A 72,089-nucleotide genomic window follows, 5' to 3' on the forward strand; every position below is an offset into this window, starting at 1 on the left:
TATTTAAAATACATGTTTAGTATTTTACACTGCTGTTAAACCATAATGTTGTGGGGTTGCCGTGACAAGTTGTTATGTTCATTCGGAATAAATCGGACTGTTTCCCTAGGCTTTATTAAAGTCTATCATTGTTTTCATTATGGACAAGGAAGAATCTACTGTTTTAAACTGTGTCGTTCTTTTTGCTGTAAACAACGCTCTTAAAAATTATATGTCAACTACTTTTTAACGTGTGTGCATCTTAAATAAACTTGGCTTGCAAAAATACGTGAACATATTTAGCGAGGAAAAGATTTCCCCAGACATTATTTGTGACATGTCACTGTATGATATGGCTTGTTTGGGATTAAATAACAGAGCTGAGATCATGAATTTAAGGACAGCTTGTATTCACTTCGGGAATAGCCAGGTTCGTCGTGATATTGGATCAAATGGAGGACCATCGAGATCTACATTTCCGATTTCGAAACAGACATTAGAAGGTCTAATAGAATCTGATTTCGAGGTGAAACAAATAGCGGAACTGCTGTCAGTTTCCGAGAGCACTGTATACAGAAGAATGTGGATGTATGAATTGAAAAAACTAAATTTTACAGAAATTAGTGATGAAAGGCTTGTTAATATTGTGAATGAAGTCTCAAAAGAATTTCCCAGATGCGGCGAAAAGATGGTTAAAGAAATACTTCGACAAAAACATGTGCATGTATGTATCATTTATCACGACTCCGTTTTCAGAACTTTTTCTTAAATATATAAATATCAAAATGACAATACATTAAAATAAATAATAACCCATGTGTCTCAAACTTGTATTCGACTATGGGTATATGTCACATATAGATCATTCATGACCTTTGTTCGATGATTACATTATTTGTTTGTTTGTTTACATCTGTCGACTGTATTTAATTTATTTTGCGATGCTTGCTCAGTAGAAATGGAGGGAGAATAACTACTTGTATTGACTCCATAAGGGCTCGGTCAAGCATCTGGACAAGTCGGGATTCTATCTCAAAGCGAAGAGGGGTCTAGTTATTTCAATAATTACCACCACCGGGAATTGAACCCGATATTCGGAAAAATACCAAACAAACAGGACAGCCGTTCTACACATTTGATCAAAATACCCAAACTTGTCGTTTTGTGAGGTCAGGATCTTCGCTGATTGAATAAGTCTACCGTAAGCTAGTGTCAAAGGCCACTATATAAAATACATTGTCGAAAGTAGTCTGTGTACTTCGATTTCGATTTAAATTTATAATATGCTTCTGCTCGTAAAAGGAGCTTAACTCTTTCTCTCAAACGACGCAACGCTATATCATGATCACAAACACAGCAAATGTTATAAATGCGGAATGTGCCGTCACGGATTCGCTTGTGGAATGGCGTCCTAAATAAGTCTGTGCGGACTGTACAGGCCGAACCGTTACACTATACAAATTTTCTAATTGGGTGATTAAGTTACAACCTTTGTGTTTACAAGCGTTTAGTCAACCAAGTACGTATAATTGAATTACTCCGGGTTCAGTTACCGCGTATATACCATACCTTTCCATCCATCATAGACTGATAAACAATTAAAACACCGATAATAAGTATATGTCTATATTATTCTTCATTTCTCTATTTAATTGGTTCATTAAAGATTGAGAAAACTATTTGTCGTGTCTGGAGTGGTAAGTAAGAGGTCTAAGCTATCAAAGCCCAACCCGATTTCCACAAAGTCAGGCTTCTGAAATTGTCTGAAATTTTACTGCTTACCATTTCAGATACCAAGATATCGTCTTCGAGATATTTTACATACACATGATGAAGCTGGGATAAAGAATAGAAAACTGCGGCGTCTTCACAGACGTGTATATCACGTACAAGGGCCAAATCATATTTGGCATGTGGACACTAACCACAAACTAATACGTTGGTATTTATAATCTCCGCGGGAGTTGATGGTTTCACTAGAATGATTATGTTTATCCGTGCATTAGACAATAATAGAGCAGATACATTACTTCAAGTATTCACACAAGGTGTCGCTGAGTCTGGAATACCACTGCGAGTGAGAACTGATAAAGGAATGGAACACGTTAAAATAGCAGACTTCATGCTCGAAAATAGGGGCAATGGTAGTATGATAACAGGAAAAAGTGTTCACAATCAGCGTGTAGAGCGCATGTGGAGGGATGTATACGAAGGCTCATTAGGATTTTATTCGGAACTGTTTTCATTTCTTGAAGATGAAGGTAAACTAAACATAATGAAACCATTACACATATATGCCCTTCATTATGTGTACATGCAAAAAATCAATGAGAAACTTAACATATGGAAAGATGCATGGAACACTCATAGACTGCGAACAGTTGGAGCATCACCACTGAAACTCTGGACTTCTGGTATGATCAATAGTCCAGTTCCTTCAAAAGATACCGTTTCTGCAGATAACGACGATATGGGTATTGTATCAGATATCAGTCGGCCTATATTTGGTAGGACTGAAGTTCAAATAAGTGATACTTGTAGTAGTGCACTTGCACGTGAATGCCCTAAAGACTGGTCAAGTTCCAACTACGGAATAGAATTATTTGAAAAAGCTATCTCCATTCTTGAAGTCAATCAAATTTAACCAAAGTTCGATAATCATTTAGACTATGTTTGAACTGATTGTAAAATTGGAACAGGTATCCTTTTCCGAAAAGAGTTCAATAACCCATTGAAATACAGGAGTCTGTATGTCTATTGGTTAACAAGATGTGTTTGTGAAACACAATGTCCCCCTATATGATGTTTGACCTTGTAGGATGACCTTGACATTGTGAAGGATGACCTTGACCTTGACCTTTCACCACTCACAATGTGCAGCTCCATGAGATACACATGCATGCCAAATATCAAGTTGCTATCTTCAATATTGCAAAAGTATTCATAAAATAAGCGATTTGGGCCACATATATTTGAACTCTGACCTTGGAGGATGACCTTGACCTTGACCTTTCACCACTCAAAATGTGCAGCTCCATGACATGCACATGCATGCCAAATATCAAGTTGCTATCTTCAATATTGCAAAAGTATTTATAAAATAAGCGATTAGGGCCACATTTATTTGACCTCTGACCTTGAAGGATGACCTTGACCTTTCACCACTCAAAATGTGCAGCTCCATGAGATACACATGCATGCCAAATATCAAGTTGCTATTATCAATATTGCAAAAGTATTTATAAAATGAGCGATTTTGGCCACATATATTTGACCTCTGACCTTGAAGGATGACCTTGACCTTTCACCACTCAAAATGTGCAGCTTCATGAGATACACATGCATGCCAAAAATGAAGTTGCTATCTTCAATATAGCAAAAGTTATTGCAAAATGTTAAAGTTGGCGCAAACAGACAGACCAACAGACAGACCAACAGACAGGGCGAAAACAATATGTCCCCCACTACTATAGTGGGGGACATAAAAAGTGTTACTATAAAACGCACGACGGAAAACTGGCTATTTATAGAAACACATTTTAACCCTAAGACATTCAAAAGTCGTTTGGTTGAGCTAGATAGTTGCAAGGGAATAAGTAATTTCTTTAATTTTCCCTACAATATTTCTTATACTAAAATCACGTATTTGTAGTAAGATTTTTCATTAGTTATGTTTAAGTATTAATTCTTAAAAAGCCTCATGTAATGGGTATATAACTCCTTTCAGTTTATACGAGTACAGGCTAGTTATGCAACAACAAAAGTGTCCATATTGGAGTATGACATATCTTGATGAAAGAAGAAACTAAATGTGTTAATGTGTCTTACATAATCAATACAAAATGACAATCATATATCTTGTTTCTTGGTAATTCACTCTTTCAAATATAACAGGGCAAATGCAAATCTATGAATACACGAGAGGCTCTTCCATTCCATAGACGTATCATAATTGAAGGTTGGTTTTATATAAAACAAATAAACGCCATAAGAATTAACAGATTTGAATGATTTATTCCTGCTTCAGTTATTGATTTCATAAATTTACATTTTAACTCATTTACACTTAAAGAAAACAAGAGGGTCATGATGGCCCTGGATCGCTCACCTGACTTGGAAAATTCTGATTGGACAACTAGAACACACACAGGGTTTTTCTAAGATTTAACCAAGTGACTTACTTTTTGACCTGAGGTCGTCCGAGATTTCTTCAAGGCTAACAATCAGACCATGTTTCACAAAGATTGGGTGAAAAATGTGACCTCTAGAGTGGTCAAAAGATTTTCCTATTATTTGCCCTAATGACCTAGTTTTTGACCCCATGTGACCCACTTTCAAACTCATCCTAGATTTTGTCAAGACAATCATTCTGACCAAGTTTTATGAAGATTGTATGAAAATTGTGACTTCTAGAGTGATCATAAGGTTTCCCTATTAATTGACCTAGTGTATGACCCCACGTGATCTTCTTTCAAACTCGGCCAAGATTTTATCAAGACAATCACTCTGACCAAGTTTCATGAAGATTGAACCAAAATTGTGACCTCTTGTGTGGTCTAAAGCTAATTGTTGATGACGGGCATTCAAGTATCCCAAAAGCTCACCCTGAGCTATGCTCGGGTGAACCTACAAAAAGGTGTTTTCCAGCAGACCACAAAAGAAGAAATTGCTCATGATGGTCAATTTCTCATTTTGTCAAAATGTTTCCATATACAATTTATATATCAAACAGAACTACAAGTTTGTTTACATTGTTCTACAAAGTTTTTCAAAAGCTGTCTGCAAAATACATTTGAACAAGAGGCCTCTGTTTTCAGGGTGATTACTATTCCTTAGAACGTAATAGTTAAACCCTTTCCTCCTTTTCCATATACAAGAATACTCCTGCAGGATATCTTTATGAGAATAAAATAGCAACCATCTCTAATAATATAATTGATGAAATAGATGAGTCTTACAACATTGTGACAAAAGAAGAAATTTCTCATTTGGTCATAATGTTTTTCAAACGAAGTTCATGTTGAATTTATGAGGTGAAGATCTATCCTCTATATAAGTTACATCAAACTAAATGGTCAATTTCGTTTCACAAATATATCATAGTTATAAATTTGTCATGAATTAAGTCATTTATAGTACCCTGTGAAAAACATTGAATAACAGATTTCCATTAGCTGCAGATTTAAAAGAAAATAGGATGCGTTAACTTAACCCTTTCCATAATACAAATACCTTCTGACACATGTGTAGCAGACAACATTGGAAAAATATTGTTACAAAATGATATTTTGCTCCAGATAAGCAAATTCCCCTTTTGTCTTAATGTTTTACACATGAATTATTCAACAAAAGTTGTTTTTCATAGAGATTACAACAATTTTGCTTCTTGAATTTCAAGTTGCCTGCTGCAGATTTTGTAAAACAAGGGTTAAACTTTAAGATCAGCTCAAGCCCCCAAACGATCAATATTTTAGTCGTCACAAGTCTCATGACGAAAGAAAAGCCATATACAAGTATCTGTTATTATTTGGCTAAAAAAGATTATTACAATAGAGTAACCTACATTCATCTACAAATTCTCCCTACAAAGAATGAAAAATAATAATGAGATGCATCGGCCTAGGCAAGGGAAGTTAACTGACATTGTATCCATAAATTGGTAAGCTGTATATTCTGTATTCAACAGATTTTATCTTGATTAAACTCATGGGAAAGAACTAATTGAAATTTAACCCTTTCCCTATTTTACAAAATATACAGCAGACAACATGAATTTCAAAGATACAAAAAACTAGAATCTTTATGAAAAACTGTATTTTAAAATGATTCAAGAAAACATTTAGACAAGAGAAGATTTTTCTCATCATGAAAAATAAACGTGGAGTTGCGCTCAGAAGAAATTGGTCTCACCCATCCATCGCAAACATTCACAAATCTAATAACCAGATTTTTCCTTAGCAAAACCTGGTTAAAAATTAACCTGCTCATAACACATGCTATCTGTGGTAATGGCAAAGAGTTAGTTTTTCCTGAAAGTATTTCAGTGATCATTTGCATTTGCTAAAACTAAATGCAATAACTTTTGTTCATATGACTGCTAAGAACTAATTAAAACCATGTCTTCCTGTGAAAGTTTTATGACTGCAATTATTTAACAGTGAAGACTCAAGTCTACTTATACAGTTGTTAAAACAAATCTCAGTTTGTACAAAAATGTGTACATGCTTTTCTGGAAATATCATCAACAGTGTCTCATGCAGCAATATTCAATAATAATGTGGAGTCATTGTCTGTATGGGAGACAATTGAACATATAAACTAGAACTATCACTATAGGTGTCTCATATAATTGAAAGTCAATTGTTGGCAAAGTGAGACTAGACTATTTGATTCACAATTGATCAAGTCAGACCCAGAGGGAATAAGTGTTTCACTAAAAATCCATGAACTAACTGAATAAATAGAACCAAGCACATAAGATTATTTCTTTATTTCTAATTGTTTGCCAATAGCTCACCAGAGCAATTGAGTGAGCACTTTGTTCTCCTATTCCTGGATATAACAGAGACTTCAGTATGCTAATTAAATGTTGTTGTGCCAACTCCACTTTGTCAATAATTTGTTTTTTATTAGATAAGACCATAAAATGAATTCATAAATGCATAGTCATACAATGAAAACAGTTCTGTATCAGCAGGTAGCTTAACTTCCAAAGATGGTCTTGGTAACTTTATACAATTTATGCAGGTGTTGGCTGTTGGAATGAAGGAGGAGTTTGCTTGGACTTCTACAAATTCTATAGACGGATGGATGGAAAAGCCAAGCATAGGTTCTTCATCAGTCCCTGTGGCAAACTGTAGGATATGTCCTAGAGATACAGAGCCTCTCCTACCACCTTAAACAAATAAACAATTTAAAATATATTGTAACTATGCATGTGATGTTATGTTGGATACATAAAGCTTGTCTGGACTGATGCTTTACCACAGCTAGATGACATTTGTTTATAATATTATTTTTTCTGTCTTATTTACTTGAAATGGCTCTGTAAGTTGGCTGTCAATACATCAAGGGTGTGTTGGATTTTAGATCAAATCACTATTTAATAAGTAGGGAACCAGTATTTGGTTGATGTACACTTCCATTGATCCTGTTCTAGCAAGCAGGTGTGACTAAGGAGTCGGTCCCTGTGTTTACATTGGTTATACAATGGACAAAATTGTCACAAAACCTGGTTTTCCTTTTCAATTCTCTCTGCAAAGCTTTAGTCAAATACTTCTTTATGCAGCATTAAGCATTTTGATGAAAGCATGCATTTCAGTGAGGAATTTGTACCATAGCTATATTTATATACTGGACAATTATACATGCATTCTAATAATGATTTCTTCTTCTCTATTATCTACTTCATGGCATTAAAGTTCTTTATCACCTAGTTAACTGTATTTGATTTGATGTATTTAAAGATGTGATAATTAAAAGAACATATTAATGGTAATAAAGGGAGGTAATAGCTAGTGTTAAACCAAAAGTAATAAATACAAGTATGATGCTAGTTTCCTTCCCTTTGCTAAGAACACATTAAAAGATCATCAACAGTGACCTTGAACAATGTGATCTTTGACTCAAATCAAAGTGTAGAGGTTAATAAAAGGTATATACATTCTAAATATTAAAGACAATGGTCCGAATATAACAGCTCTATAAGAAAAGTATGAAAATGTATTTAGCCATGGTGACCTTGACAGAATCACAAAATCCCGACAATATGTGCCAGGGCACATGGTGACAATAAGTTGAGTGAAAGATCACTAAAATTCGTTTAGAAATGGTGGAGCAGTTGTGCTTAAAAGAAAATACTCAATTTCAATCTATTTTTAGCTGTGGTGACCTTGGTTAAATAATAAAAAAAAAAATACACGCTAGGGCACATGATGACAATCATTTTCTGAAAGTCTCATTAAAATCCGTTGAGAAATGAAGGAGAAGTTGCGCACGGAAGAAAATGTTTAAATTCAATCTATTTTTAGCAGTTGTGACCTTGACCAAATCATAGAACCCCATATATGCAACAGGGCACATGGTGACAATCATATTGTGAAATTTTCATCAAAATCCGTAGAGAAATGAAGGAGGAGTTGCGTCCTGTTTAAAAAAAATCAAGCCCCCTGCCGACATTCACCAATCAAATAACCAAAATTTTCCTTCGGAAAACCTGGTCAAAAAATCTGGTAAGAAATTCTCTTTCAGAACATTAAATCGTGACTACTTCAATAAAGTAACATTGAAACAATTGGAGAAACTGCAAAATGTTTTCAAAAGTTGTTTACTGAAAGCCATCAAATGTCGACTTTAGAAATTATGCTTGTCTTTGTGTGTGTGTGTTTGTGTGTGCAAATTGTACAGTTAGGCCTGAATTGCTGTACTGTTTTTATTTCATCCTTTTGCAATAGATGATTTTATTTTGAAAACTTCTACTACACATAGTAGACAGAGCAATAGCAACAAACAGAATAATTCAACTTAAAGTGAAAGAATCACTACAAAAACCCAGGGCATTTAATAATTCACAGTGTCAATTATCCATACGACAAAGTTTGTGATGTTAAATTACTTCAATTTTAAACATAAGGTACAATTTATACAGCAATTCAGATTTTCAAACAGCTGTAAGTATTGCACTTCTAAACGGACTTCTATGGGATATGGCTAATAAAGATCTAATTAAGAGCAATAACTCCCAATTTTTTCAAATTGGTGTTATGGTTCTTGTACACTGCACTTCTCCTTATTGAGATCTATCTAGCTATGAAGTTTGGTGTTGATACCTCTTATTGATTTTGAGTTAAGCTCTGGACAAAGTTTTGGGATGGAAGGACAGACAAACGGATGGACGGAGACTATTAGTATATCCCTTTCAGAAATTTCTATTCGGCGGGTATAATTAGCACATGAAAGCCATGTACTCAATTGCAAGAATTTACGTAATCAAAAGCTCCTAATTACTAAACCAATTTGTGAAAGACATCATGTTTATCATTTGTGTGAGGTTCAGATAAAATTCATTGAAAACTGTATGAGTACTCATCAGCAAAAGATGTATACTTAATATGCATGAACTTTCAAAATTAAGGGCACACAACTGTATTATAACTAAACTGATCTGTGATTTTGTTACCCCAAAAGCATCTACACATCATGGTTATTATTTGTGTGAGGTTACTTTAAAATCCATTGAGATTAGTAAAAGTACTCATCTACGTTATTGCTAAATGATGGATGGACAGACAGACACGCCATAACATACAATTATTACTGCATATAACAAGATGTGTTTGTGAAACACAATGTCCCCCTATATGATGTTTGACATTGTAGGATGACCTTGACCTTGTGAAGGATGACCTTGACCTTGACCTTTCACCACTCAAAATGTGCAGCTCCATTAGATACACATGCATGCCAAATATCAAGTTGCTATCTTCAATATTGCAAAAGTATTCATAAAATAAGCGATTTGGGCCACATATATTTGACCTCTGACCTGAAAGGATGACCTTGACCTTGACTTTTTACCACTCAAAATGAGCAGCTCCATGAGATGCACATGCATGCCAAATATAAAGTTGCCATCTTCAATATTGCAAAAGTATTCATAAAATGAGCGATTTTGGCCACAAATAATTGAACTCTGACCTTGAAGGATGACCTTGACCTTGACCTTTCACCACTCACAATGTGCAGCTCCATGAGATACACATGCATGCCAAATATCAAGTTGCTATCTTCAATATTGCAAAAGTATTCATAAAATGAGCGATTTTGGCCACATATATTTGACCTCTGACCTTGAAGGATGACCTTGACCTTGACCTTTCACCACTCAAATTGTGCAGCTTCATGAGATACACATGCATGCCAAATATGAAGTTGCTATCTTCAATATAGCGAAAGTTATTGCAAAATGTTAAAGTTGGCGCAAACAGACAGACCAACAGACAAACCAACAGACAGGGCAAAAACAATATGTCCCCCACTACTATAGTGGGGGACATAAAAAGGATTAATTATAAATGGTGAGCAATTGCTCCTTTTGCTAAATTATTGTTTTCTTTAACTTTTCATACATAAAACAGTTGGGGGAGAGCACTTGGTGCACATTAGAACTGAAAAGTATGTCATATATTTTCAAATACTTACTAGCCACTTCCCTTACATATTTCACAAATATTGCATACACATCCTTTTCTAGGGTTTGTCTGTTGGACCCATTCTCACTAAATACAGCTTTCAAAATGATCATAAGCCTCTTCAACGTTAGAGTTACAGGAGTTGCAAGAAAGAGAAACTGTAATGAAGGCAGCCGGGTCAGAAGCTGTAAAAAGAAACAAGAGCCATGTTAACAGGCCATCCCCACCAAAATGTGTTTGCTTGTATGGGAGATTATTAAAAAAACTACAGCCAATAGAGTTATAGTTTATGTTCACAGCACTTCTCCTACTTGCTATCTATTTATCTCATCAGGATCTATCTACCTATCATGAAGTTTGGTGTTGATACCTCTTATAGTTATGCTCTGGACAAAGTTTGGGACGGAAGGACAGACGGACAGACAGACTGACAGAGGGATGGACAGACAGAGATGATTACTATATCCCCTTCCGAAACTTCGTTTCGGCTGGGATAACAAGCACATATAAAGCTGGGCTCTCACCAATTTGTGACAAAACTGTATGTTCAGAAAACACATTTTTTGCCTTTTAGATGCTTGAAAGTTGAAAAGTAGAAAGGTTGGCCCAAAATTAACAGTTTTTTTCACAGCAGCACATGTATGCCTGAAAGCATAATCAAGGGCACATAACTCTAGAATAACTAAATTTCTTATTAACATTAATTATCCATCTCTTTTCGAAAGGCACTTCTTTTTTTAAATCATAAAACCCTGACAATATGCGCCAGGGCACATGGACACAATTATTTGAGTGGAATATTCATCAAAAGCCATTGAGAAATGTAGGAGTTGGGCTCGGAAGAAAATGTTAAAATTCAATCTATATTAGCTGTGGTGACCTTGACCAAATCATAAAACCCCGACATTATGTCAGTGTTTTTTTCACATATAGGGGAATGGTGGCGGGGCCCGTCCAAAGGGGAAAAAATGCGTCGTTTTTAAGGAAACGGGGAAAATTAAAAATTCACACTTTTATATGTAATGATATTTATTATATGTTTGTATGACAGGGCCCTCAATCCATTTTAGGGGAAGCGGGTCGCTACCCATAGCAGGGGGAATTTTCGCGGCGTTTCCCTTTATGGGGGATTTTTAACTTACTCTTTAATTATTACATTTGTACATGTTTGCACTATATTCATTGCTTATTTCATAATTTAGTATGTTTGACAAGATTAAATTAAAATAGAATTGAGATATAGTAATCATGAGACATCTATCTATAAAAAATGTTGTTGTTTTTTTTGTTTTTTTTTAGGGGGAATTTTTCACCAAAAAAAGGGGAAAAAAGTATACTTTTCAGGGGGGAATGCGGCCGAATTTCGGCCGTGGATTTGACAGATTGAGGGCCCTGTATGAATATAATATTCACAGCAGAATGTCTATGTCCTTTTACTGAAATATATATCAATGATTTTTTCAACATTAGTTTCAGACAGTTCAGCCTTCATGCACTGTCTCAGTTTTCTTTGCCATTTTGAGTCGAATTGAGTTTTTTTAATCAATTAAATGGCAAATTTGAGCATTTTTTATCAATAAAATGGACCAAATTGGAATGTTTTTATCAACAAATATTAACACAATATAGATACATCAGGCCTTTTCCTGGCCATTTTGGGAGAAAAATGCAATTCATGTGAAAAGTCCACTGATTTGGAAAAAACTAATTTAATTTAATATAACACTTTATAATAATTAAATCATATTATTTTTTTAATTTTTATTTTACTTTTGGAGGGGATTTTTTTTACAAAATGGGGCAAAAATATATACTCTTTTTTGAGGGGATCGGGGCCGAATATCGGCCCCGAAATTGCCATAAAAAATACACTGTATGTGCAAAAACTATATACCCCAAAAGTAACTTTGGGCATAAAAACCACTGTAAATACTCCTGGGTTTCATCAATAAATACCTCAAATATTCCAAGGGTGTCAAGTCCTATTCTAAGTTGTTTAATACAGGAAGATGGGTAAGCTGAATTCCATAATTCCTCCAAAACAGTTGCATTCATGAATGTTGGCAATTTCCCATTCTGTAGTATGGTAAGAGCTGAAATTAAACATGATTATTATTATTCAAAGATAAAACATTGATTATCTGAAAACATACTCGCCTATTAATATTTCTCACTGCTTTATTTATAATAAACCATGTTCTTGCAAAAAATTGGTAACTACATAAAGCATGCCTTTACTTGTAGTGGGCTAATATCGTTCTCCAGCCCTTGTCAGCTGTGCAATTCTCTGTATTAACTACTTAACTATACTGGTAGATGAATACATTGTTACGAAATGTGAAATTGTCACAAGGTTTCCATAAGTTGACTTCAAGAAAGGTCGTCTGCATAAGGGAGATGGTTATGGAAAACTAGTATTTTAAATTGATTATTAACCTTTTTAGGCATTTTACAAATGTACAGTATTCAATCAACTTTTCCATACTTGGGCTCAGATGATTCTTTTAAAGTCAAGCATTTATTCCTTTACAATAATGTACAGTTGTATTTCTCATATTACATTTTTTTCATGAAGCAATCATTCGAAATCTCTTTAAAGTGCAATGCTTTGCCGAACTCTGCCTCAGTAACATATTTCACCTGGTCTATGCTTGGATTCAGGTGGAATTTTCTGTTGTTTCAATCAGGAAAAATGTCTCCTTTTTTCTAAAAATGTTTTCACAACTTCTTTTTCAATAATGTTGATTCAATGTATGATTTCAGCGTATTTACAGTATTCAGGAGTTTATAATTATATACACTTTTTCATTTCAAAAAGGACGACCATGGTGGCTAAATGGCTAGCATCAGAGATTTGAGCTTGAGAAGGGGATTTGATTCCCGTTCACAGTGTAGAGCTCTAGATTAAAGGGCCATTCCAAACCCTAACTCTTTTTTTTTAAAGCAAACCGTACATTGTTGGTGCTCATTAGAATCGTCTAGAAGATAGGATTTCTATGAGCACCAAAAACATAGGATTTAATTAATAATAAGCATGCAAATGCCTTGTAAAAACCTCTTCACTTCCCTTATCTAGAGCCCTGGCAGTGGTTTGCCAGTGTGGACTGTTTATGGGCAAGGCGTTTTTACCTAGCCATAGTAGTGGTACAATACACAAGAGCATGAATTAGTGAACTGTTGCCGTAATATAACTGAAATACTGTTGACAAGAGGTTAAAATACATACTGAGATAAAAATCTTACCAAATACAATCCCAACCATTCGATAATCATCTTGCAAGAGTTCTCGTAATCCACTGTCAAAATACTTTTCCTTGATGGCTCTCAATATGATTCTGAAAAATTCCTTTCTAGGCCCACCATAGTCTTCTGCTGCCTAAAATCAAATTTGCATATTTATAAATTCAATGGGATACAGCATTCTTTCCAGAGTTATGCTATGGACAAAAATGAACTATGAGAATGAAACACCAGTTTTGCAAAGTGTAACAATATATGCCGGAAGCTAAAATCAAGGGTACATAACTCCTGAATGACAAAACTGATCCCATAAATTGTTACTTGATGCACAACTACAGCTTATGGTTATCAGTGTTATTCCTCGGGTGAGACATTATCATTTTTCTCCATTTTGCCATTGGGAATGTGACCCAATAACGGCTATAAAACTGGCCCAAAAAATCAACTCATACATACTGAAAATCATTCACAAAACTGGTATACATAAAAGAATTAAAGAGGATTTGTATCAAAACTCAAGCACTCAAGTCAAAATGACATGTTTTCTACAACATTGATTTTAAAGGGAATATTTTACCTCTACGCAGTTAGACTGGTTATTTTATCAGCAGCAGATGACTCAATAAAACATTGACAAACAGAATTGCTCATGTGACAAGCAATTTATTATCATTTTCTTTTATGGATGTTTTCAACTCTATTTCAAAATTAAACTGCCATTTGTTTTAATTTATTTTTGCCATCTTCTGAAGTGATGCTTTCACTTTGGACCCGTTTCATATGGGATGGCTGGTTCAAAATCCCAAATATTCTCATTATAGGTGGACTTCTAATAACTGTCCATGTAGTATTTTAATGAACTTTTCAAGTAATGTGTTAAGCTTTTACCTAAAGACATGTTTGCAGCAGATGTCTTGAAAAATTGGGACAAAAGTAGAATTTTGCTCACTATTTTTTTTGTCTTAATACTTTTTCTGTGAGCTTATTGTCATTTTGCCAATCTGTTTTCAAAGTTGTCTCGTACAAAGTTCTTGTAACGTGAAATCAGTTAAATGAAAACATAAACAACTTACCTCTGTATAGAACTGGACTTCTAAAGTTTTCCCCAATTCTTCTGTTGTCTTGTCAGAAAGTTCCTCAAAAGAGGTCTGTAATATGTTCACCCTATCAACAATTATGAAGTTTGTGTCCCCTGAAAGTGGTTCATTAATATCTGTAATCTCAAGAGGTCTTCCTTTCACCAGGTTTTGCTGGCACAATTTAAGGATTTCCACTGGATTGGCAATATTATTTTTTATACAATGCACAACAATTCCATTTACAGACAAGTTGGATGAGTGTGCAATTGGTTGTATCATTGCAATGTCTGTATCGCTAGTTGTCAACTCCTCTTCTATTATTGATTGAATTATATCTGTGCCATGATTTGATGGTAGTATTATGCCCATACTAAGTTCCTTAAGGTCGTCTGCACTAATATAAGTTTCTGGCAAGTCTGGCAAGTCTTCAGTTAACATTAAATTTCTGTTAATGGACAGTTCACCTGTTACTGTAGATGGTGCAATCTCAACACTTTTATCTGACGCTATGTTTGTACAATATAATAAGTGGTGTCGAAGATCTCTCATGGGAAACTCCTTCTTACAACTCTCACATTCACTTTTGCATTCTTCTTCCATTGATACAGCATTTATTGGTTTTGTTGATAATGATTTTTGTACAGGCCTAATATAAATTCTGGCTTGGGAACCAAGGCAACTCTTAAGTTCACTTGAGTTCCATTTACAACCAATGATCTTTAGATATCTACAATGTTGTCCTGTTCTCAATAGTTCAACCCCTCCAGAATCCTTCAACTGTGGAAATCCCAAAGTCACATTTTGCTCATTTACGCTTTCTGACATTATTTTTTCATGTACCGTATGTTCGTTATCATGGTTTTCAAGGCGAATCTTTTTCAGTCCGAGTCCTGCCTGTGTGTGTATCTCTTTCTCCGATGAAGATGGAATAGTTTCACATGTGGTGCTGCTTAAACAATAAAACTGTGCAGTCCATCCCGATTTCTTGCTAGACTTTATTTTCTTCTTTGAAGTAAATGTATTTCGTCCAAACAAAATATTCCTTTGCTGTCTAAAATTTGACACCTGCTGCACATTTGAGTGAGTGCTTGGTTCACTTGAATCAGCCTGAAAATATAATAACAATACTACAGTTAAAAGTTGAATGTAATCCTAGGAATCTGACAAAGTGGCAACTACATACCCCCCCCACCCAACAAAAATGTTTGAAGTTTCTAGAAAAGTTAATTATCTTAAAGTTCTGTTGGTGTAGTTTTCATAAAAACATAATTGCAGTCACAACATTCAACTGTCAAATCAACAGATTTCATTGGTATAAACACATCACATGATCCTTCATATCTGATATCACAATGAAAAAAAATCCTTTGTCTGTCATTCTAAATACTGCATTTTCTTTAAATTTGAATTTAAAAGTAATTAATGTATGTTTTGGGAATTTATTGCAATTTGATCAGGCAATTTCCTTTATGTTTCAATAAATGCAACAAAAACATACATTAATTCCTTTATAAAGTATGAATGATACTAATTAACAAAGTTACCCAATAATATAGGGACTAGCTAATATACCTCATCTCTGTCATTTAAGTAATATACATACAGTCTGGTTCCCTGCCTCTTTTACTGCGGATACGTAGTGAAAGGGGAAGGAACCCAGACTAACGAAATGAATCATTCTCTTACACAAAGATACCGTTCCCGCAAAGCTCCCACATATATCTCTGTCAACGCCACAGGGGGAAGTTGCGCAAAAGTTGAAGTAAAAAAACAAACAATAAATGTGAATAAATGTGCGATGCAACCTTGATATACAGGAATTCTACTTGATTTATTCAATAGTAAATATATAGCCCGTCTGCAAACAGATATGTCAGAAATGTGTTTAACACGCATGAGGTCTTGATCCCACGCCATTATCGGGCCGCATTCCTGTACTACTCCAATGACTTTAGTGTCTCCGTCTTCGTAGCAATGGACGAACTTGTTACAATCAGTATGTCTCATGTAGCCTACGCCATTCTTCATACTGCATCCGGCGCATATGTCTACCATAGTTGGCTTTGCCGCACCTCTGTCCGGGTGTACGACGATCAAGACGAACGTCAGTGTGAAAGCGAAACTCAGCATTTTAAACGTTGGTTTAAACCTGTAAAAATGTCCCGATAAAGTATCGCGTTATAAAGCATTTGGTACAGGTTTTCTAGCAAACGTGTGTCACATTTTTTTCGCATTCCATTTAACGTTAGCATGTTCCATTATTCAAAATACAGCATTAACGTGTAGCAGGACAACAAGCAGAACAAATAAAACTATATGTTATTAACTATATAAAGGATAAACGTGTATATATATAGCCCCTATAAAGTTACAAAGTTGCCTTAATTACCTTCGATAAATCCCCTATTGTCGCTGTACTTACAATGTAAGCTTTTCTTTCTGGAGTGAACATGTTTTTCAAAGCAAAATATAGAAGTATGCAGGCGTGTATTTTGTTGTTATATTCGTGATTTATAAGGCTGTGTGCCATCCGATTTGTATGATAACGCAACGGGGAAGTGCAGAATGTGCTGGCTTCTTAGCAACGGCGGTGGGATGATCCTACAGTGCTGTGTGTTTAAAACTGAAAGTCAAACTTTAGTCTAAGCGCCTCATATTGACGTTAAATGAAACGAACGGGGAAAAAAGGAACACTTCGATTAAAAGCCAGCGTTCATACATTTATTAGATCGTTAAAATTGTATTGCATTTTGTTCAAGAAAACATGTGCGAAATGCTGTTTTAATCACAAATGATTTCACGCGTGTTGTTCAGTTTGAACGTAACATGTTTGTTTTAACTTAAAGATATTATCTTCCTTTTTTGTAACTTATTACTTATGTGCTTGCTGCAAACTCATAAATTATATATTTCTTGCTACCACAATGATAAAGTCTCCATTATATATGTAATAGTGTAAGGTCTGTGTTCAGAACGCAATACTTAGTAAGAAACATGCAGTTGAACACAAACGCGTACCACGCGTCTAACACATGTAATATACAAGTATCACATCAAACATAACGAATGTGTGTTCTGACGTCAAAATCGCCACATATAAATATTATATGCCAGTAATATTTTTGTGCCGAATGGAACATCGGTTTAAAGACACGACATTCAACTCTTTGTAGCCTAAGGGAATATTAATGGAGAAGAATGGACCATTAGGTTTATAGTATGGGTTCTTCATGAGATTAATGCGTCAATCTTTAATCACAGCCATGAGTTCACACACATGACATTGAGCGGCATAAAATGGATACTTATTGGTGCGTGTTCGATTGAGATTTTAACTGTTTACTTATATCCACCGAAAAATATATTTTTACACTGTGTTTAGACTTTTTTAAAGTGGTATTGTTCGTTTAATGATAATTACCGGAATCATTATCGATGCGGATATTCTTTTTACTTTATTATTTAAATACGTGTGAAGAAATCCATTGACACAGAATTTAATAATTATGAAATACGTCATTATTGCGTTAGAACTTAGAAGTTCCTTTAATAGAACATGTTTTTGGACTATAATGTAAAATACGGCGTTTAAAGATATGAATTGTTATTTCACAGATACAATTTCGACATCTCAATAAGTAATCAGGCTTTATAGAAAATATATCTTTAAAGCAAACACGTAAGTTTTTTCAATTTATAGTAAGGCATTTTGAAACAGAAAGACCATCTGCATTCTTACATGCAACACATAGAACTCTGAACATAATGTGTTTCTGCAATGTAGAGTGTTGAAAGTTATCACAATCGACTACGCAATAAGACAGTTAAAGGTCTTGATGTAATTTAGCATGATGTATATTTAGAAGGGATATGTCCTCCATAATCTTTGTTTCAAGACAAATCGTCACAAAAAAGGTTATGTATGAGCTTCCTCTTCGGTACACACAAAAATGCCTCTCTTTTAATAACATGAATTGTGTATTCTCTGCAGACAATTGTGCTGTTTGTTTTTTTGGACGCAAACTGGATTGACTTTTCTCACAATGATTCATCATATTAATGATCATATGCGTTATGATGTAACACCGAAGTGATCATAAATATAGGATGAATTGTTATAGCTGTTCGCTTGAGAACAAAAAAGATCTGTTACGTGTTGCAAGTCAGTCTGCTCTTAACTACGCTAAGAACGATAACCACAGCATCTGAGGCTATTAATGGATGCTGACAAACAAGTATAGTGGGATGTTGTGTAACCTTGTTCATAGTGCATGCTACTATTGCTGTTTCTGGGAAACATTCTTTTGTTCTCAACAAACTGCTTTATAATCGCTAAAACCGAATATGAAGTGGTCGGCGTAAACGCTGACTTTGAAATAAAGCTTGCAATTTACGTTAATAATTAAATTGAAAACTAAGTTAAACTATTGTGTGTTCGAGACATGTATCAAAAAGTTAAATCTTGTGTTAAGTCATTGTCTTCAAATTCTGACTATTTTTCTTACGAAGTGGGGCTCCGACAGGGCGAAGTTATGTCACCGTTATTATTTTTTTTGTTTGTAGAAGATCTTAAGTTGTTTTTTTACAAAATGATTTACATTCCGGGTTGAATATTGACGACATTGTATTGATTTTACTTTTATTTGCTGATGATATGGCTATTGTAGATAAATCGCCCGATGAAATTCAAAACCATTTAGATAATCTATATTATTATTGCAATTTATGGCGATAGAAATTAAATACAGAGAAAACAAAAATACAGTATTTCGGAAAAGAGGCGGATTATTTCCAAATGAAAAGTGGACCTTCAATGGTCATGACGTTCAAGTTGTGAATGATTTTAACTATCTTGGGGTTGTTTATAATTATACTGGGAGTTTCACATTGAATCAGGAACACCTAACGGGTAAAGCATTAAAAGCAATGAATATTTTATTGTCTAAATGTAATGACTACGATTTAGAGCTGAAGATACTTTGTCAATTATTTGACGCATTTGTAGGTTCCATTTTAAATTATGCTTTGGAAGTCTGTGGCTATACTAAATCTAAGGAATTTGAAAGAATCCATGTGAAATTTTGCAAACGACTATTAAAGGTAAAACTTAACACATGTAATGCATGTGTTTATGGTGAGCTGGGTAGATATCCCATGTATATGCATAGATATGTCCGTGTCATTAAATATTGGTTTAAGATATGTAGATCTGAAAATATCATTATTAAACCATATATAACTTGGCCGTCTCATATTATCATAAAGGCTGTAATAATTAGATATTTAATGTTAAAAATGTTTGATGTTTATGGTTTTAGTTATGCATTTCGTGATATAAATACTATTAATATTGAGAATTTGAGATTAACTCATTTGTAGAGGAATTTAAACGCAGAGTTTATGATAACTTTACAAAGGACTGGTATAGATCCTTAAATAATAGTTCGATGTTAGATGTTTATCGATATTTTAAAATCAATTTTGAATGTGAGTCCTACTTCGACATTTTACCAAGAAATTTGAGAAACTTTTTCACCAGATTAAGATTGTCAGTCAATCCATTACATATTCAAACTGGTCGTTATGCAAGAGACGTTGCTAGAAATCAGCGTAACTGCATGCGTTGCAATTCGACCGATATTGAAGATGAATTTCATTTTATTTGCATTTGCCCGGCGTTTAGAAACATTAGCAAAAAAATATATTAAAACATGTGATTACAAAAAGCCATCTATGTATAAATATTTAAGTTTACTGCAATCGAATAATAAAATAGAACTTATAAAAGTATGTCTTTCTGTAAAAGAATCACTTAAAGTTGAACATCTATTATTAACGCAATAATGCTTTAAATGTTCATCCTCTTTTCATTTTTCTTTTTTCCCCTTTGTTCTGTCTTTGTTGTTTTTATATTTAATTTACTGTGTTAGCTAAGTAAATAATGTGTAAATACGTGTAAAACTTTGTACCTATCCAAATTGACATTATACTGTTTTCATAATGTGTTGTTGACGATGTACATTGTACAAGTCAAAACAAACTGTCTGTCTGTCTGTCTGTCTGTCTGTCTGTCTGTTAACTTGTTAGTCACATATTCATCGTATGAAATGTGTGTTATCAACTTATCATTGCCAAACCACACATTAGTTTATGCAGATACCAATTTTACTTCGGTTGTACCACGTATTAGTGTAAGTAGATAAAAATTATACCACGGGAGCTCACATCATATGTGTCTTTAAATGCCTTATTATGATTATATATCTTCACCATATATATCGTATGTTAATATTTGATTTACATGCAGTTTTCTTTGGACACATTTAAATCACACTTTCATTGCCGCGTCATGCGAAAATGGGTCTTATAAGATTCGGCCAGAGTATCTTGAGCCCAACCTGTGCATTTACGCAGTCTGGTCAAAGGCGATGCTGTTCGCTATAAAAACAGCCAATGTGTTATGTACCATTATGTATCTCCTGACCAGACTGAGAGATGCGCAGGCTAAGTGGGCTATACATATAATGGGCGCATATGGAATAAGACCTACGAGCGTCATTAAAAATCTCATCGCGAACTGTAAATGGCACATTTTAGCACATAGCTATTCGATACAAAATTGTATTCAAAATAGCAAACTTGTAAATAAGGGCAGCCAATCCAGGCGTTTAGGAACGATTTCTAGACTTGCTGACCGAGTACGGCTAACATTTGTGGTGGGATAATTAAACGATTTTCCTCTTATCGTGACACTATACTATTTGTTTGTTCTCTCACATTGAAAGCAAAACTGTGTTTATCGACAGTTAATCATATATTCCACGGACGCTTTAGTGAACGAGTACGGACCTTGACATTCTGCGAGATGGTTTTTAACGCGTAATTGTAACTGGGTCACAATTTGTGTCATTTGAACATACAGAGAGTAGTCCGGAATTCCTTAAACTAAATAGTGATTCTTCCTTTGCGCTTAGCACAGACACAGTGATGTAGCCAAAGTTCAGAGGTTTTATCTCAATCAGCCTATGAACTATTCGAATACATTCATGCGTGCCTGCTGGCGTTATGTAAAAGTCATTTAAGGTGAAAAACTGGGTAAAACAGCTACGCCGACAAAAGCGCATTAGTTCTCTATACCTATGTTTAGGTCAGAGTTGTTGACACCGTGTGAACTGCTAGTGTAACAAGAAAAGCATATATTCGAACAATATTCATTTGATATGATGGTGATTACAAATTGTCTTTATATTCAGTTTTCACTACAATTTTCATAATACTTTCATTATGCTTTCTGAACGTCAAAAAGGGCCATGCTGTTGTTATTTTGTCTAAGTTATCTTTATAAAAAAGTAAGCATGATAACAAGTGCACACATATCTCAACCCGTGCGTAAAGACACACTCTTTATAAATGTGAATGGCTTGTGTTAATTTCAAACTTGCGATTAATTTGGAAAAAAATGAGTTGAGTCTTGAATTATGCAATAGCCAACAACTTCAGTGCCTTCAGCGCTTTGATTTATCATAGGCACATGTTTATGTCACTTTCTTCATTAAGCATTATTCAGTTAAACATCAGCAGTTTATCCTAAATATTGAATGTTCAATACTCAATAAAACGCATCCTCGTTCTTATATCATAAATTGTCAGAAGATACGTACGTGGTTATACCACATAATGACGTAATATATTTGCTTCAGTATTCTCCCCAGTCTCCAAATTATGGACATTGTTATCGGCGGAATGAGGAGTTTTGCAGTTGTTCCTGAATCGTGATTTGATGAACGCTTACTCTACACCCGGACCATCAACAGAACAAGACTAGTTCTAAATAAAGGCACGGTTGTCGGTTGATTGGTCAAAAGCAAACGCATTCCATCAGTTTGGATGCGATTTACACAATTATTTATTCGTTGTGTATACAAGATCGCATATACGAAACATTCACGTTTCATGTTGTAATTGTTTAAATGTCATTGTTAGGCTTTTCCCAATTAACATGGCTCTTCTATCTGTATACTGATGAAAGGAATGCAGTTGATTAAAATGAATTCCTGTGTTTCTGTCGTTAAAAACGACTGGTAACTGCTCCATAAGCACTTCCGTTAGGTTTGCCGGATATACACGCTTAAGGAAGATAAATGTGAATCACATGTAAACTCATATCCTCATTAATGCGTATACGTCTGGTTGTGTTTTTTATGTACACAACGCAAGATAAAATCAAATATGCAGACACGCACATGTTACTAACAGTATCGTTTTATAATACATTCCGAAGTTATAAACTAAAGGGGCCTTTACACGTTTTGGTTAATTGACAAAATAAAAAAGAATTGTTTTAGATTCGTAAATTTATTGTAGTGATGATATGTGTGAGGAACCAGTAATACTGAACATTTATCATGCTCTTAAATATCCATTATATGCATCTTTTGAACGTTGCAACGCGAAACGATTGAATAATTTTGAAAAGTTCTGTAGTTGTCGTTATATTTTATGATACTGCGAGGATTGCTTATATAACGTATAAAATACATCACTCATTGTATGAGCACGGATGACCGAGTGCTCTAGGCAATAGACTTTTACTCCAGGGGTCAGTGGTTAGAGCCCAGTTGACGGTTACTTTTTTCTTTCTTTAATTTAATTCTTGTTTGTTTACTGGAGCTATTTAGATACAATGTTAACATTTATCAATATAAAGCAGTTAACGACAAACTTCAATATATGCACAAATCTGTGATAGGCCCTTTAATTTCGGTTTAAGACTGTCTGCTTACGTAAGTCCAAATATGCACTTGTACAATATCATAACTTATGGATAATCATAAAAATACCGCCATACCATAATAGCGTATTTTCGACTAAAAAATTGAATTTATCATTATTATTATTTCTTCGTGTTACCTCTACATTTTTATTTAAAGACTTTTTGAATTCTTCTAAACATATAATCTTAAAAACAAATAAAATGATCTTATATTGTGCTTGTATTATCAATTTACAGAACCAAAAAATGTCAGTGACAGAAACTTAAAAAAGATATTTCAAAAGCTGCGGTTAACAATGGCCCAGTTTATCTTGTAATACATGGATCTGATAGAATGAAGACCCACGTTTGATGTATTATTTTGTGATGAATGCGGTATATGGTATGACTGTACCCAAATCAGACCCTCGAATCAGACTTGTGTGGTTTAAATTATACTCACAAAGCTAAAATTGAGGAAGTAAAACAAGGAAATGCATTAAAGATGAAGAGAAAGATTGAATTTTCAAACACAATTTATAATTGTAATCTTTTGGATTGAAACTGGATTTGAACTGTTCCTGAGGTTTTCAGTGCGACCCATCAGACGCGTGTTCTGAGGGCAAAAGCAAAGTGCATTTGTTAAAAAACAACTAAATTCTGGTTCAAGTATTTATAAGATTCTAAAATCACAGGAGACAATTATCGGTCCTTAATTAATAACTAACAACTCAAAAGAGTCGTCACCAGGTCGTAAATATTAATCGCGATTACAACATGTCTTCTGAACGTTTGGAGCCGATTAAATGAACACAGTTTCGCTCTATCGTTGTTCTAAAATAAGGAACGCTTTCCCCCGCCCACCCCCATCCCCACGCACGACACACATACACAACGTTTATTCAGAACGCATTTTTTTTTATTATTGTTTATTCATTAAAAAAACGAATTTCGAGTTATTGCTTAAATGTTGCTCAATTAATACAAAAGAAAAACAGCGATGATTAGGATTTCTGATTTGAGAGCATTAAACATGGAACGTTATCAAAACGTTGGTGAATGTCCGTTTAATAACGATTATCGGAAAATGATTTCAGTTATAAGATAATTTTAGTGTGTTTTTTAAAGTAAATTGTAATTTGTTTCACGATGCTGTGATTATGTCAAGGACTTCTTTACGCATTATTTAAGAGTAGTTTATCAGCGCTAAGTGTGTTCACAGTCCATATGATGTAAGATCTTTTGTTTTAAGATCTCATTTGACCTTGATTTACTGAATTGAGATAATTATGCAGCGCGATAATTCAATGCTCGCTAGAAATGCGCACATTTTATATTTTAAGGGAATGCGAGCCTGCAACAATGATTTAAAAGTCATTTAATTCAAATGTACACAATTATTCACCAAATTGTTTAAACCCATTTATGAAAACATTTTTACAAAGCACTAGAGCTTATAATAATGATTAACACTAGAGCTAATTGCATGTCATGGAGATAATGAAATATCTATCTTATTTAGCCTTAATACAAGTTTCACAAATAGTAATTACTAATCACCAATGTACTGGCCAATAACTAAAATCAGTTGTGCCTTTGTCTCGTCGTTTTTTTCGGTTGTTTTCTGTAAATTGTGAAATTATATCTAAAAACTTTCTAAGCATATGATGTATTTGAATTGTGCATTTTATCAACCGCTTCAGTAGATCTTAACTTTTTTATCTATAAAATGAAACTAAAGTCATACACTTGGTTTACCTTATTTATATACGTGAAAAGAGAAATAACTGTCCAAAGTTCGCATCCTGATTCATGACCCTAACAAGTTTCATTGACCTAACACAAACAATTGAAAGCAATTGAAGTTAAACGGATACGCTGTTTGCAGTACTAGTTCATACAGTTGCAAATGTAAGTACAACTTGGGATACATCTTTTCTACTAAATGTAAATTTTGAAAATGTCAGCTTTTATTTCGCTAGTAAATTTAGATGAAAGTATCCCTCGTATCGGATATTTCTTTTACCTACTCATAGATTAGTCTCCCGTGAATGCTATGTCACCAATATCATACCAGCTATTATCTCCCCTATTAATCAACATAATCCTTTATAAGTTAGAAGCACTATTAGTTTGTAACTTTTTAGGTCATTCAAAATTGTCTAAACTTTTATCGATGCCTGTAAAATATATGCGCTGAATTCCTTATATGTATGGACAAAATTGTGTTTAGAAGTTCGTATGTGTGTTCGATAATGTAATTTATGTGTGGTAACACGGTCATATAGGTAAGATTACACTAATTCCGAATCCCACAGTGTCACTGTATAAAACTTCAAACTTTCAAAATAATTGTCTTGCCTTTAATATATAGCAAATTTAGCAAGCCTGGTATATATTTTTTAAACTTATTTATTGAAGCTCGATTGCATAACAAGCTTATAAGAAACGCTCTCGAGTCCGTTCGCATGAACGTGTCTATGGGGCAGATCTAAAGATCGAACCCGTGACCTCCTGATCGCAAGGCGGACACCATATCCACTACGCCACGGCGACCTAATTTAAAGATGTATATATACCCTATAGAATATGATCATAAAATATAAATACTAAATAATGAAATTATACACAACATATTTATTCAAAGCATAGCATTTTGCAATGTTTAACACGACATGGTTCTGAACCATGCGATCACAATTCATGAACTGTTTTAAGTTTGCCAGTTCAATACTAAAACGGACCACAACTATGAAATCACTGGTGGTTCTTCATATCTGGCACATTATTAGCATGGTGTGAAACATAACGAATTAAACACGTTTTAGAAAATAAAATCATGTATTAAGTATTTGAAACGGTATTTAGCACGATCTTGTTTGTTGTAAAATACCCCAAATCATGAGCGTTATTAATTGAATTTTTCTAACGACACGATAGACTACATGGGGCACGGGTCGTTTCTTCAGCATTGTTCCTTACCCACCCCTCCAATGTACGCGCCTACTGGTAGATAACCGTGCAGCCACCAATTCCCGTAATTGACCTGTCTTTTATAGATGCGCGTGCTGATATCCGGTTCCCTACTGGTAGAGAACCGTGCAGCCACAAATGCCTGTTAATTGACTTGTCTATTATAACTGCGCGTGCTGATATCTGGTGCTCTACTGGTAGAGAACCGTGTAGCCACCGATGCCTATTAATTTAACTGTCTATTATAGATGCGCGTGCTGATATTTGGTTCCTTACTGGTAGAGAACCGTGTAGCTACCAATGCCTGTTAATTGACCTGTCTATTATAGATGCGCGTGCTGATATCTGGTGACCTACTGGTAGAGAACCTTGTAGCTACCAATGCCTGTTAATTGACCTGTCTATTATAGATGCGCGTGTGGATATCTGGTGCCCTAACGGTATAGAACCGTGTAGCGACCAATGCCTGTTTATTGACCTGTCTAGTATAAATGCGCGTGTTGATATCTGGTGCCCTACTGGTAAAGAACCGTGTAGCCACTAATGCCTATTAATTGACCTTTCTATTATAGATGCGCATGCTGATATCTGAGGCCTGTTCATCAGTTGCCTATCAATTACTTCCGCTGTTGGCAGCCAGAGATGTGTTTCAACATCAGGTATATGTTCGCCGTTTCCTCCGCTTTTTGAAAAATATGAACGCGACTTGATTGTAGATTTTTTTTATGGCGTTAAGCTCTAAATGGATGGATTCAGTCAATATATTGCTGAGTAGATTTCTATTTTTTACGAATGAAAAAAGTTATTTTATTTCAACTAAATGTATGCAATTATTCTCTCCTTCATATTATGTACATTAGTAACTGTCTCATATATTAGTTAAAAATCGCACTTCGGGAAACATTGTGTCATAAACCCTGTTACAAGTATAAAATAGTTATTACCAGAAATCGGTGAATCCCTGGGCACTTGTTTATTTGTAGGTCATATTACGAAGACGGTAAACGGAGCATGTAATAGGATTTATATTTTTGAGAATGCTACATGGTAAATAAATGACCCGATGTCGTTATAATGAATATCGCAATAACTGACGAACTATTAAATTTCACGTTACAACATTTTTGTCTAGGGAGTTCACTTGGTATTGTGTGACACGAGTGATAGAGAAGATGAGCTGATGGGCGTGGCTACGGAACTGCGAGACTGCGCCCTACCCAGCCTGATTGGTAACGAAGTCTTAGCAACTGATGAAGCCACAGTTTGTTTACGAAGAATGACACTCTTCCAATGAAACTAAACAGTTAATGATTGCAGTTTTTATCCAAAAGTCTTACATGAGTCGTGAAAGTTAGGTAAACCTGAGTCATCATATTTTGACACCTCAGACCTTATTATCCAACACAAACTCACATGCGGAAAATACAAAGTGGTTTCATCCAATATTAGCACATGTACTCGTATTAAGTGAATGGAAGTAATGCATATTGTAGATTACAGATTATTTACTACTTCGACATCTTCTTAAAAGAGTGTCCAATGGAAAAGATGGTGACACATACAACTCTTCATCCCCAACGTTTCGGATAGTTTTGTTTAATGGATAGCTCCTATATGTAATGTCCTATAAATTCATGAATTCCTGTCGCTGTAGGCGTCTCCACCACTGCCGACTTCTGCGCGGCCTGCAAAGTTGCTGACGTCATTATCGTCTTACCGGATGTTGAATGCTTTGATAATCCTGGCAACCGTCAGTTAGATATCTTCTGGAGTAGATTGTCACATGTTGACTTTCCAGCCCTGGACGGGGCGTTGCATCCGGTCACTAACAGACAGGTGATGATCCCCCATGCTTCAGCTCTTTTGGGATTAAATTGCTCGTTTGGCGGTTTGAGTGTAAGAATTATATTCTTGTAGTGAAATCAGATGGCTTATGGGCTTGGTCACACTGTTTTGCATTAAGTTAGTATTTTCTGACAAACCTTTAATAATTTTAAAAGTCGAAAATGATTATAATAGTTAGGTAAAATATGAATAAGAAGCTTGCCTTGTCTAACAGCAAAATTAGTTACAGCTAAACACGTATTGTTTATGAAAAGCTCTATAACGCTTTATTTTTTTTACCGATTTCAATTGATGATCGTGAAATGAGCTGACACTTTTAATAATTTTCACAGCCAATAGTTTTTTTTACATGTTCATTGTATGCCTTCTTTTAAATCAATGAAATGTTCTAATTTTAAGTTTTCCAAACTCTAAACAAGTCAATTTAAGAAATTTTATATTCCGTTCATATTGGTATGATTGTTTTCGGTTTCTTAACATACCACTACGAGTGTAGGCCTTTGACTGTTCAGGTCCCATTGTGTCGGTATCAGTATTTTCTGTATTTTCCATAGTAATCCCATGTTGTGTATTTCCAGACAATGAGATCCGTTAATGCACGTGGTCCACTGTCGGCTGCACATGCAATCGCTGATAGCATGAGACGCGTGCACGGAGAGGCGCTTCAGGTCAGATGTTTATTGAGAAAGAAGTTATATTGACATCATCAATTTAAAAGAATTTCGTTCTTAACGCACTGAAGTTTGAATTAAGCACTTATTCTGTAGGAGCTAAAGTTTCTTCTTCTACTTTTACTTATAATAGTTGACATAAAAACAAGCACGACTAAAGCTTTTTTATTATCGTAGTATTGCTACCCCGACTTTTTCAAGTCTTATAAGCTTATTTAGATAACTTCATTAACTCGTATTTTTATTTTTTCAGAACGACATTCAAATGACCTTAGGCCCACGGGAGGAGTCTGAGTTTTGCTGTGTACCTGTATCCTTAGTGTCGAGCACTTACCAAGACATATGTGAAAATCACTTGTCCGTTACCCGCACAACAGAATTCTACCAGAAGACCGATACCTTGGTACTGATAGCGAGCGTAAATAGGGAATTGATGGACTGTGTTTCAGAAAAGGCAGCTAGGCCTAAAGACGTTGACACGACGTCATCACTGTATTCCAGACTGTGACACATTGTGTTTGTTCGTAATACCATGATTTTGGTGCTTACCTGCTTTACAAATTGAATAATCAATTAACTAATGGCTGTATTGCTTCTCTGGTAAAAACAATTAATAAACTATATAATTCAAATTGTTTATATATGGCTGTATTGCTTCTCTGGTAAAAACAATTATATTATATATAATTCAAATGGTTTAACCACGTCAACCAGACCTCCAGTCTCCTTCTAAACGATCAGAACGATCACTGACCTAAAATGGATGATAATGTCATCAGGGTGGAAAATGGAAACGTGTATCAGGTGAAAGACAAACCAGAATATGCAGGACAAACAAGTTTTGCCATTTGCGATTATGAGGATACTTGTTTTGATTGGTAATTAAGCCCATCAACAGTCTCGTTATATGCAATAAACATCTTATTCATTAGACTTAAAAAAACAACACTATTGGTATTTCACACTTTAATAAAGATAATCAGTGACATAAATATTTCTAATCTATTTGCAACATATCTTTCTTTTTTCATTTTGTTCGATTTTGTCAAATATAATTGAATTAAAAAATGTTCATGAACAATCATCATTGAATAACAAACAAGTGTTTGGGGTGGCATTTTCCCAATTTGACGATTTTCTAAACGCAAAAATACCCTATTGTTGGATCGTCCTTTTTCTTTAAAAAGTAGAAAAAAACACATGTGATTAAAATTCGTTCTAACCCCTTGTAAATGCTCTTAATCACTGACTGAGCCAGTAAATCAGAGAGTGTCGGATCATAAAAATAATTTACAAAACGCCCGAATATGTAACAGTGAATGCCAGTTTTTAATGTAACACATTTAAAAAGTAAACCAACTATTGTATACTTAAAAGTTTTTTCTCTGATATATTGAATAAAGAAGAAATAATACCAAAAATGAGTGTTTGCTGTTCAATGTCTTATTTGTTGTTTAACCATCTCTTTCAGAAGAATGTTTATAATGATTATATAAAGTTACAAACTTAATGATAATGATACAACAATCATTTCTTGTTATCAAGTGGAAATATTCGCTCGGACAATGGCTTGACTTAAACGGGATGGACGGCACAAGACTTAATAAATAGTGTGTTGACTACTTAAGTAGACAGGGCGCATGAACGAATGTAAGTGTAAATGGGAAAACATCGTTAATAGACAACATGGTCAAATAAACGCAAATGGGGGTAATAAACTTCGGAACTATGGGCAGTTTAAGACAGAGTACGCTGTAGAACGATTCGTCAAGTGTATCACGATAAGTCGAGCACAACGTAGTGCCTTTGCAAAATTCCGATGTGGTGTTGCACCTCTTCGTATAGAAACAGGACGTCATGATGGTGTACCTGAAAATAAACGATATTGTTTTATCTGTAAGAAGTGTGTCGAAAGTGAACAGCATGCCTTAATGATGTGTCCGCTATATGCAAACATAAGGTCCACTTAAAAGAACATGCTCATTTGGTTTATCCAAATTTAAACGCATTAAATCCAAGAGAGAAAATGAACTTCTTGCGGTCAGATGATCGCTGTCATCCTTAAACCCAGTTACAGAACTTGTGATGACATTTTTTTATGAAGCGACGCAACCACACGTTTATATGGATATTTTATGTGTGCATATAACAATTACGTATCAAATAGAAATATAACTTGTAATTCAAAATAACAAAACTGGTTAGTATGTACAAATTGCATTGTATTTTATTGTATATGTGTGTGAGCATTACAAAAAAAATATTTTAAGAAAATTAATCATTTTAAATCAAATTACTTGAAGGATCATTTATATATTTCTAACAGATTTGAAAGTTTTCATAATGCACATAATCGTTGAACACTTTTATAAAGTTTAGAACCATCGTCTCTCGTAACTCTTTTAGAGTGGTTTTGTACTGTCTGCCTGTCTGTCTGTATAAATCAATACTTAACTAACATTATAGGTTTAACTATAAATGTTGAAACACATTGGTTAGGTCTCATAAAAAACTCAATGTCTCACTTAACATCGATTTCATATTACGTGATCACACCACAATAAAAATGATTAGTATATAACAATCTAAGGTAACCTGATATTTAAGCCGAACTGTGACTTTAAACAATTGCGTTAGATATTAAAATCAATTTTAGTAAAGGTAAGTAATACATATATACCAGAGCTCCAGAAGGTTTTGTGAAATTCTAAACGTTACTACCAGATTTTCAAAAAGAATTCTTAAACTCTGAAATTTTATTCCTTACGTAACTACTGAGTTTTGGAAAATAATTCTTAACTTTTCTAAATGACATAAAAATAAATAATAATGGTTATTTTCATGCAAAATATCAAAATAAACATACTAGCAACTTTATTTATACGAGTTCAACAGTGTCTTTTTAGTATTATACAATTTTATTTTTCAAATACCTTCATATGCCCAAACTGTGCTTAGATTGCATGCCTTTGATGCATTTTTACATATTTCACAATTGAAACGGGTCTCCCTTTCAATCTGTTCAACGATTAGCCACGGGAATTGTCCATTACACTCGTTCAATGTTTTTTTTTAAAGTTTGGACCCGTTGTGTCGCTTTTGTTTTAGCTTTTCCGACTGTGTCGGCAACTGAACATACAACATCGTATAAGATCTTTTCTATAATGTCTTTCTTAACATTAAACTTCGGCTCACTTTGCGTACAATATGTTAAAAGCGTGTTTTTGCATGCTTTGCAGTTTTTTTAGGACGCTCTTTGGGCGCCGCCATTGATTTTGACAGATAGACTGTACACGCAGCTTTTATTGGAAAAAAATGCGCTTTGTTAAACAAGCCCGATAACCATTCTATATAAGCACCAAAAAGATCTTTAATACGAGAAAAGAACTCAATAAAAATAGATACGAACCTAGGTAAAAATAATATTCGTAACTTGATTTTGTAATGCTTAATGGTACGACAAGATTTTAAAATAAATACGTAACGGACTTGAAAATAATTCGTAATTACGAAAATACGACCCTTATCTGGAGCTCTGTATACGATGCTGATTAATCTATTTCATAGGTGGTCTGTACAGGGTTTATGAAATCCATCAAACGTTGCTATCCATGTTATTTGGTATCTCCATAAACAGTATAAATGCAATATATTTTAAATAAATTGAGACATGGATATTTTTTATCTAAGTCGATTTTTATGTGTGTAAAGAAGTGGATTTATAGAACAGAACGGTGAAAATGGTATATTTATAATAAATTTTAATTATTTAGTTTAAGTTTTATAATAATAGCATTATGTAAATAAGTTATTTTATTCAATGATTTCGGTAAGATATCTACAGGTTGGTTATTGGTTGGTTATTTTCACCGCAGAACAAATGCAATAACATACAAATATGCTCGAAACATAATAATCAGAAAGTATTTTTATTTTATCTCGCTTTTTTAATACAACGAAATGGAACAGTGCAGTCTTTGCCGTGTCACAATATAAATAGATTAAAATGTTCCTTCTTAAACATTGCAATTTTAATATCAGGTCGATTTGTTTCCATTTATGATCACAATGTGTGCTCGTTCGCCTTAAAATAAAATAGTTCGCCATTACATTTTATACAGTATAAATGCTACTAATGTTTCATAATCATTTTATTATTAAGCCCAAGTCCTATATAGGCATGGATGAATACCGCAGTCCCGGACCGTTCCGAATCATCCCAGATCGTGATGATCCGTGGACCTTTGATATAATTGAGCGTCGACACTCTTTCAAAGACAATCACAACTGTGACAACACGGCATCCACACGACCCAACCAGTACCACCACGGACAAACCCGGCAGCATCACGCTATCAACACTGCGCCCGCACGGACTGTTCCGGCACAGCTACGTTGAATGACGGAAAAATGCGACAGAGACACGCCTATACCAGGACAATCACACAGTTTTTCAGCTGCTATAAGTCAAACTGATTGGCGATGTTCTTCCACTAATCAGGCGTTTCAGGACGTGCAATTACTTCCTCATATAATCTCGAAGATGATGTCGTGGCGACCCGTAGCCATACATCAGAGAGTGGTAACTGTGCCCTAATGTAAGGTACAAAAAACGCTTATGACAATTTAATGCAAGATGTTAAAGGCCTCCTATAGTTTGACTTCTTCGGATTGTACTTTGCTCAATGTGCGTTAGGATCTATTGGTAAATCTGATAACCCATGCGCAGAAAATTAAAGAAGCCATTGGGGTCATCGTTCTTCAGAGCATTTATCAGCCGTGCAGGATTGATCTTCTGGCGAGCCATTTTTACACGCAGATGGGTCCCCTTTTCATTATATTCACAGGTTTCGATAAAATCTTTTCCGTGACTTTTCTATTTCTGTGTCGCTTTTGGCAATTAGGATGCTTTTTTAAACGCGGCAGTTTTGAACTAAAAAAAACCTTCCATGTTGGCATCCCGGAGTCCTAAGGAAAGTATAGTAACTAAGAACATACAAAATTTGTCAATAAAAAGCGGCGGTATCGATGCATACGGTGCATCATTTTGGCTTTTTTTTTAATTTAAATTTGTCAAGGTTGAAAACATTAATAAAATCAATGTTGTTCTGTCACAATAGCTTTTGTTATTCAAATGTGTTGCTGCGTGGGATTTTGTGTTCATTGTTCAACGATTCTTATGTTAAACAAGTATTTTTTACATGTTAACTGTATATATAGTCGTTGGAACACACATTCACTCAAATACGCTATTATTCTTAAATGACCTTGGGAAATAAGGTTAGCGAACTTTTGTAGTCATGACTAATTTAGGAGGCATCTGATTGGCTCCTATGTCCGCTTATGCCAGGTGATTCAACCAATCAAACGACTTGCTTTTAAAACAGTTTCAATGCAGACCATGTTGACTTTTTTGTTTTTGATCGTAATCGTTTCGCTCTTGCCATATTCAAAGTTTCCCGTTCAAATGATCGTAGCTGCTCAGACGTTATAAGAACAGTATTCAAACGTGTAATTTAACATTTTTAAACACGAAAATTAACCATCCATTTCACACACAGTATATTATGACGTGACAAAGGAACATAAGATTTGGGTCCGACGATGGTATTATTTTGACGTAAAGTGAGTAAACGTTTAACGATATACGAGTACAGTATATCCAACATAATGTAATGGTACAGAACAAGTTTGACACTAATACGTTAAATTTGATTCTCATAAAATTATTGAGCAACTTGAAAAGCATACATACAAAAATATCAACTACACGTGCCATTTTCCCCTTGAAACGCAGTATACGATGGCCAATGAGGACATCTTGTAATCACTTGGCTAAGTAAGAGCTTAGGATCATGCACTATTGTCGGAAACCACTCTCACTCAAATACGTTCGCCGTGGCGAATTGGAAATTTATATCATTAATTAATTATTATATAATGCCCTTTTATATATGCGACACTTTTCATCACCATGGTGAATATGATTGTATTTACACCGCCATTACACGTATTATGTATGTCGTTTGGCTATGTACTAATGTATTTGCCAATACAATTGACTTGACTTGACTTGATATGTTGTCCCCAATGAAGGGGCGTACTTTAAATCTCCTAACAAGACGCCAAGTACTTGTCCTAGACAAGCAACGGACTCGAGCGCTTTTGAATAATCCTTAGGCTTTTGATGAAACCGAGCTTAAACCATAGGTTAAATTTAATCATTCAAATACGCTTCGAAATTAATTTGGTGATAATACCCCCTATACACCGACTCCGTTCGAAGTACGTTCTGAAAAATGTGACTAAACGAGCTCGAACTGTTTGAGAACGGAGTGATTTTTTAAATGTTTGCTTCGTGCAATTTATGTTAGAAGCAGAGCAGCCGAGAATGGACAAATGTACGTCCGGTCGGCTCAAAGCGTGAAACATAAATGAAACTGGATGGAACGTAGTCGGTTTTATTGTCGCCGTGCAGAACGTAGCTACAACTACGTCCTAAACGTACTTAGAACAAAGTGGTACGGAGTGAGAACTGCCTTTGAACGACTTACCACTGCACAACGAATAAAGAAGAACTGCGTACGAACGTGATCGAACTGGCCGAGGATGGGCTCGGTCTGACTGGAAACGGTATACTAACGGGGACTATGGGAAAATTGACCCAATTCGAACTCGATAAAGACGGACTGGCAACGGGATAGGACGGGATAGGGACGAGCTGCACATAGCGCGAACTGTGTATGAACGTCATTCAAACATATTGTAGATTTTTTTTACCAAAACTACACGTTCAAGCTTCTTCACATCCCGTTCTGCATTTTCTTCAGAACGTGGTCGAACTTTCTAAGAACGTGCTTGGTGTATGGGCTCCTTTACGGAATATTTACCGTGAGTTCAGACGATGAACAAGCACCTTATATCACAAGACGTTTACTGAAACTGAAAGTGCATCACTGGGTATTAAAACAAAAAGACCTTCATTGACAACCGCGTCCTATAACATACGTAAACCTTGGAGTATTTTGTTGAGATGAGTTTAACGAAATCTGTAAATTAATGTTAAAGCACATCCTTTCAAAAAGGGTTTGTTATATTTATTGGAATCTTGCACGTCTGTTGAACCGACAGTGAAATATGTTATCTAAGGGATCTCTTGTTTAAGCACAAATCCATATTGAGTCGTTTTGCATTTTAAGCTGATTGGTTAAAAACTCATATCATTTGTTTAAGTACATGTTTCTTTTTTAATTAACATTATTTAGCTTTATATCTGTGGAATTAAAAATTTCCTGAAAGGGTGGACAGAGCATCAACACAACAGTTGAAAACTTAATTAAGGTTCTCAAGTCTTGCTGTATATCGGTGGAACTGTTCATTCAGACAGTAAGGTATCATATTATTGGATGGATGCTACCGTTGTACATGTGACGGATTCTCAGTTTTGAATGTTGTAACATGTACACCGTTTAATTATAAATAATAACAATAATTCACTTTTATTTTTCGTTTATTTTATTGTTGTTTTTGCCACAATTGTTTTAATCTTAAAACAAAAATACAAAACATTATTGACCACACAGTGCCATCTCTATTTGTAGTATAAAAACATTAATTAACATTTCACAAACTGATCAAACAGGATACAGTTCATAGAATTTCAGTTTTAGTCATTCCTGCTCAAAGCTTTCTCACAATAAACTTAAATACAGCTTTAATAGCTAACAAAGAGGTATTTAATTGTATTGTACAGACAAATGTCTTTTTCATAAATCGATCACTACATATGTTAACGTTTATTTTCTAATCATCTTGATGAATATTTGGTTGACCTTTAAATAAATGTAGAGTACTATAAAATTGTGATCATCACGTGTGACTCATAACATTTAATGAATCACTTGTTTATGATCATCTGTAAATGATAGTAGAAATGTTCGAGAAATGAGTTTAAGCCACGTTTCCGAGTTCATCATTGGGGCACATAACGGACCAAGCCACTGGCTTTGCCATTTTCTAGTATTATCAAAGATAAATCTAATTTAGACATCATGTTCATTTTACCTGTTCTACTCGCACACTTGTTGTGTACGCATACTTAAAAATTGTCAAAATGTGAGAATACGTGTGTCATATATAATGTTTAAATCTTATTTATCTTTTCATTATAATTAATTTCGCCGAAACGTCAATTTAAGCTGTCAATTTTCTGAAAACAGTTTATTTAAATATGATAAACGTCAAAAGCAAAATCAACTGTGATAATGTATACACTTTTTTGTCCGGTGCAAAGTAAAACTGAAAAACATTTCAAATCACATCAAGCTCATATATTGCATAACACTTCCAAACAAATCGAACAAATCGCAAACCAAAGACAATTGTTACTTTCACGCAACTCTCAGTTTCTATTCAAACCCAGAAGATACGGGCATTTTCAGACATCCAGAAACCATTATATGTTAATATAGATTTGCTTTTGTATGATGTTTACTTTTTGTATACTCCACGGTCGTAAGAAGATCCGTCTACCGCCCGTGCATCCGTTGGCATGTTTAGTGAAAGTGTCAAGAACTTTGATATTCTTGAGCTCACATTGTCCATGAACTTGTCTAACTTCTGGAGCTTATTTATAGCTCTCGCATTCATCTCTTCACCATTGCCGAGCGCGCTTAACCAGCTTTTCGTATTAAAGTACATCGTGTCTAGATCCCTGTCAATGTGTTCAATGATCGCCTTGGTGTCTTTGTGAGGTATTGGCTTCATATCTTCTACATTGGGCTTGAGCGGAAGCTGTGGAATTTCCTTGAGCTTTTTCGGTTGGTCGTCTGCCATCATCGGAGCCAGAAAGGAGCCGGCGGCGGCGGGTTTGTCCATGAGCATCTCACCTTGAAAACCGTCATGCCCAATAATGTCCTTCCACCAGTGATCGGCGTCGGCGCTATCTTCGTTGCCCCCGAATTTCCAGTCATCATCTCCGACTTGGTCGTTTTCTTTGTCAAATTGCTTCCAGAAATCTTCGTCGCTCATTGAGTGTTCATGTAGGTCGTCGTAAACCTCTCCGTGATTGGGGTGGTCGTCGTAACCCTCTCCGTGATAGGAATGGTCGTCGTCATTATAATGGCTGTCAGACTCACTATTGTCATCGTTTTTGAAGATTGGCGGTAAAACTTCGGTGATTTGGGTAACTGAAGTTATCACATTCGGTGTTGTGGAAGTTGACGCTGGGGTAGATGGTGTAGTCATTGGCGGAGTGAGAACGGTTGTTGTGTCCCCAACCGTGGTTGTTGAAACAGTCTCTGTCGCGTCAGTCGTTGTAGTTTCTCTGACTGCAATTGTTCGAGTCGTTGGTGTTGTGGAGGATTCGGTTGCTGTAATCGGTTGCTTAGTTGTTGTCGCTGCAGCTTCCGCTGTGGTTGTTGTTTTACCTCCTATAGTGGGCTGTTCGTTAGAAGTACTTACTGCTGTGGTCGTGGGCGTGACTGTGGTCTTTTGTGTTTCGGGGTCTGAAGGTACAATTTGAATAGGGAATTGTATGTCCCCTTACGTCATTCTCGGTTTTCTAAAGGATGTCTCGGTTTTCATTGAAAAGGGGATTCCTTCAAGCAGCGATGGGGACGGAATAGAGGCAGACGCCGTGAGAGCGATGCATAATGCACCTGTAATATAATGAATGAATGAATGAATAAATTAATTAAATAATTATAAATTGAATGAACGAACGAATTAGTGAATGATTACATAAATAAATAAATACGTAAAACTAAGCATGGATATTTATAAATATACACATTTAAACGGAATTAACACACATTTAATAGCTGTTTTACACAAAAAAGCATGTACTTTTTTACAAGACGTTTAAAATCCACAAAGAAGAAAAAGCAAGTATATTAATTGTATAAATTGTATAGTGATAGGAAATAAATTAATTTATTAGTTTGTAAGATATTGTTTGATCTGCATTTCGGCCAAAAATGCAAAATAAACAACAACAAAGTCGCAACTTACCAAATAATAACGTCCGAAGCATCATTTTACTTGTTTGTCTATATAATGAATGATTCTCAATGTAAATTAATTTCGATTGACCGACTGCTTATATATTTGTTTAAGCCGTGCGGCAATCCTATGCGACGCTACTTATAACGTTAAAAAAATCAACGTCCAATCGAAAATTTCAAATTATAGCCAATGATAATTAAATCCAAATTAAAACAAGCGTTATAATTTGTTTGAGATTTTACATATTTGTATTCGCGGGCCCCAGGCCATACCAGATGTTATAATTTTGACGCTAAAATATTTTGTTTGGTTAACTTTCCGATACATGTTTGGGGCATCAATTTTATATTTATTATTTCCGTGTTTATTTTTCTTAGTTTATCCAAAGACCTTGAGATAACATCTATAGGTCTTTGGATTATCAGGTCCAGCTTATTGGAGTTTAAATGAAATAATTCTACACACACACAAAATAACTCCAATAACTGAGCAAAATAACAAAAAAATCTTAGACACCGTACAATACTGATGAAGATAATAATAATAATAATAATAATAATAATAATAATAATAATAATAATAATAATAATAATAATAATAATAATAATATAGCCTTTTTTAATAATATAATATTGCAGTCAACTATTTATAAGTAGAAATACCGTTCTATTTCAAACCCGTAAAATCACTTTATTTATAGAATTTATTGCATAAAAAGTGTTTCCGCGAATCACTGCGATTCAATATCGGTGTTCGAGTACGATGTCAACAAAGTCGGGAATTATTACACATTCCGATTTATTCGCCGCTTTCATTTACACCGGATGTAACGTAAATTGAACACCTGTTAATGATCTCAATAACGAACTTGCATAATAAGGCCTCGAATGGCTCGATTCGGCATTGTCGGCTCGGGCACTACTTTAATGAACCCCAGGTACACTTAAGTAAACTTACCCACTTTGTATTTATCATCGTTTTGAGTATCGAAATGTGTTTTGCCTTTTTTCTCGATGATTCCAATATATGTATCTATAAAATAACATTTTTCTTTATGAAAAAGGCATTTCTCTTTTAACGTATGTATGTATTTAGAACCGAATAGTAACTTTAAGCCAGAATACTTCGCAAAAATCATCATGTTCATCGTATGTAACTAAAATGCAAATTATCGTGCCGTTCGACTGCAATCACTCATGTCGACAGAATGGGCATTTGGGTTAGCGCAATTTGGTCGGGAGCCACCATGTTTGCTATGAAATCAGGCAATACTTCATGGCCTTATTCGCGGACTGGTATGCTCACGATCAGTTGCGCAGACGGGACTGTAGCTACAAAATAGCCTATACGACATTAAAATATTAATGCAATATAACATTTAGTTTTTTTTACTTGAATGTCTTTGGCATACGAGATTCGAAACGTGTCTACAATACATTTAAATACAGAATTCAATTAACATTTTTTAATCATGGTTAGTGAATAACTTAATTTTGTCAATAACAAAACGTCGCCAACATTTTCTATGACAGAAAGTTGATTTTAAGCAAAATTTTAAGTCTACCATGCTTTTAATAAATGCCCAACTTGCTGTTTAATAACTCTGCATATAGTCCTATAGCGTATTTGTTCAACCTCTACCCCTAGTACATATATACCAGAATTAAAATCATGCGGTTGACTCGACTATGAAGAACTGGATCCCGAATATATCTGTCGTCAGCATACTACATAGTGTTTTAAACGTGGTTTTCCATGTATTAATGACGTCCTGTTGTTACGTCGAGATCGAACCGTCATAAAAAGTAACGAACATGTACATTCTTCAATTAATATCACAGAATTGCGCATTTATGTCCAAACTTCACCGCTGTTTGCGTTTTCACCCTCGGAAACCCGATATGCTGTGAGAAGTTGGATTTGCTAGGAGAAGTTGCCGATAGATTTCGATGAATTTCGGTAGGGTAAGTAAATCCAGAACTATTATTGTTTAAAGGCATTTTTGAATTAAAATATATTTTGGTGTATGCAAAGGAGGTATTACCATGTATGTTAGAAAAATTCTGGTTACTAATATTCAGGATTTATTGAAATATGGCTATTTAAAGTCGACGATGCAGGGATTTGTCCCATATTTAGCACTTTATTTACATTTTTTTTAAAGGTATTCCAGTGAAAAAGTTTATGCACCGACAATTATATTTATCAATGTCCCCGAGTAACATATCCGCCAGGGTTTCTTAAAAAAATTCGTATTGGTGAAAAAAAAATCGACTTTACATTCAACATGTTGATGAAAAAATGATATGACATGGTAATGTACAAAGATGTCGAGATATGACATGAGTGCAGTTCATGTATAACCTTAAAAGCTCACTATTACAGCTGATTTATGCCCACTCTGATGAATTGTAGATCATTTTCATTGAACTTTGATGTTTTAATAATTATATCCGTTCTGAAGCTAAGTTAATTTCAGCTTATTTGTATCTTTTTTTATTGTTTGAAAATCATTGTAAATGTAAAGCAATTGATTCATACAGGTAAAAATATACGTCCGGTAGGCAATCTAAACATTTATAATAATAAATATTTTCTGCCTATAGTTCCAATTATGTGTAGACTTTCATAAATGTGAACTAAATTTGGATCTATTATACATGACTTCAAGTTGAAAGCTTTGCAAACATCTCCGACAATGCACGCGTGTAAATGTTTGTTTCTTTTCGTTCTTTTTGGTAATGATTTATGCAAAATGTAAAAAAAAAAATTTCCAAACCCAATCAGCGCCTCCTTCTTATGTGTATTTGCATAGATAACACGCATTTTTCATCTGATGAAGCCCCAAGCTTTGAAGGAATATATTCAGCCATATTTCAGCAAATTATAACATCGTACCATCGCATTATTGCCATCGTACTATCGCGTTGTCGCATTGTCGCCATCGTATTGTCGCACTGTCGTCATCGTACTATCACATTGTCGTCATCGTATTGTCGCACTGCCGTCATCATTATATAAAAGACCAGAGCTATATCATTTAAATGCAATCTTTACGATTTCTCTCAATATGCGTTTTACTCTCTAATGGAAAGTACGCCCTAGTTTTGAATGCTATAATTTGCTGAAATCTGGCTGAATTAATATATGAATTAATATATACAGCTTAGCAAGAAGTTTACTCTGCGGTGATCGCCGGAGTCATTAGTACGCCAGCGAAAACGGGTAACGCTTTGAAAAAGCATTTTGCACATGACATCCCCTAATTCACTATCTTCAATATTATGAAACAAGGGAGATGTTTTCTGAAAATGTGTACCACGAGAACCCTAACTCATACACTACTTTAAAACATTAAAGAAACTGATACTACTTTTTATATAATCCTACCAAATCTGGTAGAATTTTCTTGTGATGGCAGAGAGGAAGGACAACTCTGCGTGGAGATTGTTCCCCGTATTAAATGTCTACAATAGCATGCAGCAAGGGAGAAGTTTTCATGAAAATGTGCACCACGAGATAAGCTACATACTTTCAGTATTCAACGCGGAGATTAACTCGTGCATAAATCAGTCCATTCGGCTGTCAAGTCATTTGCCCACATACGTTTCTACACTCTCGTTTCACGTTTACATGACAAGCAGTTGCATCCCTTAGGTGTAAGTGCATGTTCATTTGAGCAAATAAAATATTCAAGACTGTTACGATAGAGTCTTGCTTATTTTCTAATACACGGAATTTTATACGTAATCCTTAACATATGTTGGAAATGATCGTAAAATTCTCTTGTTTATTGCTCTTTACGTATATAACCTCTGTCGGTGTTTTTTTAGATATATATTTGATATTTATACAAAAAACACAGCTGAGAGCACAGTTTCATGTTTGGTCCGGATACTTTAGAAGGATGTATCAAGAGTTCTCATAATTTCATGCATGCTATTTTGGTTCGAAGACTCCATAAGTAATTTTATTATAAGTTTTCAGTGTTTAACATATACGCATTTTACAAAAAATAAATATAATGCCGGAACAATTTTTTTTAATTTGATTTGATTTGTTTTTCGCCAAAATGTTATCATTATTAATAACACATGTACAAACCATAATTAACAAGTGTATATCGCACAGTGCCACCTCAATGTATAAATATATATATGAATGAATGAAAATGAATTAAAATGAACGCATGCTGTTGTTTTATCGATATGAAACGTGCATTTGATTCGGTCTATTTAAATGGACTATGGTATAAGCTTTACAACGCAGGTATTAACGGTAAATTCTAACGCTCATCAAAGACATGTATCATCAAGTTAAATGCTGTGTAAAAAAGTGTAATTCATACTCGGATTTCTTTAATTGTGCGATTGGACTCAAACAGGGAGAGGTACTCTCGCCGGTGCTGTTTTGTCTATTCTTAGATGACCTTGAACTATTTTTAGAGAAAGACGTCAATTCTGGACTTTCATATGATGACTTGATATTTATACTTATGCTTTTTGCTGATGATATGGTAATATTCGGCAAGTCTGTAACTGACCTCCAACAAAGTATTAACAACCTTAGTGAATATTGCGATCTTTGGGGTCTAGAAGTTAATATTAGCAAAACTAAGGTAATGGTATTAAGAAAAAGAGGACCGACTTTTAACAATGAAAAATGGTCATTTAAATGTGAAAAGTTAGATATAGTTGATGACTTCAATTACTTAGGAACAGTTTTTAATTACACGGGTTCGTTTTTACTAAACGCTGAATCTCTTTCTGGGAAAGGACTTAAAGCCCTAAATGTTTTAATGATTAATTTAAAAAACCTTTATATTAAACCTAGTATTGCTTTTCAACTTTTTGACGCATTCGTGGGTGCGACTTTAAATTATGGTTGCGAGATATGGGGATTTGATAAGTTTATCGAAATAGAGCGTATACATCTTAAGTTTTGTAAAAGGCTCCTAGGTATCAAAGCATCTAGCAGCAGCATGGGAGTATATGGGGAACTAGGAAGGTATCCACTTTGCATTAACAGAAATGTTCGTATAATAAAATACTGGTGTCAACTTATCAATTCAAATAACATAATCATATCAAAATTGTATGAACGTTTCAAAAGTATGAAATTATGAAAAGGTAATTGGGCTTTAAATGTGAAGAAGTTATTGGATACCTACGGATTTTCATACGTATGGGACAATCCCTCTTTGGTCAATCTCGATACCTTCCATATTGTATTTAAGAGATATTGAAGACGAGTACCATTTTATCATGATATGCCCAGCCTTCAATTCACTGAGAAAAGAACTAATCAAAGCCTACTATTATAAAAGACCAAGTATGTTTAAATTTGTTGAATTAATGGGTACTTCAAACAAAACACAAGTAAGGAACCTGAGCAAGTTCATATGTAGAGCCATAATGCAGCCCCACCCAGCTAACTAACCCTGGATATTCAAATATTAACTAATAAATTTCCCTTCATCTAGTAGTTGGGTAAATAAACTCGTCCTTTTAATGTTTGATGATCGTACTATGTTCATCCTCAACATTCGTCTGTACAAGTTCTTATTACATTCACCTTATTCATCATCTGAACATGTTAGCCTAGCACAACTTAAATATTATTGTTGCATATTTTGTAAAATGTACAAAAAATAATCAAATTTTGTACAATTACCTTTTGTTTTTAAATTATATATGTTGTACAGTTTAGTATATTTCAAATACTTCACGTATAGTCTTAACGCATGGTCGAATTTTACTTATCTTGAACAAATTTGTTAAAATATTAACTTACTAATTTCTCTTCATTTTTTTGTATCAAGTTGTCTTGTACAACGTTTAAATAATTGAACTATATTTATGGTTTTCATCCTCCAAAATTTCTATGAAAGTTAATAACAAATAATTGTTTTCATCCTCTGTATATGTTAATCTAGCGAAACACGAATACTATTTTATTGTTTTTTTGTTTCTTATTAGTATTTGTAAAACAAATCTTTATTATGTACAACTTATTAATTAAAATCATGTATGTATGAATATGATCTTTACGCGATCAATATGATATTTAAATATGATATTTAAATATTCTTATTTGTTATCACGTTGACATAATGCTTTGTATACATGTAACTATTTTGTAAATGACAAAAAACTGTAAAGTTTACGTCAATAAAACATTCTGTCTGTCTGTCTGTCTGCTTTAAATTTGACTTAGTACACAATTTATAAAACAGGACAGTCTTTGCAGTATACATTTGTGTCACTCCATTGTCAATTCATACACACCAATGAAATAAACATATGATGAAATGAAAATATCAGCATTAATAAATACAACTTACAATTCTGATCAAATATATCATTAAAGCTCCAAACAATACGAGTATATGAGCATATGCTGAGATCCTGAAACCAATAAATATAAATAGATTAAAGAAACGTGTAATACATATTAAATGAGGCGGTGTTTACTTTCTATACGCTCTTTGGTCGAAAGAATGCCTTTTTATCGAACGGGGTTCTGGTGCCATGTTTGGTTATAATGCAAAACACTGCTCGGATATTCAGACGCTCAATTGTCCATGATTTTGTCGAACTTTTGGAGTTTAGTTATGGCCTCATAGTTCCATGGTCACTTCTTACCAGCGCTGGTTTTCATCTTTTAATTGTGAATAACATCGTGTCTAGTTTTTTTGTTTCTGACTGCCTTGGTGTACGGTAATGTAATTGATTCATATCAATCACATTGGGCTCGAACGGAAGCTGCGGAATGTTCCTGGACGCTTAGTCGCTTGGTCAATTGCCAGTCTCAGCGCTTTTAACCAAAAGTTCCAGTGATTATTAGCGACATGATCGTCCTTTTGGTCTAACCGATCCTTCCATAAATCGTTGTCATTCATTAAGTCATCATAAAGGTCGTCGTAATCCTCTTCATGATGATAATTCTCTTCATCGAAATCGTCGTCTTTTTTGGAGATTGACGGTAAAACGTCGGGATTTCTGGTAACTGGGGGATTTACTCTCGGTGTTGCTGAAGTTGACGCAGGGGTAGTCGCTGTCGTCATCGGCGGAATAAAGGCGGTTGTCGTGTCGGTTATGTTGGTTGTGGGAACAATCTTTGTTGTCGCATCAGTCGTTGTAATTTCTGGGACCGTCTCTGTTGTTTGCTGTTCAGTAAAAGAAGAAATTTCTGTTGTTGGGTTTCCGGTTGAACTAGTTGTTGTTGGATTTTCGGTAGATGCAGTTGTTAATGGAACTTCTGTTGTTCGCTCTCCGGTATAAGTAGTTGTTGTTGGAGATTCTGTTATTGGTTCGGCAGTAGTAAATACTGTCGTAGCCTCAGTTTTTGGCTTTTCGGTAGTGGTTGCTGTTGTCGAGGCTTCTGTTGTTGTTGGAATTTCTGGAGTTTGCAGTTCGGTAAATGTAGTTGTTAATGTCGGAGCTTCAGTTTTATGTTGTTCGTTAGAAGTTGTTAATGTCGCAGCTTCTGTTGTTGACTGTTCGTAAGTAGTTGTTGAAGCTTCAGTTGTTGGCTGTTCGGTGGTAGTTTTTAGTGTCGGAGCTGCAGTTACTGGCTGTTCGGTAGTAGTTGGTAATGTCGCAGCTTCTGTTGTTGATTGTTCGGTAGTAGTTGTTAATGTTTCGGCTTCTGTTGTTGGCTGTTCGGTAGTTGTTGTTAATGTTTCGGCTTCTGTTGTTGACTGTTCGGTAAGAGTTGTTACTGTCGGAGCTACAGTTGTTGGCTGTTCGGTAGTAGCTGGTAATGTCACCACTTCTGTTGTTGTATGTTCGTTAGTAGTTGGTAATGTCGTTGCTTCAGTTGTTGGCTGTTCGGTAGTAGTTGGTAATGTCGCATCTTCTGTTGTTGGCTGTTCGGTAGGAGTTGGTAATGTCACAGCTTCTGTTGTTGGCTGTTCGGTAGTAGTTGGTGATGTCACCACTTCTGTTGTTGTATGTTCGGTAGTAGTTGGTAATGTAGGAGCTTCAGTTGTGGGCTGTTCGGTATTTGGCTTTTCTGTTGAGGGCTGTTCGGTAGTTGGCTGTTTAATATTTTTCTGTTCGGTAGTTATTGTAAGCTCTGTGGTTGTGGGGACGGTTATGGATGGATCTTCAGTCGTCGAAGTAGGTGTTTCCGGAGCGGCAGTGTTTGCTTCCGTTGTGGTCGTGACTGTGGTCGTCGGGGTCTCAATTGTAGTTGTTGATGCTACATCAGTGGTAGTGGTAGTGGTTTCGGGATCAGCGGGGACAGTTGGAAGAGGGGATGCGATGTCGCCGAACGCAATTTCCGGTTTCCAAGTTTCCACCTCGTCAGGCATAGGAACGGGGATTCCTATTGACCACGATGGGGGCCGTATGGTGGCACCCGTTGCCAGAGCGATGCATAATGAGCCTGTAAGAAAATGAAAATATAGAAATACATAAACGCGAACAAACAAACGAACATGCGAATGAATGAATCATTAACACAAATCAATCATATCAAAATAAAAATCGTCATGCAAATGAATATAATATTGATGCAGATAATTATATGATAATATGTTCAAAACATACAATGATTTAAGTAAACAGTATCAATATTTGTGTAAGAAATTTTTTGTACACTATATTATTAAATTATATTACATGTGGAACACTGAGACAGCAACGAAACACTAATTGCATGATTAACATTCGCAACACTACACTACTGATTTGAATGTAGCAAAAAGAAACAATAAAAACACAACTTACATGATAATAACGTCCGTAACATAATAACACTTGCGTGGCTTTAAATACAAGAAATGCGATGAATCTGAATGTATAGATAATGCAATTTACTGACCGCTTATTTATCCATTTGAAACGCATGCGACATCACATATCACGTGACAAAAAATCAACGTCCACTTAGTAACGCGTTGGTCACGTCCAATAGTCACTGGTCATAATAAGCGTTTAGCGAGGCGTTACGCACGTTAATGACCGCGACGTATATAGACGTAACGTAATGCTGACGTGAAACCGTCCAGTAGTTATGAACATTCGTCATAAAAATATTATGTTTACTTGTTGTTTACATATGTTTTGGGGTTGTTGTTAACAACAGCAGCAATATTTATTGAACAAAATACTAGTTTGTGATATTTTGAATTTTAGGCGTGTTCATGAGTAATTTATATACATGAAGTGACGTGTAATTGTTTTCACCACATTCCGGCTGTATGGTGGCTAGCTTATGTCCGTTCGATGGTAAAATTCTTTTTGGTGAGTGCTTAAATAATTGCATATGTAAACTATGATTAATTCCATGCGCGTATTCTATGAAGACGAATACTGGTCCCACGATTACACAATTGTTTGCTGATTCTTAGTTTTAATAATGAATAATAAACATCTATAATAGTTATAATGAGCGTTGTCTGCAAATAAATAAAAGTGACATAAACTGTACGCTTCTGAACGTTTTCTGCGATAAAAATTTTATGAAACATTTTTCCGTGATAATAATACTCTTAACGTGATATATTGGAGAGCTTATCAGTACCTTTACATTTTGTCCCGAATACTATTATAGGGGTTCATATGTTGCATGTGAATGTATGTCAGAAGTAATATGTGTTTACCCATGATAATAATTTTTCGAGCAACTATCAAGATAATTAATTTTTCTGACGCGTGTGATATATACGGAATATTACGCTAGTCAATTGTTCCAAGAGTTTGTATCACTCGAGTGGCTTGTGCGATGACGTATCACACGAGAGGCGGAGCCTCGAGTGTGATGCGAAATAGCACAAGCCACTCGAGTGATACAAACTCTTGGAACATTTGACTAGCGTAATATTCCTTTTATTATATACAACAACTAACAAAACAAGTGACAATTGTATTGTTTACTTTAACAGAACTGACAAAACAATGACTAAAACGGTACGCATTTTTTTTATTTAAGACGCGTATATCGTCGCGTTTTATAACAAAAGCGTTGAAACAATATACACTCCCACTTCTATCTTCCATGTCTTTATCGAAACTTAGTTTAAACCACACTATTTTATTGTATTCATATCGAAATATACATTTATGCATGATAAACACACACTCAAAAATACGTTTTGAATTCGTTCGGTGTTTTTAACAAATAGTTTACTGTTAAAAAACACCACGTCCGACAGGTCCTTAAATTCCATAGAGTTTAGATAAAACTATTGTGTTTCGTCACAGGAATGACGTCACACGATGTACTACGTAATATATTTCGTAATATAAATATTTCTATATTCGGTGCGCGTAATGTGACGTCATTAAATGGGTCGAAGTAGTCCGGCTAGTATGGTAATACGGAATTGGAAATAGCGAGTAGCGTTATACGGGATTTTTTATTTCAACGATTGATACAACCTGTATTTTGTTAAAAGCATTAAACAGGTATATAATAAATTTTTGTATGATAAGATTATAGGGTACCGCGAGTTGCTGCACCAGGTTTGACTGGTACAATGTAGGGCACTTCCATTCGTGATAAGTAAGTGATGACATGTTTGTTAGCTGAATTGCATAATTAATGGCGTATACCACAATTTGAAACATGGCTTATTACAGTCGGTGTTACTAGTACCACGCTTGTATATTATTGTTTTGAAGTTTATTTAGGTCACTCGGAGCCTAATCGCGTTGCACTATTTGTCCAGGTAATGCTAGTTTTGAGCAAAACTAGATCAAATTTAACCCTGCTCCCTCAGCAATCGCTAAATAGCTAATTATGTGCTTTTCACCCATACGAACCGGGATCGATTCCAACTTCTCATGTTGATTGTGTTTATCGTTGGTGGTCGCCATAACGGACTGGCGGGTTTCATCCGGTAACACGTACATACCCAACAACATCAGCATAGGGCCCTAATAAATAAATATTTTAGAAAAACAACAACAACAAAAAAATACAACAAAAACAGTATGTTGAGCGTAATTAATACCGCAACATGTGGGCACTTCTAATGCTTTCAAAATGTATCATATCGTTATCATATTTTTAATTTAGTCAAATAAGGATCGCAACTTTGAAATGTCTAGTAGCACACTATTTGGGTAAACTATTTTTTGAAAAACAAAACAAAACAAAAAACAACAACACATTATTACCATATGAAATTTTATAAACAAAACATTATTATTATTGTATTCACAATATTACATTCTAATAAAAAAAATAACTTAAACCACAAATGCTTGTGAAAACATCAAATGTAACAACTATTTTAGCTGAACGATATCATTAGGTATGTTCCGTCTCTGGGATGATTAAATAAGATATAATATTATGGCAATAAAGCTGATCAGATATTCATCAGATTTCCGCACCTAACACTCGTAAATAAAATAAAATAGTTTACTTCATAATTTGTATTACGCTCGCAGGGTTCATTTGCTTCGAACCCGTTTTTTTGTTTAATATATTGACTCAGCTGTTTTTAGCGAGTGCTTTGAATGTGTAAGTAACGCCCATAATTATTTTATGAAAATCAATTGTTGATAATTGTCTGTGTTTATATGTACGTTTACAATTGCCTCGTAAGAATATGGCAAATTAACTAAATTAAAGTGATGTCGATTTGTTTGATGTTGTAAGAAAACATTTGTTTTGTATACTAGCAATCTGACTGGGCTACTTATTAGCTGTAAATTGTGACGTTACTTTTACTTATTCTCTATTATTGTATTAATGTAAAAACCTTTTCCAAACACATTTAGACACACGACAAAAAGCGATACATAATATGTTATGTTATTTCAACATGGATACTATGAAAACAAAATAAGCGGATATTCATTTATAGAGAGCGCAACACAACTGCTGATATCCAATTATTCAGGTCAGTTTAATCTAACAGATGCACTGTACGAGATATTTGCAAGTAACGCATGGAAAACCATAAATAAGATTGAAGCTGCACATGGTATTTTAATGTCCTTCGGCTCCGGGAGGCCAACACGTCGGGTTATGAAAAGTTCAAAACTGCCGTGTTGATCCACGACGATCCGTGACGATGGCAGCATCCGTGATGATCATTGATGGTCCGTGTAGCAGCGGTATAGGGTACGGGGACAGCCTATTTATGCATTGGTTAGCCGTATGCGTCCTTGCTAGTCGGGGAACACATTTCACGTTGTAAGTATATGGTTTTCATGGTATATTTAATATGTGTTTAGTGTGTTGAATGGATAAACTGTATCGGTCAAGGCGTAGGCATTTTATCCGGTGAGCCGAACCCGATAAACTTTTCCCATTCAAGACACTAACCATCTATTCTGTTTATCCTAATGTTTTCATTTTGTGAATTTATTCTTTGCTTTAAATATTTATTGTCATGGATAAAAATAACAACTCGATGAAACTCAATAGCAACCGTCATTAGTTAGTTTACTATGCACAAGTCACGTGTCAGCTAACCGTATATCCCTTAGTTTATTCCACATCTCTTTATCTGACAGTAAATATGGACATTGAACGGATGAAAATAACTAACTGCAATAACACATGACAAAAATGAGTAATATAAATTTATTACTATATCAGACGCCAGGAACACGAAACTCTGCATGAGGAAGTTTAGCCAATCGGCCATGCCTTTTGTGGCTGAGCTTTTCTTTATTGTTTAACCCTCCTGACAATCTCGTACCAGTTCTTCAACATAGACTCTGACTCCAGATTAAGCGTTACTGCGTTTGGATTCCAGAGGTCTGTATGATTTGCTGTGTTTTGTATTTGTTCTTGCTCATCGTGTGCAACTTACGGGGCTTCTTTCGTCGATCGGCCATGTCGACACTCTGTTCATCTGAAAGGACGAATGGCGTCTTCCTTGTTTAGCATCTCTTCCTTTTTAGCGTCAGTTAACGTGGTTGTGCTAATTTATGTATATCTACCTGTGATGCTGATGACGATCTTGATCTGGGCATCAGGCTTGTTTCTTCTAGTTTCTGCTGTTCTGGATCGGTAGCGGATGGTTTTCATAACGATTGTTTGGGACCTGGAAATGCCATTTTTACAGTACGGTTCATTTTGACTGAAATTTTCCGTTTTAATATGTACACAAAATACGCGGTTACAAGTTCGGGATCGGATTGCAGTATAATGGAATCCCCGTGTGTGATGGAGTCTCTGTGTGAGGCATTTCGAAGTTTATGATGAGTCGATGACCTTCCGTGTTTGAGGCTGCATTATGTGAGAAACTGGATAGTGGAGAGATTAATTTACTTCACTCACACAATTGTGGACGAATTTTAAATCATATCGTTATTTCCAGTTATTGTTTGTTCTAAAATATTATATGATTAGTGTGGTCTTGTGCTGTTTGGGGTGGGGGTGGGGTGGGGGGAGCGAGCCAGAATATCCCGAGGAAACCCCATCTGTCCGGTTTGGTGACCACAACTCACATGCTGCCGCAAACGGGTATTGAAACCGTGTCACCTAGGTGAGAAACTTATGTACCACCCAAACAGCCTTATTTATTGAATCACCAGAAATCAACCTGCTTTTTATATGATGTATTGTCGGTCCGGAGCAAATCGTGTTTGTTCCGTATCGTTGCTTTGTTTATCCGTGGCGTTGTCGTGTAGGTCCGGGATAGTAGGACCGTGTAGGTGACGTGTTGGTCCGTGTTTATCCGGAGCTATACGTATCTTTGCCGTGTTGGTCCAATGCAGTCCGTATGGGTGCCTTGTTGATTGCGTGTTGATGTCATGACTGCCGGTGTTGGAACGGGTTGGTCCTTGTGGAAGGCGTGTTGTCACCGGCGTCTTTAAAAGACCGTCAACGCTAAAAAATTCCAAAAAGTCCAAGGATTTTCTCTTATCTTGATCCGGGGGCTTTGGGACGATCCGGGACTGCCGAGAGTCCATCTGTGCTTATATGAGAATGCGGCTTTATGTCATGTTCTTGGTGTGTATGTGTTAATTCAAAGATTATTTACGGTTTATCTCCGTATCGTCACGAAAATCGTATTGCTCTACGTATTGAATGCAATAAATACATTTTGATAAGAAGCCAATAACTGATAGCTTTCATATCGGTGGTCTATTATTTGCTTGCCATTTTTGATGCAAAAACTGTTTTTATTTATTTATTTTATAATTAAAAGGACTTAATGCCACGCTGAGTGATTTCAAGTTTATTTCTTTTCATTAAACCCAAAAGAAATGGTTCTAGATGGAATATAGAATATGACATAAAACTCGATTCATATCACTTCATTCGACTTTGAACATTTATAATTTCTATTTAATCATTCTAAAGTATTTAAAATTTAAATTACGTATAACATTTTTAAATACACATCCTATGAAAGGTATTTTAAGTAGGTTTTTAAGCATGTTCTGCTTTTATACTTTCACTCTCAGTTTCTCTTCTTAAATAGTCTGAAAAAACTTAATACGATTTATTTGTCATGATAATTGTCCTATATAAACACTGTTTCATATCTCAACAACTGAAAAAGCAGACAATTCACAAACTTTATTAGCAATCACGATGATCATTATTTTTTTTTTGACAGCTTTGCACCAGATTCTACTTCTTATCTCGAATATTGTAACTACCCTTCTGTAGAACACGCCAGTTACGGTCATAACCTGTTCAGAAAGATAAGTTGGTATCAACAGTTTATTTTTTATAATATCCAGTTCCCCGACAGCCCTTTTCGGCAATATTTCGCATTCAATTTCATACATGTATATTTAATATTAAATGCATGTAAATAACTAAACAACGAATATACTTTCACACAGAAAAATGTAAACGAAACGTATAGCAGAAAAGAGAATACCCACGGTCCCATAAATCTTATAGATATTATATAATACTATAATATATAAGCAAATACGTGACGATGCGACTGAAAGAACCGGGTAATATATTTATATACTTATAATGCCTATAAGATGTCAAGATTTATAGGAATAATCTAGTGCAATGTGATTATAGCACATAAAAGTCGAGTTTTTTTTACGGATAATATAGTCTTCACATATCATACACAATAAAAAAAAATTCATGAAAACTATGCACGCTTAATTAATACGTTTGTGGTTTGCGTGAACATCGCATACTGGTGGCCTCGTTTTTAAATATTCAATAAGTAATTATTCACTTTGGTGTAACGAGTGATTATGAAATGACGAGTGTACTCGAGGCTTGTTGTTGCGCAAAAGCAATGGATGGGAAAACAACCGTCCGCGTAAAACAAACACATTCATTCGGCGTTGAAAAATGCATGCAGCTCTTAGTCACATAGTCTTCAAAAACGCAGGTCATATTAGCTTTTACGTCTTCAGTAAAAGGAAAAACCTCTTTGTAAGACAACAAAAATGCAAGCATGAAATCCAAAAACAAATTTGTTTTTTTATATTTTACTTTAAGCTACGCGTCAATTTATGTACATCCCATAGTAGCCATATTGGTTGAAATTGCGTCGGAGCAATTACGTTCACTTCTTTATTACATTGATAGTAATCTAGAATTTATATATAATGAAGAAAGGCGGCGACGAGTTAAGAAAAAAGATATGTATCGATAGTCTTTCTCTATTCTGATTAAGTTGCAAGTTTCGTTCGCCTATAATACCTGTTCTTGCTTACTTTAAAGTGTTTACACGGAGTCAACTACAACAACTTTAACTAGCATCGCCTCGATTCCGTCATTTCTTTTTTACCGTCACAGACGTCCTTGGGTGACACTCGATCAGAGTTATCGGATAGAGCCGCCCCTTTATGGCCCACTATACACCATTACCCGAGTTTCCTACTAGACAGTAATTCTTAGAAGTAAAACAATGTTGTTCTTCGAACCGCAATTATATCTGAATCAATGTCTTTTGTGTACATGTATATCAATTTATTTTTAAATGTCAACATTTGCGAGACGTTACCAGTGCACCTAAATCATATATATAGATCAAGACAATTTTGTGTACGTCTGAAAAAAACTTTCTTATTAACTTATTTTATAATTATACGGAATTAATTTTCCTCTTAATACATCAAAATGTATCAGTCAAATTCAAATATAAAGTAAAAAACATGCACCTTATTTTGTTTTTTTATTATTATTTAAACTTAACTCACGCTTTACAAGCATGACTCATATTCAAAAGATCGTTAACAAATTAAAAATTAAATATTTTACGAGTCCGATTTTTGAACTTTTGCAGCGTTCCGCCTGGCGAAACGCTTTAAGGCTAGTATACATAAGCACAATCATGATAAGAGTAAACACCAGAACAGATGTCTTTCACATCGTCTCTTTCCTCGCGCGCTTTGCAGTTTACAACGTTACTTTCACGTTAAAATATAATCGCTATTAATCAAAACATTTTGTACAGCAGATGTAATCTGATGCGGAACGTTCGATTCATTGAGTAATAATTGCTTGCTTCAAAATATTAAATGTAAAGCTGATTGAGCGAAAATTCCTCACATGCAGCTGTTTACCGATAGTCATAAACACTAATGGTTTAATCATATCCTTCAGTAAATTTGTCCGGGCTGCCTTTTTTCGTAAGGACCATACTATTTAAATATTTGCAAAAACACGTTGTTTCTAGTAATTCAACAACGGGGACACATATCGCGATAACTGCGTCAGAACAAATTACCGCAAAGATATGTCTTAAAATAATGCTTCGAGAGCGTGTCAATTTTTTCCTCATCACATTACTAACTGACATACCAATAAAGCCATATATGTTATTTGAGGATAAACATGTTTAAAATACATGCACTTTAAACATGAAAGTTGTGTGTGTGTTTCTATTAAGTGACCACGTGGGCTATTAAATCAGATGTTAAAATCAAAGGCTGTGAATTGCGCATTCTTAGGCAATGTCGCATGATTGATCAGTTGTATGTTTTTGTTGACTGTTTCGTATGTACATAATGTCGCTAAAACAAACATTAGCGAAATCATGCGCATAAGTTCTTGTCTGCTGGTGCAACTGTCTGCAGTTGTCTTTTGTTTCATTAAGTCTAAAGCTATTTATTATAGCGTGGCTTCATAGAAAGCCTAAAGCTGATTCGGACGCTCTCGAGTCAGTTTCCTAAGTATGTCACGTTTTTCCAAACTAAAACGGGAATTGTGATAATAAAATCTAGATAAATCGCTCCCCTTCTCGAACATATATGAACGTATTTAAAAATTGCATGTAAATCGCATAAACTACAAAGACATACTTACACTTAAATTAATACTTTTTTGTAGCAACGAATGCTGCAATTTATATTTATAACATTCTCATGATAAACAAAGTCCTACGTTGGTTTGTTTCAATATGAAATTTGAATTATGAACCGACAAATGTATAAATCGAATAATTATTGCGACCATTTCATGGCGCAATGAAAACAAACAATATTTAGTTTCATTCAATGCGTTTAAGTATAGCTGAGTATAGCAAGCCTTATAAAGATATATACAAATATTTGATAATTTCGAGCGAATAGAAAATCTCAAGAACGAAACAGGTTTTATAATAGAACACACATAGAAAGCAGAAATGCATGGTCAATAACAAAAGTATTATTCAGTGTTATATTGTAAAAGAATATACACATTTCGCTCCTTTTGGGCTGAGTCAAACGGGATATATGTCTACTCTTCTTGATTATCTTCTATCAGCTCCACTGTGTTACTTAAGCGGATAGGATTCATTTGGTTCTGCATGGTTTGTCGATTGTCGTAATAATCGATTTTCCAAATCAGACACTTGCAACCAGCCCCATATTGTGACTAAGACACATTGCTGTTTCTATGAACAGCAGGACGAGAAGTAGCGTTCACATATGTATGTCTGTCTTGCACGAATACTATTGCATGACAACTGTAAACTGCAATCGGTAAATATTAAAGGAATGTATCGTTTGCGGTTTTCTTACCTTTTCACTTAACGGCACAAGTACACATATATATCTTATCTTCTGTAAATAAAAGAAACTATTCAAAAGAGCCTTACAAAATAACTCTCAAACAAACTATTTAACAAAATAAATTAGTTGTTATACCCGTTCGGCTGACTCTGGTTCTCGGTCCTCGAAGAACAGCATCCTTGTTGTTTGCAGTAAATAATCAATCCTACGATAATCATTACTAGAACCACTGCTCCAATTATAAGCAGGATATGTTTGGTAGGCATTGTATTTATCGATTTAACTGAAGTGGAATATAATTTTTTAAAGAAATTATTTACTTTTCACTGCATTAAATATCTTCAACAATCCATCATTCTCCGTTCAAAAATGTAGTAATTTTGCGTAACATGTTTCAAACAAGAGTATCCTTATCCATAAGAATGAAGACATAATACGATTCAATTAACATCATTTACTTTGTATTGAATAATATTTTATTTCGCCTCGTCTAAGTCTTATAGATCATACGTTTATTTATGAACACCATATATTAGTAAATATAAACGCGTAATTTTTGGAATCTTAAAAACTCTAGTATCCGCAATAGCTAAATTAAGTTCATTGACTCATATTGTCTCTATTTAGCATTCAGTAAATGTTCTACATGTAGATTCCATCATTCAGTTCTAGGACGCGATAGTTTGATATATTTAACAATTCAGTTTTTCGCAAGCGATTAAACTATGACTTAACGTTTTGCATAACATATACTTAAATAGGTCACGATCATAAACTGAAAATGAACATATATTTAAAAAGGTCAAGATCATAAACTGAAAATAACAAAAACGTACTTTTTGTTACAATTATGAATAGTAGTAATAATTAAAAAAAAAGTTTGAATTGTGTACTTTTTATATTTTAATATAAATGATATTTATTCTCGACACTTAGCAGTTATGATGCAAGTAACTGCGTTTTCATTTATTCAAGTTATTTGTTTACAACAAAAATTACAGTAAATAAAAAGACCGTTTTTTTTCAATCCTAATATTTTGTTTTTAGAAATATCATGTTCAAAAGGCACTATGCTCAATCAATTATTGAAACGGTATCAATAAAGCCGTAGTTAAGAATAAATTCATAACTTATTAATAACTTCATGAAGGTAGCGCACCCATAATGAGTTCCCGCGATTTTTTCAAAGATTAAACAGCCTGTGTAAAGTTGCCGTGGCCGAGTGGTTAGGGCGATTGACTTGAAATATGTTGGGTTTCCCGAGCAGGTTCGAATCCTGCCGACAACGCATACTTTTTGCGACGCGTTTTATTTCTTTTCTAACGTAATTTGATTTGATATAGCATGTAAGGTATGTTTATTGTTAAATATCTTGCAATTTTTATGCACATTCTTCAATTTGAAAATTAAAACAACGTTATGGCTAAATTTGGTTATTTACTGCTAAAAATACGAATCATGCATGTTGCATGTTGCATTTTTATTTTTATTTCCAAAAGTAAACGGTTAATCTGTCTATTTCTTGGTATCTTTGCAGTATACAGTGTATCTATTAAAACTAAGTTCAACATATTACTTAAATGATACTATTTTGAATTTTATGGCACTTTGTTTTTAACAAACTCAATTTCTACTTGGCTGAAACCACCTCCATTTCATGGCGCTCTTCCAAAAATAACAAGTTATAAAAAGTAAATGTCTGTAAAAGAATATTTATTTCAACATGTTTAAACTTTAAACATTTTTACTGCATCTGTACACACCAACTGCATGCCCATATTTGGAAATCTGGATGAATTATGGAACTTTCATATACCCCAGGGGTGCAAATAAACTGGACAAAAGCCGAGCGTGAGGGGTGGTTTTGAAAAAATCAGTATGTTTTTTTTTAAAAAGCACGTACAGCCTACCTTAAAATTTGCATGTAGTTCAGTGTTATTAAATAAAATACAACAAACCAACCATTTATTTTATTGATTATGCCATTCTTTAAATAAAGTTTAAACGTAAAACCTATTGAAATAAAATAAAAGAAACTTCAAATATTTAGCGATTGACGTACCACAAAAAACGCAATTAGGACAGATTGGTGAAATCAACAAGGAACAATGTGTATTTAACATTTCACCACCACGAAATAAATTCAGATTATGTTACAAATTATAACATTTGAACACAAATTCGTTCATTTAGCAAACAATCCATTCAATATTGAAATATTGACGATTACTCTTAAAACAGTTGACATGGTATGTCTGATAAACTGATGAGGGTCGGGGGAGCATCAGATAATTAATGAGTTGCATGTTGAAATGTGTATCACGTACGAACATGGGCTTGCCTTGTGTAGCAATGATGCAATAGATCAGTTGAATGACGTATTCTCAATCTACGAAGTATATGTTGGGCGAAAATTGTGGGAGAATAATGACTGCAAGCAACATCGTAAACACAAGAATTACATAAATAATAACATAGAGATGCAATCACAAAAAGGATAGCTCAAGAGTAACTGAATTTATCACAGAGGATTATTGTCGATTGTGAAGGTTCAGGTTCGACTTGAATATTTAAACATACACGTTATTTTTACAGTAACCTTTTTAGATGACTTCGTATTGATTTGAGTTACTTAACAATGATTTTTTTCTAATTATGGCATGTACTATTTTAGGAATCGTATTGACTTGTACAATTTTCGTGTTTCCATGCCATTACTGCTGACACCATTCCATATTTATCAACGCTTTCTTTACCTGTGACCGACTTTGACCTGCATACGTCACTTTTCATCAAAACTCTGATAGAACCAGCAGTTGATCTTGTACCGAGTTCATCATGATTCTGCTTGCAACTGGTAATTTAAGCTATTATGTTTCTTTTACCGAATACTACTATAACACGGCATTGTGGTGTGTAGTGTTCGTTCTACGCGTCAATATGTTAGCATTTATTTTTTAATTGTTATTCCGCAAAGGTACATCTGATTTAGATCGTTTTAGACGCGCATTAAACAAATTCTGTGTGAGGTTCGTTTAGCCCAAATACTTTGCATTAACCGTTAGTTGGCGCTTATCCCAGAATATAACATTGTACGTTTATGAGAGATTTATGTTGTACGTTTCTGGGGTGTCACTGCATGTTATATTATATTTAAAAGTAAAGGCCTTTTTGTTTGACGAATTTAAATACAATAGTCATACTGTTATTTGATACATTTAGTATTGACACATAATTTATGAAGAAAACCTTAAATAATGAGGACAATACTATACGATGTATTGATAGTAATAGCATACTACATGTGTTCTGCACACTAATATTGTTCGCGGTATAATTGTAATACAAGAGTCATACTGAGTATACTAATAATACAATAATAAGCAATCCATTCAAATGTATTGTTGTGAAATTATTATTTTTGTACCAGAACACGAAAATTACGGTTAGTGTAAATATTCAATGTGTGTTTGAATTATTTGATTTTTTTTCATATTTTCACTGTTCAAAACATGTAATAAAACCTTTAATTAGAAAATAAATATCGACTGCATCAGTGCTTGTTGAATCTAGTTAAAGTACTTTTTGAGTTGTCGCAGGATATATAGTTTTGTTTTTTTTGTAACCAAAGCGACCATTTTTTTAAACATATTAACTTGTATACCTTGCATATGTTTATTTTTGTCCTTAAAATATCCGGCGTTGTAATTGGGTCAAAAAGTGATCTTGGTGACAATCTTGTGGCTAGAATTTGAAATACGCTTGATTTTACATTTGGCGACAGCATTGACTTATAAATGCTGATTTAAAATATCATTGTGATAGTTTTCAGTATATCAAGGAAAAGCAAAGACGTTATATGCACGTGCTAAAAGGACGTTTTCAAGAACACAATAAGCTAACGATGACAAAATAAAAATCAATTATTGATTGCATCAACGAAACTTAAACGATATTTTGTAAAGTGCTAAATAACAATATTTCAGATCACTTCCCATTGCAACATGAATATGCAAACAAATCTGAATGAAAGCAATAACAGTTTTTCAGAGGCGAAGTAAGAAACGGCTTACCATTATAAAGAGAATAATTTCAACTCACAGCATGTGGTATTAAGCTGTACACAACACCTTAAGAATTTAATTGATTTAATACAAAATGCCGGAGATTGTTTAAAAGGAAAATGAAGCAGTGCACGGAAGGCCTGTGCATGCGTTTAGTTATATAGGCAACCACTATGGTGGGATACTGCCTGTGCGAATCCGAAGCATGGTAGTCTAAGAACGTTTCGGCTATCAAACAATGAGACAGACTTCGATGATTATACTCCAAAATTGGAACGATTTCATGCGTATTTGGAAATAAAAGAAGAGCCATGTTTCTAATCCAAAACGTAAAGAACTTATAGAACCCAGTAATGCTCCGGTAAAATTCTGGAAACGAACACAGGAGGCAAAACCTTTGCAAGCTATTTTTAGTGAAGCGATAAATGATGACCGATAGAGCTGTTACGATTCACCCATCATTCGATTCGATTCGATTTCGATACCAAATGGTCCGATTCGAATATTTTCGATTCGATTCAAATTAAACTATTTGCTGCTTATTTTGCAAATTATTTCATGGTTGGTTTGTCCAGGGCATTAATTCATATTTTTGGTATTTGTTATTAACTTATTATGTTGTACATTTAAAGTGTTTAATTGTTTAAATAAAATCTAAAATTTGAAAACGCAACACTGTAACAAATTTATTGAACAAAACTTCCGGATGAGTAATTCTTAAATAACACAAAATGTGCAATGCATCACATCTGAAATATGAACCGAGTGTTTTCTCTTTAAATGTTGATCTCAAATTTGTAGTGCTTCAAGATTAAGATAACTTACGTGGGAGGCGGACAAACTACAATTGGGCTGAGGCATTATGGTATTGGCAAGGCACGGTTAAGAGGGTTAAATTTAGGGTTTGGGTTAGTGTTAGGGGTCGGGTTAGGGTTTGGGTTAGCCTAAACCCAACCAACCCTAACCCGATCCCTAATCCACAGTTTACACTTTGCTTTATCGGGAGGGCTACCATCCCGAAACCCATACTGCCACTTTTTTATTTTAGCTTCTTAGGCGCGTCTGATAATTTCAATTTGTCGGCCGCAACTTGCTCAGCCATTTTGACGCTTTTTCCGAAATGTAACGCCTTACTTTTGATTTTAATAAGCAGATCGCGCGCGTCGTTTCAGCGCGGTTGAAAAAGCCACCTTTCCGTATCAAATAGTAAGAATCAGCAGCTTTACGTATCTATGTATATATATATGTTTATATGTCTATATTAAAGAATCGAATCGAATTTGGTAGGTTTGGTATCGTAGTCGAATCGACGCATTTCGAACCGATTTTCGATGCATCGGATCAAATCGTTGGAGCTCTACGATCTATGCCTAAAGTAATAATCCAAGAACGGTTCGGGTTACCATGGAAACAGCTCAGCTACGTGTGTTCTGGTCAGGGGAAAAACGATTCGGTCAGTTGATTACAGAACATAGTTATCGTTGAACATAAGCTAGTTTCTTGCCAATCGCATGTTTCCATTTGCATCTGAGTGTGCCCCAACCCTTAAGGATCGCACTGAACTATCGCGTCTTAATTGGATGTTTGGCATGAACCTCTGAAACACAAGGTTTGATTAGGTGGTCAAACGCAGCGAAAATTTAAAGTTTCAAACAGTCATTTTGAGTCTTGATGTGTATAAGAAATACAGGTTTAATCAAAACACGAACAGCACTGACACTTATAAAAGTCTAGTTATTACCTAAAAAAATTATGATTTGGTTTGTTTAAGAGTTTACATTATATTTTGCTTCCACAAAGGTATAGTATTGTCAACCAATTTATTTTCATTAATCATGTATATACGTGTCCATATTTTCCTTTAACGAAAACTTAAATAACTAAGCAAGCAAGAAGCGACAATTTGAAAATGTTAAAGCTGTGATCAAGCAGAAACTGAAAGTAAATTGTTAACAAATAAAGATGGCATAACAACAAACAATGATCGGCGATAATCGGCGATATAGAACTTTGTGTTTTGATAATTATCACTATAACCAATATTATAAAATTTAGAATGCACATGATCAATTAGTCTACGTTGATATCAACGGTTTTTCAAGTTCACATTAAATTTCTAAAGCAACAAAAAGTGAACTGATCTAACGAGTGAATTGAGCATAAATTTCCAAAGGTTTAACTTAAATAACCTAGGTAAAGACTAATATAAATAACAATCATAATAACATTTTGTAACATACCAGTCTCTTTTCATTGTCACCATTCCCCTGGCAGCCCCGCAAGGGGGAGGGGGGTCCACCCAGAATACTCAAACAATCCTCGCTTTGTGTGTTGACGTTATACCATATGACGATAAGCATCCGAAAAGGGAGCGTGAAGAAACGCTTGAATGCTCGGTATATTCCGGAGACGCAACTCGGAACACCTAAACTACCGATTTTACATACATTGTACTTGATGCAGACGATATCATATATTTGCGAACCTACACGGATAATCACGATAACTTAACGCGAACTAATTCAACTTTCGTCTAGTTGACTCGGACTTTGAGCTGATTATATCGAAACCGCTTGAGTTATGAGAATGTTGCAAGTACTGGATTGTTAAACATACTCGTGATGTACTTAAAGATTGTATTATGCTTATTGGTTTGAATAATCCACATTTCATCATGACAAGTGGTTTACCAAATAAAAGAAAGAAAAACGTCACCAAAATACTTGAACAATAACAACAGTGGTGATGACGGGATATGTAATTTTATTTATTTTTATTATTTTTATTTGTATTATTATTATAATTTATTATTTTTATTTATTTATTATGTTTGTTATTATTATTGGCTGTCACTTGCTTCAATTTCTCACACAATGAATACAAATGAGAGGAAACTATGTAAATTTTTTAATTAAGCATCATCGTGACTTCTTTCAATAAAAAACTGTTTTATATTAATAAAAAGGTATTGAGTAAAGCAATTAAACTCGTATAACGGATTTAATAAATTATAATCATATGATTGCACGTTATGTGACATATGTTTATTATGTACTGTTTAAACCAATAGAAAACAGATTGCCCACACATATAGCCTCAAAAATTACATTTTATTTATTTACTCTCAGTTGAAAATCAAAATTGGCTTCTAATGTATTGTATTTGGCCTAAGTGTCAATGCAGTGAATGCATTATGTAATTTTATAACGATAAGAGTATCTTATACTGGACTTTGTAAGGTCCACCTTTGATTATCGTAAATTTAATCCACAGCATTAAGATACTGCTAACCCCTATCTATCTTCGCACATCATATCTTCGTTTAATAAAGTAACTAAAATTTAAATGCATCCGTTTGATTCTAAAACAAAAAATGCACATGATTAAAAATAAAAATCCCATGGTAAGGACAATTGTGCACATAAATATAATTAACACGCATCAATGCAGCGTAATTAATCAGTTATTGATCGAAAATGAGGATTTGATCGCATACTTTATCCCAAACAGGCGAATCTTGAAGATAAATGGTAATTCAGTTTGCAAAAATTTTGGGTTCACAAGTTTTTCGTAAGCCGTTTCAAGTTAAATAGAAAGTTATGTTCAATACCTTTATAGGCATTTCAAATAAGGTGAGTTTACCGAATTTATAAATGTAAAAAAAGACGGATAAAAGAGGATACATGTCAGGTTAAATGCTATCATACAATTTACGTTAAGCATTTTAAGCATTAGCGAGGGTATGACGTACAATGGCTATTACAGTACAATACTGCACCTTCACTGATGTTAAATACCGTCGCTATAACAATCACAATCATCACCAATATCTGGCAATAAGTTGATATGATAACAATTTTAATCCGATAAAGGTCGAATTAAACTGATAGAAGTGCAATATGATTGAATATGCAAATATGGTTCGTGTCATTGATCATCGTGTGTAATAAATACAACTAATCAGCATGTTTAACTCAAGGATAAAAGCAATAGCCAAAACATAAACCGACAAACTGATCGCAGTGCTTATCCCCCTATCAAACGGGGACTCAAATTACAAGTAAAATTCTTCCAGGTCTTGAGGTAATGTGCATTTTGAATTTGGTTGGTTGTTTATCTTTTTTTATAAAAAAATTAGCACATCTCTTTACAAATTGACCCTTTTAGAAATGTACATAAATGCTATGCAAACCACTAGTTAAATACGTGAGTATAAGACATTTTACTCTTCCACTTTTCAAATGCTTAGAGAAAATAAATGACAAACCGCAGTCTCATGATCAAATGTGTTAATTATTTAAACGTTAATGTTAACTCTTTAAAGACAAAATGCACTTTAACAGTGGCAGCAAGTCAGCATTGGCAGAGATTAAGCTCTTATATTGATCTTAAAGCTGGTCTGGCACAACCACTTTGGTCTTTTGGACAGAGGTAACATTGTAAATGTCGTTCACTGAAAAAATACTTTTTAATAGCGATATGATCAGAACTAAATTCCTGTTAATGGTTTTCAGTACAAAAAAGTCACATAAAAACAAAATCACGTTTTACAAATTATATCAAGTATTCGATCATTTGAAAAGTTTGATAAATACCTTTGTTGTCGTAATAGGTGTTTTAACATGAATTTATTTTAACTTCTATGTATATTCATGAACTGTACTAACCATAATAGAGATAATACCGCGGAATTAAGCTTACATGACGGATAGTTCAATGAAACATTACTGTACAGATATATCTTGTATGACAATATAAATTGTAATGATAAATGAAATATTATGGTGGATATGTGATAGACCCACTTCAGCCATCTTATGTTACACATGTGATATACGTCATATTCAGAAAATATAAAATTATAAATCAGGGATCTTTTTTTATCTAAACCGGGTTGCTCACTACCTGCAGTTAAGGTTCGACGTAATCAACGACCGCTCTATTAACGCCATGAAGGACACCAGATGACAACAGTGACAGCATGGAACCTTTTTACACCAGTTACCAATCTCGGCATCAGAATATTCGACGCGTTGAAAATCCGAGTTCAACAAAAAGACCGGACTTATATCGAACAGAGCATTAACAAAACAAAGATTTTCTATAAATTGGAAGAACAGCATAGTTGTGCACATAACGCGAAGTACCATTAGTCAGATATAGATCAATAAACATCATTGATAGATTATTTTAAAATGAAATTTTTCAGAACTTTCGGAATTTTCCAAAAATAATAATATAGATAAAATAAGTTTCTTTTAATAGCAAGATAAAGTATGGAATACCTTTAAAAACTGTCTTATGAATATATTCTAGTCGATACGTAGTTATCCATATACAATATGGTACATGACATCATCTTTAAATCATAGTAGATCGAAAAAAAACGCGATTTCATGATCTGTGTTTTTGTAGCAGAAAATATGTACATCTATCGCTGCACAAGAGAAACATCGACATCGATAATTCTTAAAAGATTTAAAGACTTGAAAAAGTGTATTTATGATTCGAAATGATGCCATTGAAGACGTAAGAGCTGAATTGCGTAATTTACAAAAAGATCTGAAAGAAGAAAGACATTTGAGAACAAAATACTTGCTTAGAACATGATGCTTCGGAAGAAATTTCACGAAATGAAGAAACACCATGATTTTGAAATCGGAAGGCAGCAAAAAGTGTTATGGCGTTGACTCTATATTAAACAGCGCGGAAAAACATTTCGTTCAAAAATAGACACTAGTAAAAATGAAACAATGGTTGTTCACATTTGCTATGTTGTTTGTCAAACAGATAAAAACATGCGTTCTTCCTTCAAAGACGGGTTAATTAATTTAAATGAGTCTTTGAATACGTGACACGAATTATCTCGGATAACATTACATACTGCCAAACTTAAAACGTAAAATGATATTGAAGTACAAAACCGAAACGTTACTTCGGCGTCAAAAGAATTCCACTCCATTGATTGTGATGGCGTAATTATTATGAGTGGCGAATAAACAATACATGTATATCCCGATGAGTTCCTAAACAGCATTAAAGTTTATTGTGATGTAGACTCAACAAACAATGGACGGAAAGTTATACAGTGGAGAAAATACGGGTCTGTAGATTCCAACACCGCACTTCGGCAGATAACAAAGCTGGCTCCGGTGACTTCAGTGGTGAATTCTGATTGGACAATAAGAATATCTACCAGATGATTAAGGAAAACCGAGAGAAATGAGGATAGATATGGCGACTTTCGATAGATGAAAGCGAAATTCCGCTTATGCGCTGTATTGTAAGTCAGTAATTCATCATAGTCTTACAAGTATCAGCTTCGTGTACTGCGTGTACTCATGTCAATAATTAACAAATGCCCTATATGAATAAGAGGTATAACAGAATGGCCTTTAAAACGATTGCATGACCAATGTCCATACAAGCTTTGTCCACCAGGGATCGAGTCCGCTTTCCTCGGATACGTATACCAGGGATCTACCAACCGAGCTAGCCGGTCCGTCTCAAGTGAAGACTTTCCCACAAAAAATAAGTTCGTTATACATAGGAGCTTTCGCATACATTTTATCATTTGCGGTGGAACAAGATCCTTTTGTTTATACAAAGTCTATTACCTCTTATTCATATAGGGCATTTGTTAATTATTGACATGAGTACACGCACTAAGTAATGGTAAATCAGCTATCACAGAAAAAGTGAGATGACTAAAGACTTACACAAATGATGTAAATTCTCTGCGTAAAACGTAAACAACGTTTATGTTACATTCAACTAGTATGTAACCAAATTACAGGAAGTATTATTGTGGAGTGTGCTGTCAATGTACAGTTTGTGTGCACAATAAGCTTTTCTTCTTCATTTATTACTTGCGACGAAATTAAATCTCATTATCCTTAAAATGATTTTAAACAAAATGCTATAAACCATTCATTTTCTATATAGAATGAGATTATTATTTTGCCGTTAGTAAGAGTATTGTTTTATTGTATTTTTGTATTTTTACAATATTGGGGAATAAACGATTGTGTTTAAGTGCATATGAAAACTGATTTGCTTGTCATTTTGTTTTGTTTTTTCGTTTGCCTAACCAAAAATTATCTAAACTGATTTATTTTGATTGTTATAGCTCCTGCTTCATCGGTATGATCGGAAACAAGTAAATCGAATTCAAGGCAAGCCATTTACAAGTAAAAACGGCCTTAAGCAAACCTTCCTCAAAAAGTTCAATCGGCAACACACACGCGATGTCATTTACATACTTAACGTTTTGCGAAATGTCTTAGTTAATTATCTAGAATGAATAAATAACACTGAGGCGCTATTATACGGAACAATCCATAGTGCAAAATGTTTCGATGCAAGAAAATCGTATTGCTCTACGTATTGAATACAATAAATACATTTTGATAAGAAGCCAATAACTGATAGCTTTCATATCGGTGGTCTATTATTTGCTTGCCATTTTTGATGCAAAAACTGTTTTTATTTATTTATTTTATAATTAAAAGGACTTAATGCCACGCTGAGTGATTTCAAGTTTATTTCTTTTCATTAAACCCAAAAGAAATGGTTCTAGATGGAATATAGAATATGACATAAAACTCGATTCATATCACTTCATTCGACTTTGAACATTTATAATTTCTATTTAATCATTCTAAAGTATTTAAAATTTAAATTACGTATAACATTTTTAAATACACATCCTATGAAAGGTATTTTAAGTAGGTTTTTAAGCATGTTCTGCTTTTATACTTTCACTCTCAGTTTCTCTTCTTAAATAGTCTGAAAAAACTTAATACGATTTATATGTCATGATAATTGTCCTATATAAACACTGTTTCATATCTCAACAACTGAAAAAGCAGACAATTCACAAACTTTATTAGCAATCACGATGATCATTATTTTTTTTTTGACAGCTTTGCACCAGATTCTACTTCTTATCTCAATTCGAATATTGTAACTACCCTTCTGTAGAACACGCCAGTTACGGTCATAACCTGTTCAGTAAAGATAAGTTGGTATCAACAGTTTATTTTTTATAATATCCATTTCCCCGACAGCCCTTTTCGGCAATATTTCGCATTCAATTTCATACATGTATATTTAATATTAAATGCATGTAAATAACTAAACAACGAATATACTTTCACACAGAAAAATGTAAACGAAACGTATAGCAGAATAGAGAATACCCACGGTCCCATAAATCTTATAGATATTATATAATACTATAATATATAAGCAAATACGTGACGATGCGACTGAAAGAACCGGGTAATATATTTATATACTTATAATGCCTATAAGATGTCAAGATTTATAGGAATAATCTAGTGCAATGTGATTATAGCACATAAAAGTCGAGTTTTTTTTACGGATAATATAGTCTTCACATATCATACACAATAAAAAAAATTCATGAAAACTATGCACGCTTAATTAATACGTTTGTGGTTTGCGTGAACATCGCATACTGGTGGCCTCGTTTTTAAATATTCAATAAGTAATTATTCACTTTGGTGTAACGAGTGATTATGAAATGACGAGTGTACTCGAGGCTTGTTGTTGCGCAAAAGCAATGGATGGGAAAACAACCGTCCGCGTAAAACAAACACATTCATTCGGCGTTGAAAAATGCATGCAGCTCTTAGTCACATAGTCTTCAAAAACGCAGGTCATATTAGCTTTTACGTCTTCAGTAAAAGGAAAAACCTCTTTGTAAGACAACAAAAATGCAAGCATGAAATCCAAAAACAAATTTGTTTTTTTATATTTTACTTTAAGCTACGCGTCAATTTATGTACATCCCATAGTAGCCATATTGGTTGAAATTGCGTCGGAGCAATTACGTTCACTTCTTTATTACATTGATAGTAATCTAGAATTTATATATAATGAAGAAAGGCGGCGACGAGTTAAGAAAAAAGATATGTATCGATAGTCTTTCTCTATTCTGATTAAGTTTCAAGTTTCGTTCGCCTATAATACCTGTTCTTGCTTACTTTAAAGTGTTTACACGGAGTCAACTACAACAACTTTAACTAGCATCGCCTCGATTCCGTCATTTCTTTTTTACCGTCACAGACGTCCTTGGGTGACACTCGATCAGAGTTATCGGATAGAGCCGCCCCTTTATGGCCCACTATACACCATTACCCGAGTTTCCCACTAGACAGTAATTCTTAGAAGTAAAACAATGTTGTTCTTCGAACCGCAATTATATCTGAATCAATGTCTTTTGTGTACATGTATATCAATTTATTTTTAAATGTCAACATTTGCGAGACGTTACCAGTGCACCTAAATCATATATATAGATCAAGACAATTTTGTGTACGTCTGAAAAAAACTTTCTTATTAACTTATTTTATAATTATACGGAATTAATTTTCCTCTTAATACATCAAAATGTATCAGTCAAATTCAAATATAAAGTAAAAAACATGCACCTTATTTTGTTTTTTTATTATTATTTAAACTTAACTCACGCTTTACAAGCATGACTCATATTCAAAAGATCGTTAACAAATTAAAAATTAAATATTTTACGAGTCCGATTTTTGAACTTTTGCAGCGTTCCGCCTGGCGAAACGCTTTAAGGCTAGTATACATAAGCACAATCATGATAAGAGTAAACACCAGAACAGATGTCTTTCACATCGTCTCTTTCCTCGCGCGCTTTGCAGTTTACAACGTTACTTTCACGTTAAAATATAATCGCTATTAATCAAAACATTTTGTACAGCAGATGTAATCTGATGCGGAACGTTCGATTCATTGAGTAATAATTGCTTGCTTCAAAATATTAAATGTAAAGCTGATTGAGCGAAAATTCCTCACATGCAGCTGTTTACCGATAGTCATAAACACTAATGGTTTAATCATATCCTTCAGTAAATTTGTCCGGGCTGCCTTTTTTCGTAAGGACCATACTATTTAAATATTTGCAAAAACACGTTGTTTCTAGTAATTCAACAACGGGGACACATATCGCGATAACTGCGTCAGAACAAATTACCGCAAAGATATGTCTTAAAATAATGCTTCGAGAGCGTGTCAATTTTTTCCTCATCACATTACTAACTGACATACCAATAAAGCCATATATGTTATTTGAGGATAAACATGTTTAAAATACATGCACTTTAAACATGAAAGTTGTGTGTGTGTTTCTATTAAGTGACCACGTGGGCTATTAAATCAGATGTTAAAATCAAAGGCTGTGAATTGCGCATTCTTAGGCAATGTCGCATGATTGATCAGTTGTATGTTTTTGTTGACTGTTTCGTATGTACATAATGTTGTGTAGGAAACAAACATTAGCGAAATCATGCGCATAAGTTCTTGTCTGCTGGTGCAACTGTCTGAAGTTGTCTTTTGTTTCATTAAGTCTAAAGCTATTTATTATAGCGTGGCTTCATAGAAAGCCTAAAGCTGATTCGGACGCTCTCGAGTCAGTTTCCTAAGTATGTCACGTTTTTCCAAACTAAAACGGGAATTGTGATAATAAAATCTAGATAAATCGCTCCCCTTCTCGAACATATATGAACGTATTTAAAAATTGCATGTAAATCGCATAAACTACAAAGACAAACTTACACTTAAATTAATACTTTTTTGTAGCAACGAATGCTGCAATTTATATTTATAACATTCTCATGATAAACAAAGTCCTACGTTGGTTTGTTTCAATATGAAATTTGAATTATGAACCGACAAATGTATAAATCGAATAATTATTGCGACCATTTCATGGCGCAATGAAAACAAACAATATTTAGTTTCATTCAATGCGTTTAAGTATAGCTGAGTATAGCAAGCCTTATAAAGATATATACAAATATTTGATAATTTCGAGCGAATAGAAAATCTCAAGAACGAAACAGGTATTATAATAGAACACACGTAGAAAGCAGAAATGCATGGTCAATAACAAAAGTATTATTCAGTGTTATATTGTAAAAGAATATACACATTTCGCTCCTTTTGGGCTGAGTCAAACGGGATATATGTCTACTCTTCTTGATTATCTTCTATCAGCTCCACTGTGTTACTTAAGCGGATAGGATTCATTTGGTTCTGCATGGTTTGTCGATTGTCGTAATAATCGATTTTCCAAATCAGACACTTGCAACCAGCCCCATATTGTGACTAAGACACATTGCTGTTTCTATGAACAGCAGGACGAGAAGTAGCGTTCACATATGTATGTCTGTCTTGTACGAATACTATTGCATGACAACTGTAAACTGCAATCGGTAAATATTAAAGGAATGTATCGTTTGCGGTTTTCTTACCTTTTCACTTAACGGCACAAGTACACATATATATCTTATCTTCTGTAAATAAAAGAAACTATTCAAAAGAGCCTTACAAAAT

At 34.4% G+C, this 72,089-nt stretch overlaps 3 protein-coding genes across 3 annotated transcripts; 1 reads left to right on the forward strand and 2 right to left on the reverse strand.

Moving 5' to 3' along the window:
- Positions 1 to 6,082: 6,082 nt before the first annotated feature.
- Positions 6,083 to 15,590, reverse strand: LOC127852211 (uncharacterized). The gene is made up of 5 exons (XM_052386095.1): positions 14,483 to 15,590; positions 13,413 to 13,545; positions 12,126 to 12,262; positions 10,180 to 10,354; positions 6,083 to 6,874 (listed from the first exon to the last, which is right to left on the reverse strand). The coding sequence occupies exons 1-5, from the start codon at positions 15,311 to 15,313 to the stop codon at positions 6,609 to 6,611; spliced, it is 1,542 nt and encodes a 513-aa protein (XP_052242055.1). The 5' UTR covers positions 15,314 to 15,590; the 3' UTR covers positions 6,083 to 6,608.
- Positions 15,591 to 25,041: 9,451 nt separating this feature from the next.
- On the forward strand, positions 25,042 to 30,153 carry LOC127852213 (uncharacterized). The gene is made up of 6 exons (XM_052386098.1): positions 25,042 to 25,151; positions 26,786 to 26,872; positions 27,346 to 27,442; positions 27,868 to 28,049; positions 28,637 to 28,726; positions 28,983 to 30,153. The coding sequence occupies exons 2-6, from the start codon at positions 26,786 to 26,788 to the stop codon at positions 29,235 to 29,237; spliced, it is 711 nt and encodes a 236-aa protein (XP_052242058.1). The 5' UTR covers positions 25,042 to 25,151; the 3' UTR covers positions 29,238 to 30,153.
- A 15,323-nt stretch (positions 30,154 to 45,476) lies between these two features.
- LOC127852518 (mucin-2-like) lies at positions 45,477 to 51,733 on the reverse strand. The gene is made up of 2 exons (XM_052386475.1): positions 51,646 to 51,733; positions 45,477 to 47,125 (listed from the first exon to the last, which is right to left on the reverse strand). The coding sequence occupies exons 1-2, from the start codon at positions 51,731 to 51,733 to the stop codon at positions 45,477 to 45,479; spliced, it is 1,737 nt and encodes a 578-aa protein (XP_052242435.1).
- Positions 51,734 to 72,089: the final 20,356 nt, after the last annotated feature.

This window comes from Dreissena polymorpha, chromosome 12 (genome assembly GCF_020536995.1).
Source record: "Dreissena polymorpha isolate Duluth1 chromosome 12, UMN_Dpol_1.0, whole genome shotgun sequence".
Classification (NCBI taxonomy): Eukaryota; Metazoa; Mollusca; class Bivalvia; order Myida; family Dreissenidae; genus Dreissena; species Dreissena polymorpha.

Excerpts from the sequence above, each read along its gene's own strand:
- LOC127852211 (XM_052386095.1), bottom strand. The coding sequence starts at position 15,313 with ATGTCAGAAAGCGTAAATGAGCAAAATGTGACTTTGGGATTTCCACAG. Across the intron at positions 13,546-14,482 it reads AAGTCCAGTTCTATACAGAG|GCAGCAGAAGACTATGGTGG; the intron begins GTAAGTTGTTTA and ends ATTTGATTTTAG. Across the intron at positions 6,875-10,179 it reads ATATGTAAGGGAAGTGGCTA|GTGGTAGGAGAGGCTCTGTA; the intron begins GTAAGTATTTGA and ends TATTTGTTTAAG.
- LOC127852213 (XM_052386098.1), top strand. The coding sequence starts at position 26,786 with ATGCGCATGCTGATATCTGAGGCCTGTTCATCAGTTGCCTATCAATTA. Across the intron at positions 27,443-27,867 it reads CGCCCTACCCAGCCTGATTG|GCGTCTCCACCACTGCCGAC; the intron begins GTAACGAAGTCT and ends CTGTCGCTGTAG. Across the intron at positions 28,727-28,982 it reads TGCACGGAGAGGCGCTTCAG|AACGACATTCAAATGACCTT; the intron begins GTCAGATGTTTA and ends TTATTTTTTCAG.
- LOC127852518 (XM_052386475.1), bottom strand. The coding sequence starts at position 51,733 with ATGAAAACCATCCGCTACCGATCCAGAACAGCAGAAACTAGAAGAAAC. Across the intron at positions 47,126-51,645 it reads GATCGTCATCAGCATCACAG|GCTCATTATGCATCGCTCTG; the intron begins GTAGATATACAT and ends ATTTTCTTACAG.